The 69,872-nt window shown below is 35.6% G+C and overlaps 5 protein-coding genes across 8 annotated transcripts in view; 1 reads left to right on the top strand and 4 right to left on the bottom strand.

Moving 5' to 3' along the window:
• The first annotated feature begins 16,828 nt into the window (after positions 1-16,828).
• LOC105041064 (uncharacterized) lies at positions 16,829-18,939 on the top strand. The gene is made up of 5 exons (XM_010917855.3): positions 16,829-17,120; positions 17,233-17,336; positions 17,437-17,608; positions 17,706-17,828; positions 17,896-18,939. The coding sequence occupies exons 1-5, from the start codon at positions 16,932-16,934 to the stop codon at positions 18,775-18,777; spliced, it is 1,470 nt and encodes a 489-aa protein (XP_010916157.1). The 5' UTR covers positions 16,829-16,931; the 3' UTR covers positions 18,778-18,939.
• A 3,144-nt stretch (positions 18,940-22,083) lies between these two features.
• LOC140856577 (uncharacterized) lies at positions 22,084-45,376 on the bottom strand. 4 transcript variants are annotated; one of them, XM_073254312.1, is made up of 8 exons: positions 45,237-45,376; positions 44,677-44,738; positions 44,167-44,220; positions 44,000-44,028; positions 38,349-43,514; positions 36,462-36,613; positions 31,121-31,214; positions 22,084-25,122 (listed from the first exon to the last, which is right to left on the bottom strand). In XM_073254312.1, the coding sequence occupies exons 5-7, from the start codon at positions 38,459-38,461 to the stop codon at positions 31,168-31,170; spliced, it is 312 nt and encodes a 103-aa protein (XP_073110413.1). In that variant the 5' UTR covers positions 38,462-43,514; positions 44,000-44,028; positions 44,167-44,220; positions 44,677-44,738; positions 45,237-45,376; the 3' UTR covers positions 22,084-25,122; positions 31,121-31,167. The 4 variants fall into 4 exon arrangements, 2 of the variants coding, with proteins under 2 accessions (XP_073110413.1, XP_073110412.1); XR_012139925.1 differs by lacking the exons at positions 38,349-43,514; positions 44,000-44,028; positions 44,167-44,220; positions 44,677-44,738; positions 45,237-45,376 and having other exon boundaries at positions 31,121-32,877; positions 36,462-37,462; XR_012139926.1 differs by lacking the exons at positions 31,121-31,214; positions 36,462-36,613; positions 38,349-43,514; ... (2 more) ...; positions 44,677-44,738; positions 45,237-45,376 and adding an exon at positions 26,573-31,096 and having other exon boundaries at positions 22,084-24,505; positions 24,999-25,122.
• Positions 45,122-51,928, bottom strand: LOC105041066 (uncharacterized). The gene is made up of 12 exons (XM_010917857.4): positions 51,396-51,928; positions 49,714-51,038; positions 49,429-49,607; positions 49,069-49,286; positions 48,819-48,887; positions 47,721-47,793; positions 47,409-47,565; positions 47,003-47,294; positions 46,652-46,766; positions 46,251-46,414; positions 45,790-45,864; positions 45,122-45,651 (listed from the first exon to the last, which is right to left on the bottom strand). The coding sequence occupies exons 1-12, from the start codon at positions 51,777-51,779 to the stop codon at positions 45,463-45,465; spliced, it is 3,240 nt and encodes a 1,079-aa protein (XP_010916159.1). The 5' UTR covers positions 51,780-51,928; the 3' UTR covers positions 45,122-45,462.
• Positions 51,929-55,397: 3,469 nt separating this feature from the next.
• Positions 55,398-59,240, bottom strand: LOC105041067 (uncharacterized). The gene is made up of 2 exons (XM_010917858.4): positions 58,703-59,240; positions 55,398-55,774 (listed from the first exon to the last, which is right to left on the bottom strand). Exons 1-2 carry the CDS (start codon positions 59,147-59,149, stop codon positions 55,601-55,603), a joined length of 621 nt encoding a protein of 206 aa, XP_010916160.1. The 5' UTR covers positions 59,150-59,240; the 3' UTR covers positions 55,398-55,600.
• A 9,087-nt stretch (positions 59,241-68,327) lies between these two features.
• Positions 68,328-69,872, bottom strand: part of LOC105041068 (ACD11 homolog protein) — a 5,605-nt gene continuing 4,060 nt past the window's right edge. The window contains exons 3-4 of the mRNA XM_010917859.4: positions 68,833-68,978; positions 68,328-68,712 (exon numbers count right to left, since the gene is read on the bottom strand). Coding sequence (XP_010916161.1) covers positions 68,558-68,712; positions 68,833-68,978 — 301 coding nt within the window. The 3' untranslated portion in view covers positions 68,328-68,557. The remainder of the gene's footprint in view (positions 68,713-68,832; positions 68,979-69,872) is intronic.

Here is a 69,872-nt window from a genome sequence, read left to right as displayed (position 1 = left end):
AAGAATGTACTTATCAGGAATACGAATATCTCATTCTGATGGAGAACCAATAAGGCATGCCTGCACAAGTATCCCCTGAATTCGAATGATCTGCACTGGCATTTCACTTCCTCCAATCGACTACACCATGATACACCATAGTCTTGACAATCTGCTTTTCAATTCTGTAAACTTCAATTTTGTTGAATGACTTCACGGAATAAACAGCGATGTCATCAACTTCTTCTGTTAATCTAACATTTGATATAGCCATTTCTAGTACCTCCATCTAAAATTTTTTGAATATGTGTCTTGTGTATATGACTGCTGCTTGTTTCTCAAAAGATGAGGATGACCTCAAAAAAATTTATCTATAAGAATTTATTGTCTTGTTCGTTTTCTGCTTTAAATCTTTTCTCCAACGTATCCTCATACTTCTCGATGAATTCCTTCAGGGTGGTCTTCGAATTCATAAACCCATTGAAAAAATAGTTAATGCCCTCACTCCTCTGAGAGAAGGATAGGCCTAGAAAGGATGTCAAAAGCAAAGGAGATTACATGATATCATATAAAGATTACAAAAAGGAGATTACGTTATGATTCTAACATACCTGCAAAAAATGTAACCTTGAGATAAACTGGAATCCATTTATCCCGGTATTCGTAGACATTATGCAATCAATCTACACTCTTACATTTTTCATACTTGTCCATGAGTTGTCCCTATTTCTCCTCGAAAGACTGCATCGTGACTGTGTCATATACAATATCATCGAATTCAACCATAAATTTGGAATGTGCTATGCAGACATGGCCTATCTTTTTAGGAATCTTCTTCAAGGCAAGATGTGCCAAAGATAAAATTGATGTCGTGCACTAGAAAAAATTTCTCTGACAGCAGCCTCGATCGTCCTATCCTGATCGATGATAATGGCATGAGGTGCTTTACCATCATTTTTATCTAGCCATGACTGAAATACCCATTTAAAAATCTCCATCCTCTCATTCAACAACAACACACAACCAAGCAGTATGGACTGTCCATGATGGTTAACTCCAATAAATAGATAGAACGACATTTGATATGTATTTATGAGGTAAATGGAGTCAAAGGTCAATACATCACCAAAATAAGTGCACACCATTCTTGACCTTAGATGGATCCAGAACACATTCCATAGTTGCGCATTGCTATTTAAGTTCAATATATAGAAGAAATTTATATTTTCAGCTTGTATTTGTGTGAAGTAGACAATCATAGACTATACATTTCCTTCATTCAACTGACTTTGACGTTTTTGACCAATGTAATTATAAGCATCTTTCTCTGTGAATTCTAGTTGCCTTCTTCTCCCTTTCTTTCTTGCCATGACAGAATATATTTGAGTTGTAGGTATATTCATGGCATGCATGTTTGTAATCTCTACTTTTTCTGATATGCTGATCTTCCTATGGGACCGTAAATAAGCGATGGTTGGCATAGATAACTCATGGTGGTGTTCTAGAATAGCATCCTTCAATCTCCACTTATCAGTCTTGTCATTAAGTCTAATTTTTATTGAGGCCTTACAATCAATTTTGCCGGTATCCCTAAGATTCATGGAATTGTTCATTTTCTTGAATTTTTCTTCCCTCTAGCATGCTAGATGTTTGAAGCATAATTTTTTTTATTGGACCTACTGCATACAGTTGTGATTCCAAAACCGACTCTTCTCGCATAAGCATTGTAGAAATTGTAAACATCGATTACTGAATCGAACTCCATTCCAACATGAGGATCAATATTATCATTATCTAAATATGATGCAATAGGAGCAGATAGATTCTCCAGAGAACCACCACATGCTGTCATAAGATTGTCGGCATAATCACTGAGAGGCATTTTACCTACAAAATGTCAATACTAAAATATCATAACATATATTATCATAATTTTGATATACGATGTAATAATATTGTCATAACAATATATAGGATGCATTTTATCTACAAAATGCAATAATTTTTAACACAAAATATCATACCATTATCAAAAAAATTATTTTCGATAGGCGTTTCACCTACAAGATGTCATAATTTTGATCAAGATATCATAATTTTAAACTAGGATGCCATAAAAATATAATAAAGTAAACTTCGAAGGAGTCATATGTACAGAATGTCATAATTTTAAAAAAAATCAATAAATTTGATCAACTATGTCATATGCTTGTCAAAACTATATTCGGAAGGTATTTTACCTATACGATATCATTATATCATACCATAATGTAATAATTTGGTGCTACGATATCATGAAATTGTTAAAAACTATATCTTGGAGGAGTTTTAAATACCAGATGTCATAATATTAATCTAGAATGCCATAATTTTACCTACAGTATGTCATAATATTGTCAAAAATATTTTTTGGAGGTATTTTAACAATACGATGTCATAATATTAACATCAAATGTCATAATTTTGTAGTAGAATGTCATAAAATTATTAGAGAGTACACTTCATAGCTTTTTTACCTGCAGGATGTCATAATCTAAACAAAGGATGTCATTATTTCGATTCAAGATGTCATAAAAATATCAAAAGAAAGCTCTTCCATTTTGTTTTATATCCAGGATATCATAATATTGACATATAATGTCATCTTTTGTACTTGGGATGTCATAATTTCATCCAATGGCATCATTTATTTACAAGATGTCATATTTTGAACTTCGAATATCATAATTTCGATACAGAATATCATAAAAATATCAAAAATAAATTTTCTGAATTTTTCTTACCTGTACAATGCCTTAAAAATATCAAAACGTGTGTTCAATAGGTATTTTATATATAAGATATCATAATTTATCGTCTAATATCATAATTTTAACACACAACGTCATAAAAATATCAAAAAAATATTTTCTATTTATTTTTCCTATAAGATGTCTTAATATCGATGTATAATATCATAATATTGATCTGAAATGTTGTAATATCATTGCAACTATTTTTGATAGGCGTTTCACCTACAGTATGTCATAATTTTTATATCGAATATCATCATCTTCACCCAAAATATCATAAAAATATTAAAAAAATATATTTTTTTAACTATCGAATGCCAGAATATTGACTTATGATGTCATAATATGGAGATATAATATCATCATTTGGACCTGGGATATCATAATATTGTCGAAACTGCTATCGGTAGGTGTTTTAGGTATGAGATATCATAAATTTAATATCGAATGTTATAAATTTGACTCATAAAAATGTCAAAAAAGATGATAATATTTTTATGACATACTGTACTCAAAACTGAAAAAAGAACTCCATCTGAAACCTAACTAAAGCATTAACTTCGCTTAACTATCAAAGAGCTGCTATAATAAAAGAACAATCAGAAATCGTAAAAAAATATCTATAGATGATATTTTACTTCCTGATAGGTGGGACATGCTACTTGGACAGACGTATATTATTTAAATGCTACTCAAAAATCTCGGATGCAGAATTATGGCTGAAAATTTTTTCCTTGAATGGACAGAAGATCAACAAAAGGAGGAAGAGGAGAGAGGAGCAGCATTCGAAATTTTCAGCCATATGGAAAGATATATCAAAAATAGTTTTGAAGGGAAAGGGCATTTTGATCACATTAAAATTGAACCAAAATTGAAAAATGGATTATGACGTGCATTAAATGTATTCATCGATGAGACAAGACACTGCCTCCGTTCTCTCTGCTCTTGTGGACGGCCGGTCACATTGGCCACAAGAGCGCTACGTAGACTAATCAGGCAAGGTGGTGCGCTCCACATCAGACTTTCTAGACCGCAGGTGGTGCACAAAGAATTACTCTTTAACTATAAGAAAACCAGAGGTATTGGGCCAGGCTCGTATATTATGCACAAGGCCCAATTAGATCCCAAATTGGTTTTGGGTTTGTTTTACGGAACAAGCTTCGCCGCATTTCTACCCCGCCCCAGTGAACTCGTGGGTGGTGGGCTGGAACACGGGCCTACCGATCACCAATATGACCTTGGCCCTCTTGGTACGAGAGGCTGGTGCGTTAGGAAGGGATTGGAGCGTGATTCATAGATTGAGATCATGTCTGGTCGTTGAAGAGGCTGAAGTAGGTAGGGATGGCAATGGGTGGTATAGGTCTAATAGGCCATTATCCATATTCATCAAATACTTAACTCAAGATGAAGCAGGGCAGGTAGTGTTGTTAGATGGAATAGGTTAAATGGATTTATAAAGCCACAACCAAAACAAAAAAAAAAATACAAATCAAATTTTTTCTCTTGGAATGGGATTTTTTTTTTTTTTTAAAAAAAAATTGATTGGGTTTGAAGCTTGTTTTACCATTTCCTATATCTGTCCCGGATTTGCTACGAGTTTAGTAGAACCTACCTCGCTGGGATCATATCATAGATGGAAGAGCAGAGAGATTTAGTCTAATACATGACCAGAGTAGGGGGGGTACATAAAGCTTCGTAACTCAGCCCTCGAAAGAGAACATTGATTGGATCTGGGCGAGCTGCGGCTGACCGTTAAACAGTGGAAGCAACGGTCAGGCCACGAGGACCACGTTGAAATTTTTTGCCTTGACATATGAAATGTGGGCCCAGCAATAAAGGTCTACCGAAAATCCGTGGAAATTTGGGGATGACATGTACCTGCCGACATGTATTGATGTTAGAAGGACTGTCGACTGGTATAACAGAAGGCAGTCATTGGACGTTCCTGTAGCTGCTCATGTTACTTCGTAAGGCTGGGAACGATCCCTCAATTGACCGGCTGTACCGAAGAATCTTATACGCAAACTGCGAAGCCGAGGTGGTGGTTTCAGTCAAGGATTGAAACAAGGAGCTGAGGTCGTGCGTTATGGCGGCTTCAAAGGCCTTCCAACTGTGGTGTATATGCAAGATGGACGTTGAAAAACTATCATTATATAGACATAATCCAGCAACAATGACAGTGGTATAACAGGAATCAAGGCCATTATTCAACAATTTTTCATCGTTTATATTATGAAAATGATTTTTTTTATCCCAAGTAATGGTCAATTCGAAAAAATAATATTTCAATCCGTTGATATATAATAGAATTGTTAAATATAAATATTGCCTATGTGTTATTTTCTATAACGACTATTTTGTTATGAGCAATGCTACAACATGCATGCATGTTGGTCAACTATTGGTAAGTTCTACATGATAGTTAAGGATTGATGTGGTAACATGGACGGTGGAAAAGATGCATTCTGTCGAATGAAAAAGCAATATGTCAGTCTTGGGACGAGAATCTTTTTGTAATCGACTAACATTTGATGACATATTTTTTTCTTAAAAATATAATTCTTCAGAAATAAAATTTTAAGCTTGAATTGGACAAATAAAGGTGTTGGAATGTTATAATAATCACTATAAAGAATTTAATTTTTAACGATGAAATTTTAGCGACGAAATTTATTTCGTCATCAATAATTAAACTTTTACAATGAAATTTAAATTTCGTCCCCAAAATCAGGTATTTGCGACAAAAAAAATTTCGATGCAAAAAGTGATATCTTTTGCAACGAAAATTTTATTTTTGTTGCTAGAAGTTGATCTTTAACGATGAAATTTTTGTTTCATTGCAAAAACTAATATTTTTTGTGATGAAATATTTTTTCGTAGCAAAAAAATATTTTTCTGCGATGAAAAAAATTTTATCGCAAAAAAATTACATTGTTTGCGACGAAATTGATATTTCGTTGCAAAAAATAAGGATTTTTTCAATCAATTTTATTTATATTTAGCGACGAAACTATTTCATCGCTAACATTTATTTTATTAAAAAAATTTAAATATTTTGCTACGAAATTTTAATTTTCGTTGCTAGAAATTGATGTTTAGAGACGAAAATTTTTTTCATCGCAAAAAATTATTTTTTTTGGCGACGGAAAAATGTTTCGTTGCTAAATTTTTTTTTTTGCGACGAAAATAATTGCATCGCAAAAAATTAAATTTTTTGCAACGAAATATTTTTTTGTTGCAAAAAACTTGATTTTTACAATAATTTTTTTATATTTGAGACGAAATTAAAATTTCGTTGAAAAAAATTTTGTTGCAAAAAATATATATTTTTTTGCGACAAAATGTTTACTTTTCGCAACGAATTTATTTCGTCGCTAAATATTTTTTAATTAAAAAAATACTTTGAAATAGGGCAAAAATTTACCCTAATCAAAAATTTGCCCACGCCGCCGCGGTCGTCCAAGCTCTTTCTCCCTCCCCGATCTCCGGTGACAGTCCTCCCTCTCCGATCGTCGGTCATCCTTCCCGATAAGTGCTCTCCCTCCCCGCCACCATCCTCTCTCTCTCTCCCTCTCGACCACCATCCTCTCTCTCTCCCTCCCCGCCACTGTCGAGCCCTCCCTCCCCGCCACCGTCGCCGCTCGAGCCCACCCCCCATCGCCAATCGAGCCCACCCCCCAACGCGCCGTCTCCCTCCTGCCTTGCCACCCTCTCCTCCATGCACCGTCCTATTTCTTTCTCTTCCTCTCGGTCTCCACTGTGTCACAGTCGGTCGAGTCCTCCCTCCCCGCCACCGTCGTCGGTCGAGGCCTCCCTCCCCCATAAGCGGTGGAAAGCGTCACTCCTCCGTCGCCTCCACCTCCGGGAAGAAGAGTAGGCCCTCTCCCAGTCCCCCCTTCACCGCAGAGGACCTCACGCCTGTCCTCTCCCTCCTCGCCTTCGCCGTCTCCCTCTCCCTCTGCTTCCTCTCCGACTCCGACCTCCTCCTCCTCCCCTCCCAATTTGCAATCATACTTTGTAACTTCCTATTAAATATTTATATTATTTTGATATCCTTTTTCTTCTTTTTTTTTTTGTTTGAATAGGGACTATCCGGAGTTGACGCCTATGCTAAATTCTATCAAAATAAGAGTGACGAGTTCGTGACCGAGGAGGCGAGACAGCATCATGTAAGTATCATTACTCTACATTTTGAATATTTTTAAAGAGTTTGAAAAAAAATTATGATTTTATTTGGTTTATTGTAAAGAAAAAAAATGTTATAATTGAGAGAGCAGACGACGAGGGAGATTGGATTTGACGGTGATACTGGATCGCAGCAGGTTTGTTTGATGATAGATGATATGATTTTGGATACCGTCCTCGAGCGGCAGCTAGGATCTGGTCATAGCATGCGGTCCAAAAAATCACGCAGTTCGTCATCCGACCGGTCTGATGATGCATCGGTGCTAGAGACAGTTAGGACATCCATGAGCATGATGCAAGATCAGATTAATTACTGGATGAATCGTAGTCAAATGCTTGAGAGGATAGTGGCTGCAATGGCGGGACGGCTCGATATTGATGCTTCTGAGTTAGCACCTCTACAGTCACATGATACCGTCTCTGCACCACCATCGCGATACATATCGGGTCAGGCATCGACGCCTAGAGAAGGAAACGAGGCTAATGAGTCAGATCATACCTAGTTTGTAGTTTTTTTAAATTTAAAATGGTATATGGACTTATATTTTTGTACATGACAATGATGGTTATGAAACTTTTTGTTACTTGGAATTGGCATTTTGAATTATAATATTTCTATTGTGTTAATATATTATTATGTAAAATATGTTTCATCTGAGAATTTGTATTTGAGTAGATTTTTTTTGATAAAAAAAATAAAAACTAAATTTTTTATCCAAAATTTAATTTAACGATGAAATATTAATTTCGTCGCAAAAAAAATTTGTGAACCCAAAAAAATAAAATTTTTATTATACATTGCGACGAAATTTTTTATTTCATTGCAAATTTTGCGACGAAAAAATAATTTCATCGCTAAAAGTATCAATTTTTTGCGATGAAATTTTTATTTCGTTGCCATTATCGCGATGAAATTTTTTTTTCGTCGCCATTATCGCGACGAAATTTTTATTTCGTCGCCATTATCGCGATGAAATTTTTATTTTATCATAATTATAGCGATAAAATTTTTATTTCGTCGCAAATATCGTGATGAAATTTTTGCGATGAATTTTTTTGCGATGAATTTTGTCACCATTTTTTACAATGAATTTTTTTTTCGTCGCAAAATATTATGACGAAAGAAAAGTTTCGTCGCAAAAAATAAGAGGATATTTTTTTTTAATCACTATATTTAGCGATGAAATTATTTTCATCGCTAATATTTATGATAAAATTCAATTTTCATCGTTAAGATAAAAAAATTTAAAAAATAAAAAATTATTTTTTACGACGAAATTATTTTTTGTTGTAATTTTAGCGACAAAAATTTAAGCTCTTGCTACAAAATTTTTTCGTCGCTAATACAGCGAATACTTCGTCATCTAGGTTGACTATTTTTTGTGACGAAATAAAATTTTTTCGTCAATAAGGTCTTTTGCTACGAGATTTTCTCTATAAACTTTTAGCGACGATATATTTCATCGCAAATACTTTTAGCGACGAAAATATTTAATCACAAAAAATTAATTTTCTTGTAGTGAGTAGATAATAGTTTTGGATATTTTAGGACAAATAAGAGTCCATTGAATGTTACTAAGATTGTGATTTTATTGGTTGTATCATGCTAATATGTGTCGGTATCCCTAATTAAGTCTGATTTTTATTGAGACCTTACAATCAATTTTGTCGATATCCCTAAGATTCATGGAATTATCCATTTTCTTGAATTTTTCTTCCCTCTAGCATGTTAGATGTTTGAAGCATAATTTTTTTTATTGGACCTACTGCACATAGTTGTGATTCCAAAACCGACTCTTATCGCATAAGCATTGTAGAAATTGTAAACATCGATTACTAAATCGAACTCCATTCCAACATGAGGATCAATATTATCATTATCTAAATATGGTGCAATAGGAGCAGATGGATTCTCCAGAAAATCACCACATGCTGTCATAAGATTGTCGGCACAATCACTGAGAGGCGTTTTATCTACAGAATGTCAATACTAAAATATCATAACATATATTATCATAATTTTGATATACGATGTACTAATATTGTCATAACCATATATAGGATGCATTTTATCTACAAAATACAATAATTTTTAACACAAAATATCATACCATTATCAAAAAAATTATTTTCGATTGGCGTTTCACCTACAAAATATCATAATTTTGATCAAGATATCATAATTTTGAACTAGGATGCCATAAAAATATAATAAAGTAAACTTCGAAGGAGTCATATGTACAAAATGTCATAATTTTAAAAAAAATCAATAAATTTGATCAATTATGTCATAAGCTTGTTAAAACTATATTCGGAAGGTGTTTTACCTATACGATATTATTATATCATACCACAATGTAATAATTTGGTGCTACGATATCATAAAATTGTTAAAAACTATATCTTGGAGGAGTTTTAAATACCAGATGTCATAATATTAATCTAGAATGCCATAATTTTACCTACAGTATATCATAATATTGTCAAAAATATTTTTTGGAAGTATTTTAATAATACGATGTCATAATATTAACATCAAATGTCATAAATTTGTAGTAGAATGTCATAAAATTGTCAGAGAGTACACTTCATAGCTTTTTTACCTGCAGGATGTCATAATCTAAATAAAGGATGTCATTATTTCGATTCAAGATGTCATAAAAATATCAAAGGAAAGCTCTTCCATTTTGTTTTATATCCAGGATATCATAATATTGACATATAATGTCATCTTTTGTACTTGGGATGTCATAATTTCATCTAATGGCATCATTTATTTACAGGATGTCATCTTTTGAACTTCAAATATCATAATTTCGACACAAAATATCATAAAAATATCAAAATAAGTTTTCTGGATTTTTCTTACCTATACAATGCCTTAAAAATATCAAAACGTGTGTTCGATAGGTATTTTATATATACGATATCATAATTTATCGTCTAATATCATAATTTCAACACACAATGTCATAAAAATATCAAAAAAATATTTTTTATTTATTTTTCCTATAAGATGTCTTAATATCGATGTATAATATTATAATATTGATCTAAAATGTTATAATATCATCACAACTATTTTTGATAGGCATTTCACCTACAGTATGTCATAATTTTTACATCGAATGTCATCATCTTCACCCAAAATATTATAAAAATATCAAAAAAAAATTATTTTTTTTAACTATCGAATGCTAGAATATTGACATATGATGTCATAATATGGAGATATAATATCATCATTTGGACCTGGGATATCATAATATTGTCGAAACTGCCATCGGTAGGCATTTTAGGTATGGGATATCATAAATTTAACGTCGAATGTTATAAATTTGACTCATAAAAATGTCAAAAAAGATGATAATATTTTTATGACATGCTGTACTCAAAACTGAAAAAAGAACTCCATCTGAAACCTAACTAAAGCATTAACTTCGCTTAACTATCAAAGAGCTGCTATAATACAAGAACAATCAGAAATCGTAAAAAAATATCTATAGATGATATTTTACTTCCTGATAGGTGGGACATGTTACTTGGACAGACGTATATTATCTAGATGCTACTCAAAAATCCTGGATGTAGAATTATGGCTGAAAATTTTTTTCTTGAATGGACAGAAGATCAATAAAAGGAGGAAGAGGAGAGAGGAGCAGCATTCAAAATTTTCAGCCAAATGGAAAGATATATCAAAAGTCGTTTTGATGGGAAAGGGCATTTTGGTCACATTAAAATTGAACCAAAATTGAAAAATGGATTATGACGTGCATTAAATGTATTCATCGATGAGACAAGACACTGCCTCCGTTCTCTCTGCTCCTGTGGACCAATCGAGCGAGGTGGTGCGCTCCACATCAGACTTTCTAGACCGCAGGTGGTGCACAAAGAATTACTCTTTAACTATAAGAAAACCAGAGGGATTGGGCCAGGCTCGTATATTATGCACAAGGCCCAATTAGAGCCCAAATTGGTTTTGGGTTTGTTTTACGGAACAAGCTTCGCCGCATTTCTACCCCGCCCCAGTGAACTCGTGGGTGGTGGGCTGGAACACGGGCCTACCGATCACCAATATGACCTTGGCCCTCTTGGTATGAGAGGCTGGTGCGTTAGGAAGGGATTGGAGCGTGATTCATAGATTGAGATCATGTCCGGTCGTTGAAGAGGCTGAAGTAGGTAGGGATGGCAATGGGTGGTATAGGTCTAATAGGCCATTATCCATATTCATCAAATACTTAACTCAAGATGAAGCAGGGCAGGTAGTGTTGTTAGATGGAATAGGTTAAATGGATTTATAAAGCCACAACCAAAAAAAAAAAATACAAATCAAATTTTTTCTCTTGGAATGGGATTTTTTTTTTTTTTTTTTTAAAAAATTGATTGGGTTTGAAGCTTGTTTTACCATTTCCTATATCTGTCCCGGATTTGCTACGAGTTGAGTAGAACCTACCTCGCTGGGATCATATCATAGATGGAAGAGCAGAGAGATTTAGTCTAATACATGACCAGAGTAGGGGGGTACATAAAGCTTCGCAACTCAGCCCTCGAAAGAGAACATTGATTGGATCTGGGCGAGCTGCGGCTGACCGTTAAACAGTGGAAGCAACGGTCAGGCCACGAGGACCACGTTGAAATTTTTTGCCTTGACATTTGAAATGTGGGCCCAGCAATAAAGGTCTACCGAAAATCCGTGGAAATTTGGGGATGACATGTACCTGCCGACATGTATTGATGTTAGAAGGACTGTCGACTGGTATAACAGAAGGCAGTCATTGGACGTTCCTGTAGCTGCTCATGTTACTTCGTAAGGCTGGGAACGATCCCTCAATTGACCAGCTGTACCGAAGAATCTTATACGCAAACTGCGAAGCCGAGGTGGTGGTTTCAGTCAAGGATTGAAACAAGGAGCTGAGGTCGTGCGTTATGACGGCTTCAAAGGCCTTCCAACTGTGGTGTATATGCAAGATGGACGTTGAAAAACTATCATTATATAGACATAATCCAGCAACAATGACAGTGGTATAACAGGAATCAAGGCCATTATTCAACAATTTTTCATCGTTTATATTATGAAAATGATTTTTTTTATCCCAAGTAATGGTCAATTCGAAAAAATAATATTTCAATCCGTTGATATATAATAGAATTGTTAAATATAAATATTGCCTATGTGTTATTTTCTATAACGACTATTTTGTTATGAGCAATGCTACAACATGCATGCATGTTGGTCAACTATTGGTAAGTTCTATATGATAGTTAAGGATTGATGTGGTAACATGGACGGTGGAAAAGATGCATTCTGTCGAATGAAAAAGCAATATATCAGTCTTGCTTTGGGATGAGAATCTTTTTGTAATCGACTAATATTTGATGACATATTTTTTTCTCAAAAATATAATTCTTCAGAAATAAAATTTTAAGCTTGTTGAATCGGACAAATATAGATGTTGGAATGTTATAATAGTAGATAATAGTTTTGGATATTTTAGGACAAATAAGAGTCCACTGAATGTTACTAAGATTGTGATTTTATTGGTTGTATCATGATAATATGTGTTGGCTGTAATGCTATATTTAACAGTTATTTCTTTTTCAAAAATAAAATATATACATAAATTCCTTTAAATGCCATATTATATATTATTACACTATAATCCTATTATAGAGGTTCATATTCAACAATGGCATTTTAAGTGTCTTTCAAGATCTCGAATGATTGCCATACAACAAATATTAATGGTCATGAAGCATATATGATTGTTATTATTTATTTATCAACCATTTGTGTACATCCTTGTAACACGAAAGAGGTTGTCCAAAATTATTATATTAGCTATGTCTCAAAAAATTATTGGGACTACCGTAATTATTGGCGATTCTCAATAGTCTGCTTGAGCGAAGGAGACGTACCAATATAAAATGCGCAGGAATGGATTTGAACGATAACACCGTGATTTGGTATTTACGTTTCCTCTTCCTTTTTTCAGACAACGTGGACGAGGCGGGACTGCGATGGAAACTTCTCTAACGAGTCATGAGCAACGTCGTCGAACGTGAGTCTGATGATGACAACGCGTGGAGATTGGAGACAAGTCCTAGCAGTCAAATTTCCAACCGATAGTTGCACCCAAAAGGAAAAAAAAAAAAAAAAAATTCCCAACCAAAAGTTGATGCCTTCGGCTCACTTCCCATGAAAACAAAAAGAAAAGAGACGTTGCAACCTTTTCGTTCTCTGCACTCAACTGCAAGAACCTTTTTTTTTTGGTTACTTCAACTGCATGCACTCCATTGGTATCTTCGTTGTGCTTCAAACGAGTGGAAGAGAAGGTTCGCTAGCTTTCCACCTAAAAGCCTGAAACAAACGTAAAAAATACACGATAGCGACGTGGAAAGGGGAAGACGGGCATTTGAAATTCTCGCCAAGCTTGTCTTTTGTGCTCAAATGCACGCAAGCCCTACGTTGCCGTTAGCTTGCTATGTTGATGCATTTTTTCAGACCTATCTGCAGCGGACGTAAGTCTTCATGCGCAGACATTCAAATTTTAGACAAAAACGAGTTTTGCTTAAAATTGATTTTATTGTTTTTTTTGAGACAATACCAATCATTATGTCCTTTAATACAATAGATATCATTCGTCATTATAGTAAGAGATACAGTTGTCAGTTTATAATTTATTGATCAGAAATAATAAAACCAGCTCTGAAAATATCGGTTTGAAAAAAAATATTCTTGATTTTTATAAATAAAAAATGTCATGAAGAAATTTAGGCCGAATGGTGTAGGTCATTTGCAATATTTTCAATCATACGTAAAATTTCTTGAATTATACATAATAAAATAACATTTCCAGCATTCTTTTAAAATAAAATCATGCATGCCTCCCGTGAACCCGGTCATTATATCATATCGATACAAAGGTAATGTGATGTCTTTTATCTTATGCTTTTATTATATATCTGAATATCCGCGGATGATCAGCATTTGAAGGTGAGATGCTATTTCCTTTTCAGACCAAGATTGATTGTTTTGCATGTCCTTATTATATCATACTACAATGCAGTATATGTGATGCACGTTGATACGGGGAGAATCTTATCTTTGTTGATGCTAAGAAAGGAAACTCAATCTTATCGACTTTATTCTTGACCGACCTTATGTCTTCTGAGCTGACCTCATTTGTCCGACCCAAGATACATCCTATATCGATCTTAGCAGATGCTGCAAACGAGAATAGTTGTCGACCCTATCTGATATATAAAGGAAAAGATTGACCCCAGCTCCGAATGGATTTTCGAATCTCGTAACATCCGTTGATGGTTACAAGTGTGTGAGCAAGGCATTAACGATCATTCAAATTCCCTCGATTCAAGCAGACGGTTCGAGGCACATCGTGCCTAATTTGGTAGGAGCTGTGCTCCCACACTCCTATCCTTTAATGGCTCTCACTTGTTTATAAATAGAGACTAGTAGGGGATTCTCAAATTGTAATAATTTCTCATCCAATACACGCTCACTCTTTTTCGTCCGTTCCGAATTTCTGACTTAAACGTTGGAGAATTTCTGTCGGAGCCAACTCCAATCAGAGACTTATTTTATAGATTTAGCCATTGTCATCCTGCGGTCATCGTCTAACTCCAGTCGAGTTGATCCAAGTTAGAAATTCACAGCAATATATCTTTTTTTTTAAAAAAAAAATAAGATTTATTTGAATAAATCAGAAGTGTCAGAGGAATGACTCGAATCTTCAACTTTTGTAGTTAATTGCAATACACGCTGACCAACTAACCAGTCTCAGGTAGGAAAACCAGGACTAGTCTACTTCACATGGGAGAGATGCAGGCAAAGGAAACGCAAGATAGAAATTCGCACAAGGAGCAGGGAAACATGGACAATCAAATATACCTAAGAAGAGTTAGTCTTATAGAGCAATAGTGGATATAGTAGACTAGATATGTACCAAGTGCATTTATCATGATTTTATTATGCAGCACAATTGCAGCCCCTCTAATTAAACGGGTCACCTTCATATATATGGACTCCCATGCTTGGCGTCCCACTATCTAAAGGATGAATATGCCAATTGAATACGCTGGATTCCAAAATCTAGAAACTGGAATACGCTGGATCCCATTACCTCTTCTAGATCTTGGACCACCGCCAGGCTGAAAGCCGAGGATAGATCACGAAGTTATCTTCTATTTTGCTTGCAAGCAGCTTCGCAGAAACCAGAAACAAGCGGTGGCGTGTGGAGGGCAGCCGGACGCGACCACGTCTCAGCAATAATGGAGGTGTCCGCGTCAGGACAAAAACGCGGTTCCCACCCAAAAGCATGACCCAACGCGCACCAAGGCCGAGTCTTGCCGCCTCTTAGGGATGGTTTTACTTTGCCAACTCTCGTAAGAATAGCGATCGAGCAATCATTGACTTGTACCTCTTTTGGGTTACCCACGGGCAACGCCAAAGCCTGAGGGGGGGGGATGCCAAACCTAAAAAGGATGAAAGGGGATTTGAAATAGAAAACCAGTCCTCACGTATACGTTTTCGTTATTTTTATCAAACAGTTTTTCCATGGTGAGATTTTATACGTATATACATATGGGCTCAAACAAACAAATAAATTTTATTGCTTGTGCGTACATGGCTGCTGGATGATTATGTGGCTGTGATGGTGATCCGAATGATATCAGATAGGTTGATGGCCCCCGTCCACTGGAATTGTGTGTATGTAAACTAAAATAATCTCCTTTGTATTCCAAAACGAGTTTGATTAAAATATTAATGTTTTTCTTTTTGTAAAGCAAGAATAGGAAGAATCTTGGTCGGTATCTAGGTGAGGACGAGAATATTGAACCGGGTCCTTGGTGCTAGTTAATAGGACCCCAAAAGATTTTTTTTTTTTTTTTTTGAATGGAAGGGCTTGCACCTTGGATATTTAGAGATATTGAAACTGTGGTAAATATATTACATTTCTTAAAAAATGCACTATAATCTAAGACTATTAAATGCATACACAGCCATACACCTTTTAGACAGATATGTTTAGCGTAATCAAGGAATGGTAAGGGCACTAGAACTCCAAATTATGTTTTAAAAAATCACTCTAACCATTTCAGTTATTAGAAGGGACATTTAATTAAGCTGTTGTATCCTCTTTTTTGGGAGGAGGAGGAGGATACGATGGGCTTGAGGGGCCGGGATGGTCGTAGTTGGCCTATATCTTCTGTGGGGCCGAAATATTTTTTGTCTCAAGTCCTTGAATATTTATATGATCAGATTCATGAAAAAATTTTCACTTGATTAGACAAGACATGAAGTATTGCGTCTATTTATTTATGGCCTGGCACTGGGGTGCTTTTTTGGTAAGAAGCATGAGATGCTACATTATCGCAAAACAAGGTTAGTTAACACATATTGACTCACCCTCCATCCGGTAAAGTAACTTTTTACAATAGACAACCCAGCAACATATATAAACACGAAACCAGAAGCACTGGGGTGCTTTAGAAACTATTAGTTGCTTCATTTTATTGTATGATAAATATCTAATATGTAATAAGAATTTTCGCTTAAGAAATGATTTCAGTAAATGAAACTGTGGTCATTTTTTTCATCAAAATCTGAACCCCCAGCCAAGCCAATCGGCACTAAATTTTCATCCCTAAATCGTCGACACGTTAGTCTAAAACACGGACCTCAATGTACAACCTAACCAAACTAGAGCTGCCTCTTTTGACAGCAGCCCATTGCTCGGACCCAAAACTTGACAGCGTACTACGTACCCAAATGCCGACCCCGCTGAAGTCGGCAACCGCAGAAAACCCTTAGCCTTCAAGAAACCACGTTAGACTATAAAAGCAATAGCACTCATATGAGCAATTAATTATACAGACAAAACCAGCTCTTGGCTTCCCCACACTGCTCCTAAGCCTCTGAAGCCGGTGGTTGGCTATTCCGAGGAAGAGGAGCAGATGGGAAAGAAGCTGGACTTTCTGCTGAGAAGGACCTCAAGGAAGATATCCAAGCTCAAGACCCTCCTCGGCCTCACCGTATCTCGCCTCGCCATACTCCGCAACCACCGCAAGGTCCGGTGCGCCCAGGCCCGTGGCGACGTCGCTCAGCTCCTCCAACTCGACCATGTTGACCGCGCTCTCCTCCGGGTTAAGACACTCGAATCACCCATCTATCGACCTATGTTGCATACCAAAATTTAACGTAAAAGAAAAAAACGGTGTTTCTGATGCTGGACTAGTTTTGGTGGTTGTGTTTCAGGTGGAGCATGCGATAAAGGAGCAGAACATGTTGGATGTGTATGTGATGATAGAAGGCTACTGCCATCTCGTCACCGAGAGGGCTATCCTCTTGGAGCACCAGAAGTGGGTCTTTCTTACCTTGGCCTTTGCTGGTTTTAGTGGAACAGTACTATCTCTTCTTCTGCCGCTTTTCAAAACATTGGTTTGGTCACTATGAGTGCAGGGAGTGCCCGGAGGAGCTCCGGGAGGCGATCTCGAGCCTAATCTTTGCTGCCTCGAGGTGTGGGGACCTACACGAGCTGCAAAGTGCTCGATATATGTTTGCATCCCTGTTCGGGAAGGAATTTGCTGCTGCAGCAGTCGAGCTGCGGAACAGTTGTGGAGTAAATCCGAAGGTAGTATTGATTCATATGTTCTGAGTTTATGGATTTCTTTGATCACCGCTCGATTTTTTTTTTTTTAAAGGAATGTTCGGCTTTGAATCCTTTGCAGATGATACAGAAGCTGTCAACCAGACAGCCAAGCCTGGAAAACAGACAGAGGGTGACAAAGGAGATTGCTGCCGAGAAAGGGATCAAACTGGATTTCGATGAGCCGCCTCCTGAGATCCCAGAGGTTAGCTGATGATGTCTAATTACCTATCTTCGAGCACGTTACTGATTATCGGACACTTTTGATGCAGGTGGATCCAAATTACCCGGAGCAGAGAAGGAATCAGAGCCAGCCAGTGGTGAACATGTCACTGGATACCACCCAGGAGGTGTCTGAATTGGATCAGGACGAGAGTTCGTCCCTGCGAAGACGTCGGCAGAAGTACAAAGATGTGGCGAGTGCGGCACAAGCTGCCTACGAATCTGCGGCACATGCTGCAGCAGCTGCAAGGGCTGCGGTGGAGATCTCGCGATCAGAGTCTCAAGGGGACGATTTCGGTGGTCCGGCCAAATCAGATGGTGAAAGGAAAACTGGATTATATGAACAGACCCCGAATATTGAGGACGAAACTTGGACGGGAGTTAGCGACGTTGAGAAGATCCATCCGGTCCAGAGCTACAGTTCAGAGTCAGAAGAGGAGACACCGGCACATAACAAGTTCATGCCATGGCTGGAGAGATCCTCATCTTCTTCAAGCTCAGATCCTACTGAGGCTCCATTTCAGGATAAAAAAATGGCTTCAAATGAATTGAGCTCCCCGGGGCCAAGAGGGAAGGAAATTTTGTTCGATGAGAGTGAGATGGACGTGCTGGGAAGAAATGGACGTGGGAACCAAATGCACAGTCGCTTTGACTTGGCTTCAGATGAAAGCTTATCTGACAAGCAACGAGTCTCTTACCTTCAGCCTCCTTACCGAAGAAACCCAGTAAGATATAATATGAATGAGTCTTTGCATGAAGAGATGGATCAGAAGGGATGGGGATCAAAGGATGAAGATAATGCTGCAATGTATTATTCTGAAGCTGGATCAAGAACTGAAAGCGTTTTCGTGGATCCTGCAGATAAGATGCACATGCAACACTCAAATGGAGGGAAGAAAGCTGTCTCCGTGAGGACCCGAAGAGGATTTTAGCTGCAATGTATGATAGAAAAGAGCGAGCATGCTGTTTCATAAATGGATCATCATCCTTGTTTAGCTGATGCAAGGCAATGTAAATTCTGTGTGTTGATTTTGATATGCTGCCAGATTTGGTGTAATTTTTGCTTTCTACTAATGCCCGTTCAGGAGCTTGGATGAGGATATAGGCTAAATCACCTATTTTGCCCTTGTGCTGACGAAATCTTTTGCTCCTTAATGTCTTCATTCATGAAAACGTCAACTTGTGAATAATTAACTTGCCAACAAAGTTGTGAGAATGACCTTCCTACGAACCAAAAAAATTATTAGAAAGACCCATTCTATCGCAAAGCTTTTTATTGACTTTGATTGGCTCCTTTTCACTTCACATCCAATCACCATCAATCAAAATTAGCAATTAATGTTTCGAATTTTTATTGACTTTGCCAACGGTAGAATGAGTCTATGTAATAATTCTTAGCACCATTTCCATCTCTGAATTCAATACTCATCGCAACAAAATTTATTAGCAAAAAATGCACTGACAAAACATGATCAATTGCGTCTCAGGGGGGAGTCACATCACTGCAACTTCTAAATATCGTCAAAATGCTGAAAATTTTGAAATTTCTAGGCCAACAGCTATTAGCTCAACTGGTTGGCACCCTTATCTAAGAAGAGGTCCCGGTTTCGATAGCAGGGAGAAGTGAAAAATCGCCATTTTTCTCAAAGTTATAACGGTAAATACAGATATGCTAATATATTATCCCAACAAAGAATAAAAACTTGATTTTCTGCTGCATGTACTTCTTAAGAAGTAACCTGCCGAGAACAAGTCAAAACACATATCCAATCAAAAGTCCCAACGGATACCCAAAAAAAAAATCCCTTCCACCATTCCTAATAATCAACAAAATGTCAACACAAACGCTCCTATATCACACAAACAGAATTCAATCAACAGTACTTGGTCAACATGCACAACAAATGGGACCAAGTCTATTCAAAAGAAATTCGATCCAATTGCCGTAATGATGAAAAAGAAAATGCAGTCAGAACGGAGTCTAATGGTTCGAAGTGGGAGGGAAGGGGGATTATCTCATTGATGAACTATAATGGTTCGAAGTGGGAGAGAAGGGAGATTATCTCGTTGACAAACCTAAGAATGATGCCTAGAGATAAAATGAGGAAAAAGAGGTCTTGGACCGCAATTTGATATACAAATAGAAGGTCCCTGGAACAGTTTATATAAACGAGGGTCCGAGTCCACTGCGATAGAATCTTGGGATGTGCAAAGTGGTCATTTTAGATAGCCGCTTGTAGGTTCAGAAAATATCATATAGATGATTGTCCCATGCATCGATCTCGGATATCTCATGATTATAAAAATTATTTTGCTATTGTAGACCAACTGCAACTGAATTAGAGGAAATTTGGGCATCTCCTCGTGCCTTCAAATAGGCCAAATGGCCAAATTTGATTGGCCGAGGTGAAGGCTTGATGGTAAACTTATGACAAATTTGGTTGATTCTGCCATATTGACTATGATCGGTTCAGTGATCTATCACCAGACATAAACCAAACAAATTTAGGAATATGGCTATTCCAATTCTAAGTCTAGTAACGATCCAAACGCATGGTACGCATAGAGGCCGGTGAAGGTATGACTGAATGTCAAACATGTATTTCCAATACTTTGGCCGCAGGGTCCTTTTTCGGGGTTCAAGCACCTTAAAAGTAGAGACCGGTCCTTTAAAGAACAAAAGTAGAGACCGATTTATCTGTGGCTAAATGTAAAACTAGTATTTCATTGTGGAACAAGAAAGGGATTCTTGTGCGAGTGCTACAAGACGTTGGCTCTTCATTCCCCGCTCAATTCCCCCATCTCATGCAGCAGTGGGGGATCTATCGGTATCGAACGAGTGGTTGAGCCGGTTCTCTTGCATCGTTCGTTGCTCAGAAGGTGCGCTTGCCTTTTTGCCAACAATGTTTCACCACTCCAAGAAACTGCTTTAGCATGTTAAACGAACAATTAACATGAAATCATGACCTCCAAATATTTGAGCTCTGATAATTAATAGCCTGGGAAAACAGCTAGTTCACAGGTATATTTAATACTCTTTGCGATCCACTCCAGCCACCACTGTGCTCTGCATCAAACCTTCGCATTGGCAGCTAAAATTTCCCGGCATCTTCAACGAAGTGGGTTACTTTTCCCGTCAGGGCGATTTGGAACCTTGGAATGGTGAAGATTTCCCCCGTTCATACTGAGGATTGGATGGATCAACGAAGGATAACAAATTCAATTGGAATGGGCTTTGTAGTTCAGAAAGCTGCTGGTAATGCGCATCCTGGTTCATTTTCATTGCTATCATGGGAGGGCCTTATTTATTCTACAAAACAATGCATCACTGGAGAGTGACTTGGTTAGTCATTGCATGGATGAAAAGTACCCATCACTCAGCTGATTGCCACCCTCCCTCTTCTCCACGATATAATGCCATTCGTGCAAGTTCAAATGTTCACTGCTAGCATCAGGGAGGCGGATGAGCTACAGACTGCCAAATGGCCCAAATCGGCAAACTTTCATGCATTAAGTCACCGAAGGTGCCAACAGTTTGAGTCGCGCACAAACGCACACATTTTAAAAAATATATATTTATTTTAAAAAAATAATTAAAAAAAATGTAGAAGAAGAAAAGAAAGAGAACTCAACAAGATACATCACTCATCATTACATTTTCCTTCCTATTGTGGTTTTAATAATGTAAAAAACACCAACAATCCCACAAACTGACACTTATAAGAAGAGAAAAATCTTTCCCACATGAAATATTTTTTAAAAGATAAAATCATGAAGTCCATTAATCAGAACGGATAATACCTCACTAAAAAGAGATCGAAATCCATCTCGATTCTTTGAAACTAAAATCCGCCCTGACTGACTGTGAAACTCTTCAGACTGTACACATCAAAATCCCTCGACTGGAAGCTCTGTTGTGATTCTAATAATGTGAAGGATACCAATAATCCAACATCGATTGTGAATCAAAAAAGACTTATACTTATAAAAAAAAAAATCCTTCCCACGTGAAGCATTTTTAAAAGATAGAATCATGAGATCCATAAACCAGAACGGACAATACCTTACGTAACGAATCGAACCCTTATCCGCAGCACTTTCCTTGCCTATATCGGTAAAGGTTGATTTTTTTTTTTTTTGATAAAAAAAATACTTCATTGCAAAATAAAAAGGGATTGTACAATAGACCTGTGAACAGTATCAGAAACATAAGACTAAGAACCATAATAACAGCAACCTGATAACAAGGACAAGAAGGCTTATCTATACACAATGGGACCAACCATCCTGGCAAGACCGAACACATTATGTATACACTTTTATACAAAGAAAACAGAAGAAACAGCTTATAACAAAAGAGACCCAGTAAGCATAAGTTCCAACCAAAAAACCTATAAGCTGTAACAATATATTGCAGACTTCTAGAGACATGTCTGATAACAGCAATCCTGGCACAGTACTTAAACATAGCAGCTTCAATCCAAAAGAAACCTGTAGGCTGTGAATTGTGATGTTAAGATTTAAAATACTCCTTGGATGGTCGGCAAAGCATGTCAGCATAGGTGAAGAGCAGTGTACATTCCTGTGAAAATTGAAGACCAAAGGAAGAGCAAATCCTTGAATAACCGACAGTCTCCCAACTTCTGTAGTGAAACATACCGGAAGATGCAGTTGCTGGTAAAAAATGTGTGGTCTGAACAGTTTAAAAGCTGGATTATGCCCCTTCCCATCAGCATCAATTGACATTGAATCATCATTTGGGACATAAATGTAACAGGAACAAATGTCTGTAAGGAACCAACTCCCATCAGTAATTAGAGCATTTGGGAAGTTTAAGATATGCCCCATGCCATCAGTATGAATACTCACTGAAACATCAATTGGGACATAGAAAAAACAGTAAGAAAAGTGTGTAGTGTACCAACTCCCATCGGTAATGAAGATTTGGATTACATCATTTAGAAAATAACATGAAATCCAATTTAGATCCCACAGCATCTGAAGAAAGCATATCAAACAGTATATCCCATCAGCTTGGCCATCATGTATGAAGGAACTATGTAGTATCAGGAAACAATCCTTCATGTACATAGATATCCTGTATATTGATGAAAGCAGAAGCTTGAAGATTAATATCCAATCATACTGTACAGTGTATTGGAGAACCTTTAATGATGTCATTGATCTTTATATGGGAAGACACATGTACTGGCATGATGTACACAAGTGAACCCAAAACAACATCGCCGGATAATGGACAATCAGCAAGCAGATTAGTGCAAGGAAAACAAGAGTATGAGTATGAGTATGAAAAGGCATAATGATAACTCCAAAGAAGAAAAGCTTAAAGATCCTGCACAATAAAAGGAAGACAATGTTAGTAGAACCAGTCAGATTTTCTTTATTTTTTTCTTTTTGTTCTTTTTTTTCCTTTTTGTTTTCTTTTGCTTTTTTTTTTGTACTTTTAATCCCTGTTCTTTCTTTTATTGTACTATCTCAATTTTTCTCATTTCTCTCAATTTTCTCCGTAACAACATTACGGATCTCATCATCTGCATACCCTCCTGAGATACAGTATGCGTAAGAAGGAGCAATAGAAGGCACTGATACAAAAGGGGCCATGTATACATGATGAAATAAAGAGCAACCACCAAATAGAGACAAGGCACCAATTGGTTTAAAACAGAAGAGGTAAATGTATGAGGCTTGACATAAATAAGCATATTTGCCATATTGAGGAACAATGATATCCTGCACAAGGAAAACAAATAGAAGTTAGCAAAAACTCTTCAATTTTGTATGCAATTTCCTTCTCCATTATTTTTCCATTTTTCCTTTTTTTTTTCTTTTCCCTTCTTACTTTTATCTTTATTTCTTTTTTCCTTCTTGTTTTTTGATCATTTCCATTGCTTTTTTCCCCTCTAAGAAGTATCATCATAGCAGGTCCCTCAAATTCAGTATAATTGGTAGTCACGGTGCCAAAGAAGCAGGAAACGAACTTCATGCTCAGCAAGTTCAAACACAGAGATGTAGTTATGGAATTATGAGAGTCCAGGATAGATCTTTGCATGTAAGTGCTAAATGCCATGTCGTGGAAATCCAACCGAATATGCATCAGCAGCCAAGATCCAGATAAAAGCAGGGTGCATATGTAATTGAGCAGTGGAGATAAAGAAATCTCCACCAAGAGCTTGATTAGCAATCCAATCGGCAGCTTGATTCCCTTCTCTGCAAATATGGGAAAAGGAAACTTGATCGAAGAATTTCAACCAGAAGCAAATATCCTTCATCCATGATGAAAGAGGAGTGCTTTAATTTGTCTGGGAGATAATGTAACCAACTCAACACCACCATAGAGTCTCCTTGGATGCACACCTTCCGAACCGTGGTATGGGAAAGTAGATATTGAAGCCCCAGCCAGACACCAATCATCTCAGCATAAGAGACCAAATAACTGAAGAGCTGCTTACCTCCAGCGGCCGGCCAGTAAGGAACCATCATGATCTCTAATGATGTATCCTGCAGCTGCATTATTAGACTTACCATCCCATCAAAGTTTAACATAAATGTCCCTAGGGTAGAGGACCTCCAAGAAATCAAGTCAGAATGGAGAGAATGCTGATTGCTCAGCACTGAAAGACCCCAGTTCCGAAACGAGACCTGCATGACAAGAGAAGATGATGATAACGACACACAAATCATTAGAAATAGATATACATCATCGAAAAAGATCAATAGGACGAGAGTTTTTGGCTTGAAACAGTCTTTCATTCTTGTCTTGCCAAAGGAGTGAGACCATCAGTGCTAAAATCACTGTGTCCTTCATACCTGAAGAAGAACTAGATAGGATAGTTATAAGCATTGTCAAAGAAGAAGGTATTGGACAGGAACAATTTAGGTTTAACAGAATCCAACAACGTTTAGCCAGAGCACAATCAATGAAAACATGCTGGCAATTTTCAACCTAACCTGGACAAAGATCACAGTTAACCAAAGTAGGCTGAATAATACCATGGTAGAGCAACAATTCTTTCATAGGCAAATGTTGCCACACCAATTTCCAAATAAAAGATCTTACCCACATTGGGATTGGAAGGTGCCAAATCCAAGAAAAATTTCATGTAAGTGGCTGTGAGTAGGATGGGTTAAGTACCTTGGCAACCTCCTTGGAAGTAACAGAGAGATTCTGTGTGGAAGCCCATCCCATCTGATCTGGCCGATGTCCACGTGCGAGAGGTATAGAAAGAATCCGGGTCATCATCTCACGATTGCAAAACCTGGCCAAAAAAGATACATCCCACTTGTTATCAGATGTTATTAGATCCACAATAATATACTGTGCCAAATCATGATGTATGTTAATAAAAGAAGGCTAGCAACTAAGCGGCAGATTCGAGATCCAGAGATCATTCCAAACATTAACGGATATGCCATTCCCAATCAACCAAACAAATTGATGTTGAATTTTAGCACCAACAGTAGAAATTTTATGCCAAATAGGAGTACATTTAGGAGGCAATAATTAATCCAAGAATGCTTGAATCAATATTTAGCAGAAACCAGCTGAGTCCAAAGAGAGTTATGATGAATAACCAGATTAGCAGCCAGTTTACCCAACAAAACAGTTTGACGTTGATGGATAGATTGAAGACCAAGACCACCACTAGCTTTCGGGGTACAAATAATTTCCCAAGATATCAAGTGAATCCGACACTGATGTAAATCATGACCCCAAAGGAAAGAACGAAACTCCCGCTCAAACAAGTTCAAAACTGAAATTGGAATTGAAGTAGCAGACATCATGTATAGGAAAATGAATGTAAGAACTGATTACAGTAAAGTAAATCGCCCAGCAAATGAGAGTTTGCCATTTCCAAGATTGAATTTTAGATAGGATTTTATCAGATAAAAATCTAAAATCCACCGAGCGAAGTTTAGCATCAGAGATTGGAACACCCAAATATTTCCAAGTACCCCTTTTCTATGTCATACCTAGAGTTGAAATGATAATATGCTTAATAGTAGATGCAACAAAAGGGCTAATGATGATAAAGAATTTACTATGATTTATAGACTGCCTCAAATAATTGCAATAAGAGTCTAAAAGAAGTTTTAAAGAAATCACATCACAAATAGTAGCATGATCCATTAAGAGACAATCATCAGCATAAAAAAGGTGAGATATATGAGGTGCGGTATGCAAAGGGCTATAAGGACGGAGGAGTTTATTTTGAATAGCACATTGTAAAAAGATTGAAAAATTTTTCAAACACAATACAAACAGGAATGACGACAAAGGACAACCTTGACGAAGACCGCAACTTGCAGAAAACAAATCCGTAGGGACTTCGTTGATAAGAAGAGCAAATTTGGGGTTTAAAATACAAGCTGAAATCCAGGCAATGAATTGATCATGAAAATTAAATTATTTAAGGACTCGAAAAAGAAAACTCCATTGGATTCTATCGTAGGCATTCTTTATATCCACTTTAACCATAAAAAGCCCTCTAGAGGACGAGGCACGAACTAAAGAGAGTAACTTCTTGAGCAATAAGAATATTTTTCATAATACATCTTTCCTCGACAAAGGCACCTTGGGTAGGAGAAATGGTTTCGGGAATGTAAGGTTTTATTTGATTTAGCAAAACATGTTGCAAAGACTAATTGGGCGAAAATCAGCAGGATCTATTGGGTGATCGGATTTGGGAACCAAAGTTATAAAAGTACCTTTCTATGATGTCATCAAATTAGATGTCGAAAAGAAATATTGAACAACTCGTATGACATCCAACAATTTGCCGGTAATCTTGAAAAAATAAGGCAGGAAAACCATCGGGACAACGGGTTTTGTCAGGGTTTATACATCGAACAGCACAAATTATCTCTTCCTCCGAAACCTACAACACGAGAATTCTTTTGAGTTTGAGATAGAATATGAGGAATGATTGGGAACCAAGAGTCATCAGCAAACTGATCGTTTGCCCAATGAGATTGAAAATGTTGGAGCAGATTCTGTCAGATAATATTTTCATCAAACACTTAGTGCCTAGACTCATCTTTCAGATACAAAATACAATTATGATGTCTCCTAAAAATGATAGCTTTATGAAAAATTTGGTATTCATATCGCCCTCTCGAAGCCACCTAACGCGAGATTTTTGATGCCAAAACAACACTTGCATAGAAAGGTTTTGATTGTAATCACAAAGGAATTGAAGCAAAAGAGGATGATCAGCTTGAGAAAGACAACCAATATGAGATTCACGCAACTGCAATAACAGAATCCGATTATGAAGGATGTTCGCATTTCTAAACAAATTACCCACTTTATACTTATTCCAATAGTAAATCTTTTTTTTAAATTTATTAATGAAAAAATTTAAGCATTCGTCAGGCAACAAAGAGTCAGCTCCCACCCAAGAAGTATGAATCAATCTTTGAAAACTAGAACAAAGCTTTCAAAAATTTAAGCGTTCGCCAGGCCAATAGGAACCAAGGACCTTTAACATTAGTGTGTGTGTATATATATATATATATATATATTAAAAACACTAGAATGGAGGTAAATAACATAAATGCAAGTGCACCAAGTGATCCCATGTAGGCGAACAAAAATCATATGGGGCAGGCACTATAGGCCATCATATGGGGTGGATCTAGTTTTTTGCCACATTTTCGTATCTTAAAGAGAGAATCTAGAAGTCAAATAGGAATTGGATTTCTCCTACTAACAGAATCCATTAATTCTATAACTGAAATAATAAATAAAATAAAATGCATGTCTAGAAAAGATCCTTCATGACCATCCATATCTTTTTTCTTTCTCATCAAGCCTCTTTATCCATTATCTTCCTCTCTATCATTTTTCCTCTTCTAAATTTCTCTTCTTTAATTTTAAGATCCTTGCATCTAAAAGTTCATAAAAACTGTATATCGTTTTACGTAGAGATGTATATTAAAATGTCAAATAAATATTTTGCTAGGTATATATCAACTGACCATATAATATGTACTAGTGAATACTAAGTTCAATAAACTATGTATCAATTTATTTGTAGGTATGTATTGAATCATTATTGGATGTATCAAAAAAAGCTTATAGTATGTATCAGTAAGCCACCTAATATGTATCATTTGGTCATGTGCTGTGTACTGATGAGTGCTATATTTTTAAAATTATATATCGCTTTATCTATAGATTTATATTAGAATATCGGATGAATATTTTGTTAGATGTATATCAACTAGCAATATATTGTATACTGATAAATCTAAGTTCGGTAAACTATTAATCAATTTATCTGTAGGTGTGTTTTAGATCGTTAATGAATGTGTATCAAAAAATCTTACAATATATATCACTGACTAGATACTGTATATTGGAGAACTGTACATTTTGGAAACTATGTATCGATTTATATATATTGGAGAACTGTACATTTTGAAAACTATGCATCTATATATATATATATATATACACACACACACACACACATACATACATACATACATATATATACTTACTAGTTTGATAATAAATTAATTTAATGCGTATCGTATAGTTATGTAGTATGTATCGCTAAAAAGTATGTGTTGAAAATGAAAAAGAAAAAGAATGCCATCTTATTTTAATCATGGATCTAATAACTTCAGTAACATAAAAATCTTTGATTTTTAAATTTATTTGTTAAAATTAATATTCAAAGAAATACGGCAAACTATGAAATCCATCCTATATGATATTTTATAGTGCCCGCCCCCCATGAATTTGTTCCATCCAGGCTTGTGGATGTACCGCATTGCTTGGGCCTAGTGCAATAAGACCACCATCAGGGAACGTATCCAAGGCTCATAAGTATTTATAATTTTAATAGTTTAAAAGTTTTTAAAACATCCCTCAATTCAAATATAATTTAATATAATCATTTCAACCAATGACAGCCAATTTCTAATATTGAAAAGTTACGCATAAAAGTTTTCCTTAAGAGTATGATGCTGTGGCATGATGACTATAATTTTTTATTTTAATAATATAGTATATGTATAATGATATGATGAATAGATGATGATAGAATATCCAATATATGCACAATGAGATTTGCCATCTAAAAATATCCAATCGTCAAATGCCCCAGCAAGTAAAAGAACGTTATATCACATGTACATCAAATACAACTTTCTGGTGTTGGAAATGGGCTAGAATCAACCATAAGGACTTTTATTAAATCAATCTTAAAAAACATCACTAGAAGCCTTTAAATTATAAGAATCATTTAAAAATATTTATAACACTTGAAGGATTAAAAATATAATTTATCATAAAAATAATTTAATTTATTATTTTTAAATTAAAAATAATATTTAAATTAAATTTTAAAAATTCTTTAAGATTAAACACAAATTACATTTACACCCAATAGTTTGAAAAACCTACGCCTACTCTTCTAAGATTTATTTTTATCGAATACTTTAACTCATAATAGAACGTTGCTCAAACCATTAACTTTAAATGGAACAAAAATACTATATAAAAAAAATTCAAAAAAAGATCAAAATAATCTTAAGTGGCACATAACCATCCAAAGATATAAGAAAACATATACTTCCTCCTCTCTATCTAAAAGCAATTCCAATTTTTCACATCAGATAAATGATTTTACTAACACCTTTAATTTAAATGAATATAAGTATAGATTTTATAGACTCCTGGATGCAAGTATAATAACCATAAACCTTAAGAGAATTTTTATAATTTACTCCTAACTCACAAGCATTGAAGGGAAAAAAAAAAAACAGATTTCTGCAAAAGAAAAGACCCAAAAATGCTAGCATAAATGCACTCAAAAACTTTCAAGAGGAGAAGAGATATTTTTATACTAGAAATGAGATATAATTTATTAAAATTTGAGTTATAAATAAATTATTTAAAATTTTTCAAAACTTAAATTTTAATTAAACTGTATCCAAAATATAAAAACTTTAAATTTAAAATTCAATAGTAACAAGTAAATTATCTTAAATATTTTGAAACTTTATTCAGATTGTATTGAATCTAAAATCTTTAGCAGCGACATGTAAGCAGAGGTGCACTGAGCAATGCTAATAAAGAGATCGTTGTCCGAATAAAAGGTGAAACCAAGAATAGGAATTCGAGCCTTCCATTTTATATGCTCTTGCATAATCAAAGCTAAACTGTAACAAGACAAATATATATAAATCTAGAAAAGTATTATCTCGAGAGTTCGATCAAGTAACCCATCAATTTATCATCGCAGTCTTATATTTTGCATGCCTAGTCCCAAAAGTTGTTCTTTGGGTTTGCACCACCCAGACCATCTTTTACAAGCTCCGAGAGGTAAAATAGGATTTTGTACAGAAATTATAGCGTCCAACAAGATCCCAACCAATAAGGATCAGTATTACCTGCTTAAAACTCCAAAAGTCAAATCCAAATATCCAGCAAAAGTCCAAACAACAAAGAAAACCAACCATCAAACCACAACATTGTTATTGTTACAGATGTATACAGCTGGTTCACCAAACAGCTATTTCATTTATATTATAATATTTCATATTTTCACCAATACCTTTTTAGAAAAAGTAATTTTCCACTAAATATGAAGAATTTTTTAGATATTTTCAAAACTTTATTTCTAGAAATATTTAGAAATATTAGTAACTTTCATACACTACCATACTTATATATAATTTTTCTTCCAGACGCTAGAAAAAACAGATAATTCATGATCATTCCTAATTTATGCTACAATTAAATAATAATAATAATAATACTTGAGCATAAATTATATTTTTTTCATAAATATATTGTAAATTATGTTGCAAAGCTTTATGATTATATAATTAATATTAACTCTGTATCGACAAATTTCATTAAAAATCTAATTATATCACAATACTACTTGACTTACATCCGTAGCTAGTTGGAAAACAATACAACTACTATCCAATTTATATCCATATCCACACAATACATATAGACACTTTTAATATCCAATCCACATCCTTATCCATTTAAGCCAAATATGGATACAAGTTTTGACTTGTATTCATATTTATATTCATATTCATATTTATGAAAAAGTATGAATACAAATATGGATATACCAGAATCTGATCCATTTTCAGTCCCACCATAAGAAGCAACGTAAACATCAACAACTTCAAACAATGACAGGTTAAACTAGATTACACATTTGCCTAGAAATTAGCCAATCCAATAATTCTGTCGTGCTGTGATACAAAGCAAAACAATACCAGAGTTCAGTCTTTCACTACTGAAAGACGACTTATGATGTTTTAAATCAAGATGAAGCAGTTAATGGCCCCAAAATGTTCAACCAAACCCAGCCTGTATCATAAGAGTGAAGAAAAACACAACATTATTTCATAATACACCTGCAGTGAGACTGCAGTTAAAACAATCCCTAGTTAACAAAAGAATGCAAATAAATGTAACATTACTAAGTCTGGAGAAAGTCAATATTCCATTCCTGCAAAACAGGAGGAATTATTAGGCATGTTCTCAGAAGATCCAAAAAAAGAAACATCAACTATTGAAGATGACGCATGTATCTCCATACATTATGTTGCAATTGACATGGATAAAAATTCCACAATGTTCACCAAATCAGTAAGATAAGTGCGAGGACTATAACAAAGAGCTAAGCTGTTTGTTAATTAGGGGCATCCTCTTCAACTTTGCTTCCTACATCATCAATGCCATCTACTATAATACAAATTGGACACCAGCTACTAATATAACGTTTGGTAAACCCATTTTACTGGGTCAAACCCAAAACATAAAATATATATTTTGTGCCTTCGCAGGACTATTCCACAAGGCTGAGTCCAGAATAGATACAAAGAAGCTTCTTATTTGAAAATACCACCGTATTTTACCTCTAAATGCAGACATTTCATTTTCATATGTTAAATCACGATGACATCTCAAGAAATAACGAAATGATGAAGCTTTATGGTCATTATTTATGTGATTAATCATATTATTCCATGTGCATCCCTGGTTTTTGATCACTGTAGAGGCCATAACCTATTGTCTTTATGAAGGCCAGTGTACATTTGAGAACATAAATCACATGCCCAAAGCAAACACCAACAAATAGCAGTACAATGGACAATATCTACAAGTTGCACAAAAGAGATGGAACTAAAAAGCTGGCTCACATCATGTTTTATTTACCAGTAGCGCATGAAGACGCATCACTCAATGAAATCAGATATCATCTCATTTATGCTCAGGAGCGTTTCTCTGTGTAGTTTGACAAGTTTTAACTCTAGAAGAAATAAACATTAAATCCAAAGCATGGGAAATTGATGACCAGTTATTACCAACATAATACAACGGCCACAATTAAGAAATTAAAGGGGAAAGGTTACCTCAAATTGTCAAGAGCATGATCCGCAACAATTTACCCTCGTATCAAACACCTAAGAATCAAATGAATTGCCTAGGTGCAAATATCCAGAGAATAGTGTACCTTGTTGATCATGTGGCGGCTTTGCTCCCATAACTAATAGGATGAAATTAAGATTGCCATCTTCAGTCCACAAACTACACAAATGTGGGAATTGGATCCAAGTGCAGTATGTCTGAGAAGAAGACTATAGCTACACATATTAAAGAAATAGAACTGATCTTAAGCTACAGTGATGCTGCCCATGGAGTTGAGGATTATTGAGTCTGAAGTTTTCCTGACATAATCGTGTCCACCACCACCTTGCCTGCAGTGACCATGACTGGGGATGTTATGTTGGATATGACTGCATACCTTTACTTATGATTTTTTTGTCTTTTTCTTACAGACGTGCACGAAGAAACAGCCAAGAAATGCTCAGCGTGAATGATAAAGCAAATGTCCCCCATGTTGGTCAAAAAGATGGACTCTTGTAACAGTAATCATTAAAAACTGAACCCGTGCTACATGACATAAGAAGCACCTAGACATCGGTTGCCCTCGTTCTGCATACATCTGGAACATTGCAGATGAAAACTGCTTGACCAAGAAGGGGGAAAAAGAATTCGATCAAAATATGTCACAGAAGCTTCAGTTTGGCACCCAAGAGCAGAATCAGCAGAAGGAAACAGAAGGCATTCATATCACAAGTTGAAGCTTTCGAAAGTCATATGAAAGTGACAAAAATACAGATGCTCAGCTCCAATCCAAACACCAGAGAAAGCTAAAAAATAAAAGATACAAAGAATCTAAATCACGAGATCAAAATCCCAAAGACAATGCTAATAAAAATTCCATTTCATGATAGTGCCCACATCCAAGAATGTAGGGGCATATCAGGTGGATCACAAGGCAGACCTAAAGAGTTTCAAACATTACTTTATTACATTGACAAGGGATTGGAATTTGATCATTTGGGCATTGCCTTTTGTTTTAGATAAAAGATTTACACAAAATTGGGGCCATCCAACAGTAAAGGATTAAGCTGACAAGCACACGGTCCTGGGGCAGCCACCTTGTGCCCCCCAACAACCCCCGACCCCCCCACCCCAGCCCGCACACGCATGCACACGCACGCACACGCACGCCCCAGGAAAAAATTATAAAAAAAACACAAAAGTTAGGCATGTCCCGATCTACCCCTCAGGACCCAGGATTACTAGGACAATAGCTGGGTAATGGCCCTTTTTTTATATGAGATTCCACCATGGACTTCAAATCCTCCAGTCTGGATAGGTAAAATATTAGGAGACTGCTTGAAAAGATGGAGGCTAGCAACAGAAACAAAATATCCAAGCAGAGAATCAGGAGATGCAATGAGGTCATCATCGAAATAATTAAGGACCATCACCTAGAGTTTCTTTAGGGAGTCATCACCTGGAGGGAGCAATAGCCATGGTGCTCTCTCATCTCAAAAACTAGTCATCTGAGGTTTGAGAGAAATCTGGAGTGTTTAATAAAAAATACACTCATTTAAACATCACTATCTCAAATAGTGACATTTTTTTATCCAACTAAAATTGTTTAATCATTGGTATAAATTTGCGGCCTCAATTTGATCATAGCTAGTCCTAAACTGCAAGACCCAAAAAGATGCCAAGACGAACTACTAAAGGGAACTTATTGAAACCATTGAATTCAGAATATGGTAAAGTAGCACTGGAGGGGGATAACACCACTTATGAAGGTCGCAATAGCTCTAACTGCAACATTCCTACCTATTAGTTTGAAATTTATAATCCTTCCATTTTACAAGATAGAAGATAGAATTTCAACGAGTTAGATTCATAAGAACTAGAAAGTCCTAGTTTTTGCATCAAAAAAATTACTTGAGATAAACTCAAATTTCTAGACCATTCTGGTAGTTCGACCATGGGAAAGTCAAGCAGGATTGGATTGAAGAAACTATAGAGGTAAATGTCACACTGAAGTAACATACGTTGAACTTTCACCTTGGCATTTAGTTCAAAGCTTGACCATATTTAAGCATTGTAAGACAACAAAATAGAGAACAACTACTGGATCAATGCAGGGTCTCCTTTCTCTCCCTTTATGTTGTCATCTGCTCATATTTTAAAAAGCCATATCAATAACTTATTGAGCTGGTCGCTTACGTCTGTTCTTTTGAGGGATAATTATTCTCCAATATATGATACTGGAGAGTGCAAACATTACTAGCAAAACCAAAAACCATGAAAAGAGAGGTGTCTATGGGCCAGGTCAACAGGACAGCCCCAATTTGGGTGGAACCAAAAGTTTCAGGCCCAAGCCTGGCCTGGACTAAAACAAGCTCATAGCATTTCATCCCAGGTATATAGGTAACTTCCAACTTGGACTAAGACAAATTGGAGCACAATATTTTCCAAGAAAATCAAGCCCAGAACCAGCCTTAAAAATATCGGACATATTACTTGTAGGGCCAATCATGTTTTCAGGATGAAAACATGAGCCCCGGCATATTTTTGGGCCAGGTCTTCACATGACAGAGCCCTTTACAAGAATCTGAGGTGCTATAGAAGCCTTAAAATCAGTCATATAACAAACCTATTTTTTCTAAAAACTTCACAATTTAAGCAGGAAATTTAATAAAAATAAAAATAAAAGAAAAGAAAAACTCCACTCTCAAATCCGGATCTGGTGAGAAAGCTAAAAGACAACACAGATAATAGGTCAGAACCCTCAAGCATCAAGAAGACATGATATGGGAATTCCTACTGAGACAAGAAAACAAGTGAGAACCTATAATGAAAAAGAAAGAGACCACATGTTGCTTCTAATCACCAATTGGACAGCACTTATTTTGCAATCACAAACATTTTTGCATGTAAGTTATGATCCGATTTAGCAACTAATATGTGGATTCCTGTTGGCATATTTGCTTCCACTGGAGTTATTCCCACATCACCAAATGTGTTCCAATGATCGATTCTGCTATTGTTGCAATCCCTGCAACTTAGTATTTCGAGTATTATCAGTACACAGGTTACAGCATGCAAAAAGATCAGGCAATTGGCCATATACACAAAAGAAAGTAGTTTGCTGTCCTTGCAAAAAATAGGCCTAAGAACTAAAATCAGGTAAATTTGTGTGTATGAGATTTTGTGAATGTCATAAGTAAGGCTAATGGAGAACTGGATTTGCATGGATATTATGGGAAAGAACAAACACCGAGCTATTTCGCAGGGTTCGGCCTCTTGCATTCAGATCCAGTCACAAGCAAATAAATGAAATATGATGGAATATTGTAGTTAAAATCATCCAATTCATGATCCAGATCTTATGTTCTGGATCAAAATGGCCCTAGATGATCCGGATCCCATCCTTGGATCTGGATCAATTTAGGACAACAAGATTTAATCCATATGATGGATTATACAGTCCTATGGATCAAAGTGGAACTTTGATCCAGTAACTTGCATCTTAAATCATGGATGGCTCCATTTTCCATAATTTTGACTATGTGGTTCTCAAATTACCATCATTGATAAATCTCAAATTGTAACATTAGCAAGTCCATAATTCGAGGTCACATGGTTAAAAATATGAAGCAAGTTTTTGTAATTTATAGCCAGATATTAAGATTTTATCCTTGTAAATTCTAAAGCATTTTACATGAAAGGATAATTGAATTGCTATATAGTATATATAAACATGTTGGGTAACCAAAAGAACATTTCATTAGAGGTACTATGTGAGCTTAAATTGGTGAAAACTAGACTTGTTTTATGCATGCTTTTTATTCTCCTCTCATCAACCTGACAGTTCACTCCCATTCTGATATTCACATTTCTTTTATATGTAAGAATTTCTAAAAGAAATTAGGAAAAAAAAAACTTATGATTTATGAACTAATTCACAATCCGATCAGATGCAGACCCCTCTAATTTCTATGACTCAATCCTGATATTAATAACATTCTGGCTAAAGGCAGATTAAGTCTTGCTAGAGGAGGGTCTAGAAGTAAGGATTTAATGTTCAAACAAAAGGCTTTAGAAAAGACAAGAAAGACAAAAGGAGAGATGGAAGGAAGAGAAGAAAAAGGGAGAATTATGTATCCTTGCTTTCCTATATTTTAGATGGGCAGAGTTTATGTCCACGGTGCAGCAGAAAGAAAGGCTTACACAGGAGCAGCATGCTGTCAACAGTCATCTTCCTGAACAATGTGCACTGCGGATGATAGCCAAACAAATGTACTTGCATCATCTGCTGAGAACAAACTCTGCAGGCTAACCATTCATGGCATCCCCGAACAGTCAACTGCTGGACAATGTAGCTGAAATTCAGACATTCAATAAAATAAAACCATACAAGTCTTCCTACTACAAGCAGCCAGTCCCTTCTTGCAAGTGAAGAGGGGCTTGACAAATCACAAGCTCAAGTTCTCTTAAGACTCATTCTACAAGCAAGGGAAGAAAGAAAATCTACTATACAAATTGTACAACCAAATCATTAGTTCCTATATAGAAAAAAGACAGAATTCCCAATAGCTTAGTGTTGTGGGTTATCTGGCATGCAGATAAGACCCAACCAAGAACTGCATCCCTCACCACCATCCTAAACTCTTGGATGTATCAGTTTCTCTACTATGTTTCAACAAAACCTATGTTGTGCCCACCTAAGGGAAAACATCCAAATCATGAACAGATTCATCCATACCTAGAGCAACGGGAAAATCATCAAGCGGCTCATAACATAACCCTTGAGCATGAAATGCACCCATGCATCAGGGTACAGAGTCTTGCTCTCCCTCTGCTGACCCTCAATTGGGTGAAAAATAAAGGTAGCAACCACAGGGCACATACCTTACAAAACAGCATACTAATGAAAGACTTATTTATTATTAAAATACAACTTATATGTCTTTCAACACAATATCTCAAATTTCTAAGATGCCAGCCATTAGTGAATGCATATAAAGAAGACATGGGAGTTTTGAATGTTGATATATAACCAACAAGATTTCATCGATCAACTTTTCTTCCTTAAATACCCTTCCCCTTCTCTCATATTGCTTTTTTTTTCTTGTGAGGAGAATCTCTTCTCCTATAAATGGTACTCTATAATGCCTCTCTCTCTCACACACATCCCTCTCTCTCTCAACTCAACTTGCGCTTGAGAAGGTCATATATATATATATATATATATATATATATATATATATATATATATATATATATCCACTTGTGCATTACATTCATGAGAGAAGCTTAGCAACAAATTAAATTTTTTTTTTCATATTTTACATTTAGATAACAAAAATTGCAGTTTACAAGAATAGAGATATCCAAAAAGAAAAATTAAAAGAAATTGAAGAAATAAGACTACCCATAGCCCAAACGTGATGAAACATCTTTAACATATGCTGATGTGCATATAAACAATTGAATTTTTAATACAAATGGGAACTAAAAATTAAACAAAACGAATAAAAAAAGAGGTGCATCAAGAGAATTATTCTAAAAGACGAAGATCATAGCATAGTCATTCTTGATCATGTTAAGATATGTTTTTTGCCCCATCCACAGCACCTAATACTGTATTTAGCATATCCCTCTCTATATGCATATATATATATATATATATATATATATATATATATATATATATATATATATATATAAAGGTATACATACATATATAAGTGAAGATTAATCTGTGTGAAGTTTTTAATACATAACCTAGTATTCAAATAAAATCTAATCTGATGGAGCTAATATTAAGAAGGGAAATTACACTCGCACCCCCTCCACTTCCAGCTCTTTACAGTTCCCATCTCTCCTCTTTAAAAGTTTCATCAGCCCCTTCAAGTTTCAAATTGAGTGAATCCTACCTTCCCTTAATCTAGCGTATAACAACGTCAAGGACACATATGAATTGACCAAAATGCATATATTATAGTACCAGTTGTTCGAACTATCAAGGGTGAAGGGAAATTAAGAATAATAATAAAAAACCAACTATCCTAGCCCCTCCCCAACCCCAACAGTATTCAAAGATATAAGGACTACCTTGTCTTGGCTGAGAGCATCGACAAGGACAATGAGGTCGCCAACATGGTGGAACAAGGAGTAAGAGGAGATACTGGGTAGGTACTCAATGTTACTGAAGTTGCTGAGGCCATGGCTGATGGCACAAAAGCCACAGGTGGCAAGGCCAAGGATCAGGTGGCATCACATGTACCAAATCTATGAAAAGCCATTGACTGAGAGCACTGCCAGTCGCTCCCCCTTCACCATGTGCAGGTTGATAATGTCACCACCACCGTCCAATGGGTCACCCCTTCTGCTCCTCCATCACGGTGTCCATCATTTCACCGCTCACCGGGCTCAGCCTCTGGTACAGTGCAGCACTAACACAAAACGGAGTAGAGAATGCCAACAGAGTCCACCATTTCAACTAACTTCATTTGAGCAAAACAGCAGGGGTTGCCACCACTCATTTCTTTGAATATGGGGTAAAAGGAAAAGAAAAACAAGAAGAAAGAAGAGAAACAAAAGCAGCAGATGGGCGTCTCTCCATTTCAACTAATAAACACTTACAAACTCTTCCTTTTTAGTTGGTAAGCAACAATAGTTTTCTTAATGGTTTTGAGATAGAGAGAGCATAAAAAGTGATGCTTCTGTCCTTCAACCTTTATCACCTTTTGCTTTAAGGAAAATGGGAGGACAGCAAGGAATCAACTGCTTGGGAGGTCCCATGACAAGGACAAGAGCAAAATTGAGTGACAGGTATATGTTTGATCTGCAAGCTAACACAGATAAATTTTAATTTTTATAAAGGTGAGAACACTAATTACTACATCTAGATATCATTAAAGGAATTGTAAAGATAAAAAACGTTGTGCATTGGTCTCACAGCATTCTCCCTCAATCGTGACCTCGTGCTCATCAACGCCCTCAACCAAGATCCTCTCTTTTCCTCTCTCTCTTCCTCACTATTTGACATCAACACACTTAACATCATGACAATCATGTGATCCTATTAGTTGGTGCCAAACACCTTACCATCCTAAGCTTTCCAGCCAACAAGGTAATTTTTTGAAGAAAACCCTGCCAATGAGGGCACGTGGTAGTTGCATGCTAACTTACACTACCAACCGGTAAATGGAGATGGATGGAAGGGTGGACTCAAATTGAAAGTTAAATGAGCTAATTGAAACTTTTTAAAAGAAGAGGGATGGTAACTGCAAATGGCCAAAAGTCAAGGGGATGTGAAAGTAGTTTTCCTTATTTAGCATTAATGTGCTGCTTTAAAATGGTGAAGAAAACTTTATTTTGTTTGGTCATGAAAAAAACTAACTAGTTTAGTGTAGAAAGTGAAGGTAGAAACTCCAAAACTTCTCTCTATGAGTTACTTATTTACCACTATGGTAAGATCTTTGCTTGCTTCCTCATTTTCTCTTCCTCAATGGCCCATCTAAACTACTGTACATACTCCCTACTCTATGTCTACATATCTCTCCTTTCTATTCAAATAATTATTTGGAAAAAAAAATCATAGTTGCAAGGTTGATGCGAGCACACCAATTAGGTTAATCACCTATTTAGTGCTTGAATTTATTTCGTAACCCATATTTTGTGGAACAAGAACTACAAGGCGAGGCCACTTTGATTAACTCTCAAAGGTTTTTCTCAGTCTCAAGGCCCCAACACTCCTCCCTCCCGGGAAAAGGGGAAAATAAATTCTGACCCTCTAAAATTTCAACATCTCACACATAGACCCCCTCTTCTTTGAAAATTTGCAATTAAGTCCCTCAAGTTAATTTTCTTATGCGATGCGATATGACTTTTCATCTCTACTACCATAAGGGGTCACATCACCTCACATGACTAACCTTAACTCCCAATGTCCCTAAATTAGCCCTGTATCCTAATAGCTTTACCTAGCTCGTTTGGGCATGAAAGAGAAGGTGCCAAATGGACTCCAAATCATATGGTCGTCACTTGATTATCTTTAACAACAATTCTTTCACTAGTATAAATAAAGACTTTGTAACTTAATTTTATGATTCATCAAGAAAACAAAAGGAATTTATGATTCATCAAGAAAACAAAGGGGACCTATACCCTACTTTCGCCAATATGCCTATGTTCAAAATTTTCTTTTACAAGATTCGAGTTGAGCGGGTTGAAGAAATTTCTACCTTCTCCCAGATTAGATCATATATTGCAGGCATATGATGGTTCAATTGGACATTATAAATGACAATATCAGCTTCACCGAAAACCTTTTCAACGGAAATTTGCAAAGCAGTGGTTCTTGATAATAAAGCTAATGTATCAAACTCATGACGATTTAAAACAACTAATTTGCACATATTCTTTGCTCCAGAAAGCATTACTAATATTTATCAGTTATCACAACAAATATAAGATTGCATCATTGTAGTATTCCAACTTTTCCAGTGAATGAACATGTGAAGAAATTAAAGACCATTTTAACATAAGTTCATTTGCACTAGCAAGGAATTCTGCAGAAAGTAAAAGAAGGTTTTACATGATTCTGCGTACTATCTAATTGAGTGAAAATAGTAAGTATCACTAGCATTATGCTACACTGCACTTTAGAGGCAAAATCAGGTATTAACATATAATATTCATATACTGCACATTCTGTAAATAATAACCACCTCCGTCATCACTACCACAACATAATAGTGGTCCAATCATCTGTTAATTAACATTTTTAACAGACGCTGATCTAACTTGCACTGCATCTTAAGTACATCTCTTATCATCTTTCTATCCCGCTAACAATATCTCTACTCCACTATAATATCCCATTTTGGCCAAACTATCATGCCCTAGTGCCGCCACATTACAACCATCTCGATCAAAGCCTTGGTGATCAACCTATTTATGCAAAAATATTAGCATCTAAAAAATGATATCTTTCCCAACACCAATATCAATTTTGGCTGCTTCCATGAGGTCAATATGACACTGAATCCCTGATAACATTTCTGCATTCACAAAGTACACATGGATCTCAAAACAGGCATCCAGCAAAAGGAGTTATACTTCTTTACAATATATTAAAGCTTATAACCACCTTAGCATTTTCATAAAACAATCCATGATTCAATAACCCTTAAAAAGAAGCCAATCATGGTAATTCTCACAATGCCAATAAAATTTAGAAGAATGTTTCAGCATGTTCTAGAATGTTTAAAAATTCCAAACTTATTGGAGCAAAAAAAAAAAAGAGAGTAAATTACCCCCCCACACCCCCCCACCCACAAAAAAAAAAAAGGTTTATTACACTTACAACCAATAGCTTGTAAAACCTACATTTGCACCCAGTTAAATTAACGGCATCAGTGAAACTATTTATCTCATATGAGAAGTCAAAATTACCCTTGGGTGGGGAGGAGGATACACCTTTTTTCTTATCTCCCTGGGTGGTTGTCATGACACTTAAGGTTAATTTGGTCGTTTTGAATTCTTTTTCTGATCTAGCATTTGAGTCTCATTAATGTTAATGGTTTGACTAACATTCTATTAAGTTATGGGTTAAAGTATCAGATAAAAACAAACCTCATGATGGTAAATATAGGTTTTTCAAACTATTGGGTGTAAGTGTAATTTATCCCTAATCTCAAGAGGGTTTTGTAATTCACTCAAAAAATATCCATCAAATTATTGATTTTCATAGTAGCCTTGTACAATTGGATGACCTTTATTTAGCTCAAAGCAAAATCTTCCTTCAAGTCGACCAAAAATGAACCCATCTTATTAATGCAAAACTCGAAATATTATTTTAGGCAGTATTTTGAACCTGCTGACCCAGCCTAACGCATTATCGCTGCTTAGGTTACAGGTCAAGGTCCAACCACAAGTCAATTGAGAGTCAAACACTACTGCCCTTGTTCCTCTACCAGATGCCACTCCCAAATACATCTATCTTTTCCCCTCATTGAAACTCCTTCCATGAGATAGGTCACCAAAAGCCACCATCTACGAACTCTTAGCAACAACCAATGACAATTACCATCCAATGGCCACCAATGTGGTCTGCAACAGAAAGGAGCTTCAAGCTTCTACAGACACAGAGAGGATTGCAGTTAAGAAGAGGGAACGAAATCCTAAGGTTTTCAAAATTAGGAGGTTAAACTGGAAGTTTTCTCTTTTTGCCAAGAGGAGTTGAGGGAGCATGAAGAGAGGCTACAACAAGCTCTCATAAAGGCAGTAGTTTATAGTGTGATCTGGCAGGAGGAAATCAAAGTTATTCATAATTGACAGCTAGGTCTTCACCACCAGGTTAGCATCTAAGTTGAATTCCATACCATCACTATTTTTAGATGGTGTCCCATCTATGTTTCATCGACTGCTTCATCAAGCACGAAGGATAAAAGGAATAAAAAGAGTTAGGAAGGAAGATACGGAGCAAGGTCACTTCTCTCATCACTATTTTAATCATTGGTCCGAGACCAGACGATTCAGACTGAACGGTTCGATGATCCAGCGAGGTTTCTTAACAAATTCAGGTCCAGGTCTGGCCCAACCAAATTTTCCTATCAAATGACATGTTCCAGTAAAAGAAGCAAAATGAAGAGAGAATTGAAAAGCCCTTGCTAAATTAATACCGAAAGCCATGTAAAATGAACCAAGAAGAATGTCTTTTCATGTATTAATTGATTAAATATCAAGCTATTTGACAAGTTATTGCATAGCCTAAGCAAGATTTTCAGCATCTTTTATCCCTCTATATAAAGGATCTAGTGTCTTGAAAAATCATGATTTTAGAATGCTAAAATGCCAACATGATCTGCGCACAATTTAGGACAGAACTTTTTCAGTAACTGGTAAATTTACCTAAACGCTTCAACATTAACCCATGTTTAAAGCTTTTTCAAAGCATGTTACAAGCTGTCACTGGAAGCAGTCATAACAACAGATTGAACTATAAGAACCACAGCTTTGTATCAAATCACAGAGCAAAGTAAAACTTCTACCATCTTCAACTGCACCCCCAACAGACGCGCGCACACACACACACACAAGGGGGGAGTAAAAACACAAAAAAGCCTACAATGTAAAGAGGTTACCATATATGCAGCAAAAAAAGTCAAAGAAATATAATAAACTTAAAATCCATTGCACTTATCTCAGCCGGATAGCACCCTCTTCTCCTCAAGAAGGTCCAAATTTTACTTAGGATGGTGGCACTCCCACCTTATTCATCCAAAAATAATAACGTTATAGCTAAGTTACCAAAAATTCATCATAACAAAATCACAATAAAATAAGTTGGCAAAAGAAAAGGTTGAGATGATTCAACCAAAACGATCTATCTAAATATCTGGTTCAATTGAAAGACTAATGCAAGCTGACTTGGTCAAATTCAAAATAAATAAAGAAGATATAAAACCACACTATATTGCTAGGAGATATGTAAAATGCGCATAAACAAATGGAGAAAAGAATGTTCAACTGATGTTACAATAAGCAAATTTAGCTGGTACAAATGAATTGATCATGACTATATAACTCATTTTTCCAAATGTACCACCTTCGTGTTTCATATACACCACATATCAAAACAAGTTATATCACAAGATGCCACTAAGAATATTGCTTATTTACTTAAGCTCCAAATTCTGTCTGAAATTGCTCAAAGCATACCAAGAATTAATAAGAAGGTAAAATAGGAAACTTACCAAATCTCCAACAAATTAGCAAACTACACCTAGAAAAAAGAATGCCATGTTAGTAATTCTCATACTGGAAAGGAATTTAGCTCATCAATGATAATGAACCTTAACATTAGAAGATAGTGACCGATAAATCAGAATAACTGGAAATCAAAACATAGTGGAAAATTTACCATTGAAAATTTCCATAGCACCAGGCATGCATCCAGCAATCTCCTATGCAAAGTCTTCCAGAACACCAAAGCAAAGATCAGTTTTGGTAGACCTTTGTCAAGATTATGTATAGAAAAAGAGCAGACATTTAAAACTATCATAAAGCAGAGCAAGTGATTTGGATGATCAAAATCTCTTATTAGCATGTCAAATTAGTAAATTCATGAGAATAAAAGATGGACCTAAAAAATAATACTAGAAAACCTATAGGCTCATAATTTTCATCAAAAAGAGGGAGAAAAAGACAGAACTGCAGATTGCACATGAAATCCTACAGAACATTTTGATGCAGAAAAGGAAATTTTGGTCAAGTAAATAGAGATATAGGATCGCTCAATATCATACACTACACCCTTCCTATCCCATTGTGCAATTAAACTTCAAGATTAGTATAACAACAGTCTTATAGCCAGAAAATGCCACTAAGGATTTCAAACACATTAAGCTTCCCAGCAATCAAACCAGGGTACCTTCTTTGGTTGCCTTTTAGCATCTAAAACATTGTTGCTAGCCTCATAGCCTGGCAGAAACCCTGAACGAAAGACAGAATTAGACTCTCCAAGGACCAAACAATTTTGATAAATGAAAAAACTATGCAAATGCTAGCTATTGACAATAAGAATAAAGATGATAATTCCAAGATTAAGATGCCAAAATCTGCAGACCAATAGCCCAGTTACATCAACAACTGAATGGACAACATCATGTCTGATAATAAGGAAATAACATACAAATGCAAAAGCCAAGTTTGAAAATTTATGAAGTGGCATAAGAATTTACTATCCAAAATATGGAAAGGGTCTAAGTGCAACCACCATTTCTGAAGACCGCAAACAGCAATATTTTCATCCTCACAGGAATTTCATTCACTAAAATAGACACATTTCTAATTCTCAGTTCTTTTGGGTAGCTCAATTTGAAATTCAAATAACTGAAATTGAATTAACAAGCACTTTTTTATAGATGTTCGAAAGCCCATGATCAAGTATGAATTACAAGAGATGAAAACGCCTTTGGCGAGTTGTCTTACAAGAAACAGAACACATCCCACTGATAAGCATTGCCATGCAGGAAGGTCATTTTTTTCGACCATCATCTCTTCCAGCTTCATCCATGCATTCCAAACTTAAAGCTCCGATGCAGCAGGGAAAAGACAGATAAATGCCGAAGAATTAGATGACTAAATAGAAATTTAGATCACTAGGAAGAGGCATGCTCAACATCATATTTGCAGTCAGAAAAATCAGCATCTTAGTTCACTTGCCCGTGATAAATGGATGACTCAATGCTTGAGATACTGTCATCCTCTTTTCTGGATCCAATACAAATATTCTTTCTAGAAGATCTTTAAAATTGGATAACATTTTGGGATCCTCTCCAGGATAGCTTGATATGAGGGCACCAATGTCCTTTGGCTTAATATTGAGAAGCAGTCTCTTAACAGGCTGGAGGGAAGAAAAAGAAACAAAAGAAAAAGGTGAGCACTGGCGCATTTCAGATTGTACTGCTTTTTCTCATTGCAGAATACCTAAAATTAACTTCAAGCAGTGACTTAAAGAAGATATCAATAGAAGAGTAGTGACCTTCTTTGTAACAGGATCCTCCTCTGTTGCATGAAAATTTAAATCCTGATCAAAATGCTGATCAGCAAAGGCACCCTGTATAGAAATATCAGATAAGCACACAAAATCAAACGCACAGCTAAAAGAGTAAAAACATAATTTACATAGTTTGATGTTATGAAGCCACTAAATGGTTTTCTTGATCAAAAAAACAAAGCACTTAATAAAAATGGTTTAACGTCAAGTTCTAATGCATGAAACAATGCAATGATGTGCCACAAGCAAATGTCCACTGAAGGATTACATATATATATATGTGTGCATGTGTGTGTCTATATATCTGTGTGTGTGTGTGTGTGTGTGTGTGTGTGTCAATATTCTGAACATTGAAACCCATGATCTCCATGGTGTACTCAATTATATGAAAACAACCTCTTCTATTAAAAGAGTAAACATCACAAAACCTTTCTTTGACACCTTACCTTCCGAAGCATCTTCTTTGGGAAAGGACCCTTCAACTCCATGTGGAGCCGAAGCATGTCATTGTTTGATGGACCAGGAAAAAGGACTTTCCCTGTATAAAGTTCATATAAACAGCAACCAACCGACCACATATCCATCGGATGATCATAAGACAATCCAAGAACTGCCAAAAAAATTCCAGTTATCAGAGGATATATAGTTGGTCCAAAACTAACCAAAAGCATATCAGTGGTAACAGGAAATAAACAAAACTATGAACAAGCATACCGATGCATACACAGGCACAATCTACCAGACAAGCACATGCCCACATACCAGAACGTGCAGCACAGTAGAATCACAGATAATGAAAGAATAAGAAGAAATGCTGAGCATGGAGAGTGTCAAATGCAGAACTCACTTATTTCTGGGGCACGATAGAAGCGGCTGACCAAGTATGGTGTTATTTCATTCTTACCAGCAAACATAGCATTGCCAAAATCACAGAGCTTTAGCACATTTTTAGCCTCATTTACCTACACAGCAATATTACAGCATCAAGGAAGAGAATATGTTAATCCAGCAAGTATTCTTCAGTCAAGACCACACAAATAAAAATTGGTATAGTCTTAACACAAAAACTTTGTATGATTTCAAAACAAACATCATGTTTGCACAGAAGCATATGCACACAAAGAAACATGCTTCTTATTATGTGAATGGCGCACCATATTAAACTGCAAAATAATACCCAAAGGGTGACAGGATGTACCAGCATGTTATCTGGCTTTATATCACAGTGCAGAACACCACAGTTTCTTAGATGCTTCAATGCAATAAAAAGCTGCTTAGCATATGCCCTCACAGCAGTCAATTTAAGCCCAATATTACGACCAAATTTCTTCAGAACCTCACGCAGATTCATATTAAGAGATTCAAAAACTAAACAAAGATGATTCCGATACTTGAAACTTGAAAGAAACCTAACACAGTGGCGCTTGTCCTCAGGATCCGCGCCTGCCAATTTCTTCAGTATGACCAATTCCTCAAGACCTGCCTTGTACCTTGTATATTGACATCATAAGACAACATCCAAATGATTTAGAGAGTAAGTAATCAGGATTAACAGAATTTAAAATAACTACATCTCAAGATTAAACATTTGGATGTTCACTCACATGGTATCATTGTTGCGTATGATTTTTATGGCTACTTCTTCAGGATCACCTTTCCCAGCTTTAAGATCCTTCACTCGGACGACAGTTGAAAAAACACCTTTGCCATGAGCTGCAATAACTTCATAACGACCATCAAGCACTTCTCCAAACCTGTAACCTGCAAAGGGGAGGGGAAAAAGGCAACTTCCAACAGTCATAAAGGCCCAAGATGTAAAACATGTATACCTAATATTCCCTCTCATTAAAAGCAGCAAGCAACATTAAACAAACAATGTTTCTAAAAGTAAACATGACTAAGTTGTCAAAACTTACTATAGTAACCCTCTGCATCATCCCAGTTGTCATGAAGACCACTTTTATCAATTTGCAGGTCGTCTCCTTTGCCCTGCACAAGATACACATGATGTAATCAATAATAGCACTAGAGCTTAGCAATACCTACAATATTGTTTCACGTTTAATCTACAGTGATTAAAGGAATTAAGAAATTCCATTTTAATGCATATATGAAAGCAAACTGAGAGTAGAAATATTCAAAATCATAAACTGTGATATATTAGAAGCTAAAGACACAAGAATGTGTATAGTCTCTGCACAAAATGCACATCACATCAAGAATCAAGTTTTCATGTGTACCATATTATACCCATAGTGGTAGCATGCCTGCAGGTCATCAACACAGTACAATGGTGACTACCAATTGAGATTGACAGGCAGCAATACTAGTTTTTATTTATTACCTGTGCCCACTTATATTGAACAGCTTTGTTTCCATTCAAGACAATCAAAACTCTTACCAATCTGCTCTTCCTGCACTAATTTCGCTCCTTCCATCATTCACCACTTATTATATTTCTCTTTCTTTGGTTTTTTACTTCAACATGAAGATGACATATTGCCCCCAGAATGCTATTGCCATTTCCTTTATCAAAGCTCACTAGCAAATATCTAAAATTTCAGAATTGAATTGAAGATCTGAACCCAAATTTGAGATATAGGGTTCAAAAAGAAACTGCAACTAATTTCACTCAACCATCAGAAGGGGCGTGTTCAGACAAAAAAAGTAAGACCAACCATATTGGTGGATCTGGCATGGCATAAAGGAAATAAATAACATAAAATATTATATATGTGTGAACCTTCAATATGCATATGTTTAATATTTTCTCAAAGAAGCTCCCTTTTTTAGATATAGAGACATATATCTAAAATCAAATGATTTCCACCAGGGATGTCATCTTATGCATTGAGATTCAATTTCACACGCAGACAGCTTTTGTTCAATTGTTAAGAATGAAGCACAAAACCAAAAGGTAAAATAACGAATTGCAACAATATAATGCTAACAATAAATAATTTATTGCAACTAGACTGACAATATAGGATAAAAACATGCCCATAACAAGTTACCGATTTACGAACTCCAGCAGGTGATTCTCCAAAGATGTCATCAGAAAACATATCTGCTGATTTCTCACTCTGTAGGGTAAAAAATTGTACAGAACAAATCAATTAGCATTTTTACTCGATTACAAGTAAAAAGAATCAAAAATGAATGTGGGGAAACACTAAATAAGTGCTTAACAAGCTTCACAGCTTATTTTGGACAAATAGAAATGGATGTATTAAGATGAAAGTCATGCCCAATTGAATAACAAACCTTGGGAGTACCCTCTCCAAGCCCCCGAGCACCAGTTGTTTTCTCATTAACTGATGGTCCATTTTGCGTAGGTGACTTGCCCACAGAAAATGATGGATCAGTAACATAAATATCTGAAGTATCATGCCTATTCCCAGGCTCTTCATAGTGAGCCTGTTTATCAGCTTTGATAGGGTTTAGCTCCTGCAGCTTGTCCTTGTCAATAGATGCCTTTTCCTCTGGACCATATACATATGTTGATAAAGAATACATGGGATCAATTTGACTTGTAGGGAAAACAAAGTTCAGTATTGGAACAAAAATTATATCCTCTATTTCAAATGGCATGCACTAGAACAGCTTGATGACAAAAGGAGTTACCTTTCTCATTATCATTAGATAAAGATTCCACATGTTGTTGCAGTTGCTGCTGCTTATATTTTTCCAGGATAGCTTGTCTCCTTTTTCTGCTTTCCTCCTTGATTTTATCAACATCTTCCTCATCCTGTTTTGCAAGCTGTTGTTCAATTCTTTCTTGATAGTCCTCTTCATCTGCCTCCCTGCCATTAACAATTGCATGCACATCACATAAAGCAAGATATATGAATAAATAAAATAAGCTATTGCACTTAATCTTATTAAAAATCTAATGTCTAATGGGTGTACCTGATAGATTCCACTTTTTCTTCTTCCTGATTGTTTCTATTATAACTACTTTCCTTGGTGGATTCTTTAGATCTTGTTTTCTCGTTGCGATGTTCCACTTCATCATATCTTGAACGCCTATAATCTCTATGCCTGTCCTGAATACTAACCCTATCCCTTTCCATCAATCCACTTTGTTCTCTATCCACATGCATATGCATGTCCCCATCTCTAGCCCGATTCCTACCCCTATCTTCACAATCTCTGTCCCTTTGACGATCACCATCAACATCCCTTACCCTCTCCCTCGCTCTATACCTCTCCCTACTCATATCCCTCAGCTTCTCTCTATCTCTGTCTTTACTACTACCGTATCTTTCTCTTCCCCTGCCTCCATCCCGACCTCGATGCTTGTCCTCCCACCTGTCATGTCTGCTATAGCTACTGCTCCTCTCCCTTTCTCTACAAGCAACCTTATCCACTTCCATGTTATCTCTGTCTCTTGTTCTGTTACTGTACCTTTCTCTCTCCCTTTCTCTTTCCCAAGTGCCATGCTTGTCCTCCCATCCATCAAGTCTGCTATAACTACTACTCCTCTCTCTTTCCCTGTGTACCCCTCTTTCACTTGTTCGACTTCTGGCTGCATTTCTGCCCAACTCATTCCTACCAGTACCTTGCAACTCAAACTGGCCAGAATGAGCACCACCATCCACATAAGAGTCTGAACTCCTCTCATTAGATAGCTCCCTCATATGGTCACAAGACCTTGACCGATCCCTATGATTGGCTTCACCAGTGCGCCTGCTACAAGATGGAGATCGTCTGGTGTCTTTGTATCTCTCCCGCAAATTTTTGGGTGATATGGATTTATCCTTTTTATGTGATACTTTACTGTCAACATCTCGTGGTTCCCTATGCAGGCTCAATTGAAGCCTCTCCAAGTTACGATCGGAATTTTCAATATCATAGTCATCCCTTTTCCTGTGCTTTGTTGCATGCGAACTTTCTCTAGGCACAGGAGATCTTGTTCTCAACCGACCTTTTGTTTCATGTGTAACAATGCCCTTGTGCTTCTTTTCCTTCTCGGCTCCTTTCAAAGGTGACTTCGATTGTGTTTGTCTGGGGGCTCCTTCATTCTCCCCATCATTTGCCGATATATTACCAGACTCCCAAGCACGTGTCCCTCCATTTGCATCATATCCTTCAACTTGAGTTTCATCCTTGCCAGTAAACTTCTCAAAATACTGAGATTTGTCCAACATGCTTTCATCGGTCAATGTATTCTGATTAAAATTTGGCACCTTCAGACTATTGCGTGACAATGCATCTTTATCCCTGGAAGCTACCTGTAATTAATCCCAAAAGCCAACTGGTAAAGCATGTACTTCCCAAAATATCCAGAAAGATTGAGCAAATCAATAAAGAATTATCAAGCCTACCAATTGGGACAGGAAAAAAAGAAGAGAAATTCTGTATTTCGATAGTTTAAAAAAAAAAAAAAGAAAGAAAAAAACCTTTCCAATATGAACTTCAGCAGCTGATCTTCTTAGCGTCTCTTTCTCTTATTCTTGATGTAATTTCGACTAATTCAATGAAATTCTAAGGAATACTGAGATAAATCCCCAATCAAGAAGACGGAAGATAGTAACAAGGAACGCAATCAAACACACAATTCAAAAGCATCAAGCGATTTCGAAACAGACCCGTTTGGAATAAGCATCGGCACCTTCCGCCTTGATCTCGCCTGATTCCACATCGGAAGCTCCTTCTAACTCCATGCCAGCGTCTTTCTCGCCGTTGATTTCTCCACCTCCCTCTTCGTCTTCAAAAATCTCTCCCTCCTCCCGGTCGTCAACACCAGGCTTTGGAACGGCAAAGGATGCCGCATCCACCTCCGCCACGGGAGCAGCGTTCTCTGCCTCGTCCCTCTCCCCGCCGTCTTTGCTGTGATGGTGGTGGCGGTGGCGGCGGTGGTGGTGGTGGCGGTGGTGCTTCCGGCGCTTGGACGACTCCTCTGGTTCCTGGTCGTCCACCGACCTCCGGTGCTTGCCAGCAGAGGGAGGAGACGATGGCTCGTCGCTGGCCATGGGAAGGGTTGATTTTGGAGATGAGCCAAATTAGGGTTAGGGTTAGGGCTTCGAACGCGAAGAGAGAGGGGAGGAATAACTTTATCGGAGAGGAGTTGTTCCTACATCTGTTTCTTTTCCCTAAATCTTTAGGCCCTCGGACGCTTCTTGCCTTCGCCGTGCCTTCCGAACCAACGGTTTATATAGGCATCGGGATACATTAATTTCATTTACCCCCTCGTCAATAAAATTATGACAATCAAGGTCCCAGCGCTTGAAAATTGTACATTCTTGGTGAAACTAGTACGAATCCCTTGTTCTCCTTAGTGGATAAATCTTGACCAATTTTGACTGTTTGATACACACAATGGATTGTTCAGATTTATACGTGGATTCTTTATAGTTGTATGATGAAAAACATGAAAACACATCCAAACATCCTGGAAGTTGGAGAAGAAAAATATAAAAATTAAAGGCAAGCATCTATTTACATCAGAATTACTTGTGTGTCATCAATAAAAATGAGTATCCATGGTTATGATATAGAGACTTCTACGATGACTGTTTATTCTTTAATCCAACCGACAGGTAGGATAATTTTGCCTAAACAAAATTCAAATCTTTCACAAAATCTCATGCACCTTGTTCTCTAACTCCTTGTATCCATATCTCCAACAAGTATTAACATGTCCATATTTTATGGTGTAAGTCCTATCCCTCCAAAATACAAAGCATAAGCTTTCAAAAATTGTTCCAACCACCAAATACAATTTAAACTTGCCACTTTCCCTATTTTAAGTGGATGGAAAGGCTTAGTCTCGGTATTAAGTAGAGCCCTTTGGTTCCACTCTCCTATATATTTTAAAAAATTAGTCACCTGTGATAAGGTATATTAATTATCTCCAAAATAACAAAAATACAGTTAACTTTATTTTTATTTAATATTTATTTTTTTTGAGAAAATAAAATTATCTCTTATGTAATTGCACAGGAAGATATAATAGTTATCCCATGAATAAACACAACATGCGCGCGCGCACACATATATATATATAGTTAGATCCATTTAATTTTATATTTATCATTTTTAACTAAAATGAGAGCAATCTCGATCTAAATCATGACTAGAGTATGACATCAACCTAGTACATCCACTAGTTACAAATTTTTAGCATGGCATCAAGTTTAAAAATCTCTGCAACTCTCGAGCATCTTAATGTTCATTGCCTTCCTCTACCAATAGATAAATATAACGTGCGTGCATGCATAAGTGTGTGTATATATACATGTATTGTTAAATCTATTTAATTTTATATTTATCTTTTTTAACTAAAATGAGAGCAATCGACATAAATCATGATGAGAGTAGGACATCAACATATCACATCAACTAGTTCAAAACTTTTAGCATGGCATCAAGTTCAAAAGTCCTTGCAACTCTCAAACAGCTCAATGTTCATTGCCTTTCTCTACCAAAAAAAGAAAAAAAGAAAAAGTTGGTTGGTTTCCCAGTTTCTAGCATCATTTTGATCTACTTTAATGTCTTTAATAAAAAAGCATGGTTTGAACCCTAGTACACGTGTCCTCTTCAACTTTGGAAAAAAAAAACTTTCTTTAATTGAAGAACAATAGATAATTAATCTTGCATCAAAATAAGAATGGTACATTAATGAAAAAATAATAATGACAGATTAGTGAACAATTAAATCATTTTATTATAACTAATATCATGAGAACATAATAACCATTCATAATGCTCCTGATAGAGGAAAGCAATTGAAAAGTCAAGAGTTTTTTTGTAAATTATATATGAGCCGCTTCATTAATAAGAGGTCGTCCTATAGGTTCAACCAATTTTATGATAGAAGGCTTGAATAAAAAATATCTACATTTATAATTCTGTCATAACCTTGTTGTTCGAACGCTCAAAGCTCAAATCCCCAAAGAGCTACTATTAACACTACCACCATGTAAAGTAGGAGAGGATCAAATAAGGCTCCATATTCTATGATAAAACATGATACAAATATTTCTTTATTGGACATGTCTAATTAGTAGAAGATTGGAAAAAACTCAAATTGCTAGTTGTGTATCGAAAAATAAGATGAAAGATGAGCCTTTCTTTTATCCCTTTTCATGGATGTAATCATGTATGACGTAAGCCCACAAGACTAAAGGTGGCAATTTACTCAATCCTATTAGGTACTTGACTTGATTTAATTTTAATGGGGCCAATTTTATCCAACCTACAATAAATCTAAGGTAGATGTGGGTGATAATAAAATACTATTCGAAAATATATAGCTCCTTACAAATCCTTTCTCGAGGTGAAAATAATAATTATAATTTTTTATTTTTATAACTTTGTCTAATCTGATCTATCCAATCCTGTCCTGTTCTAAGATAGATATGCGATATATACGGATGTTACCTATTCAACCAATGCACGGCCAGTTGCCATCCCCATATGAGGTTCAAGCTACCTTCCTTTTCTATCGGAGAGCTCACAAAGTATAGTTCACAAGAATTAACCTGCCCCCCTCTGTATGCTTCTTAGTGGCTTTCGGATTTAGGAAGGACCCATACCGAGATCCATGTACGTGGTAGCTTAGTTGTCGCGCTAGATGCGGCAATAAGAACCTGACAAATCCATCTTCGTTTTATAATCCAGCAAATGATTAACTCTTTGGATCTCCTTGGTTTAAATGACAGCTCTGACATAAATTTCTTTTGCCATTATAACAAAATTTCTTTGGATAATTCATGTCTCCAGTCTCCTTGTTTAACATAATTCTAATGATATAAAACTAATATCACAATTATATATCAAAAAATTTAATAGAGATGGACATCGAGAATTATCTTGTTACGTTCACCGAAAATGTCAGGATCTAACGGATTTTAGACAGGACTCAAAACAAGAACTAATCCATCAGAATCCTGCAGCAATATTTATTAAAAAACAACAAAATGACCCCAAGCATTCGGTTGGGCGAGGCGGCAAGTGTAACTCAGGAAGCACAAAGGAATCTTCATTGGTGGTTGAGTAAAATCTCTCCCCTCTTCGCTACCGATGGAACTCGAGAAATAACATAGATTCCATCCTCTTAATTTTTTTTTTTTTTTTTTTGTAGATCAGATATCTTCTCGATTAAATGGAGATTTACGGTCCATCCATCCATGCAGGAGAACCTAGCACACCACTTTTGACACTCGAATCAGAATTTTGCTTGTGCTTATTAATGGCAAACAACATTTAAACCTAAACTTTACAACTCCTTCACTTCTCTTCAGATGCTCTAATAATCTAACCGCACAATATGTTCCTTTTACAAGGAAGATCACATCAGATGTGGCAGGGACTTAAGATCAAAACAGTATCAGAGATAACTAGGTTGTCTGCTGACTATCTTGGATTCAGCAACCAGAAGCAATAATAAAGTGTTAAAATCGCGACAGGATCATGTAAGGAGATGAAAGACCGCATGTGACCGACATACTTTACACCTTGTGCGCACTTCAAGAACATAAATTACTTATAAGTGTCTTCAACAACCTGGAAAAGATTATCACGGTCGCATAAGTAAATTGGCGGTTGGCTTCTTAGAATTTTGTGCCATTGAAGACTATTCTGACCCATGGAGAAAAGCATTTTGCAGAACATTTTAATTTTTAAGAATTCATTCTCTACATTCACATTCAATAATTAAAAATTACAAACTCACTGAACAAAAAGGATAATCATACGGTATGCAAATATACAGTATACAAACAGCATCAAAAGCTTCATGGAGTTCTAGTCGCAGCATGGAGTTCACACTCCTTTGTAACCATATGCACTGTTACTCCAAACTTGGGGCCACCTCAGTTGGATTGCCTTCAAACACATCAGAATTTGATGCCTCTGGCTCCTCTAAGAGCTCTTGCGACTGAATTGACTCCTTATAGACAGGAGTTTGCCTGAAATCCGTTGCCCCTTCATTGTACGTTGCAACAGCAATCCCACAAGCAATCAGCTGTTACAGAAGACAACTGCATTAGTTTGGTCCCCTGGTCTGCAGTTACCGATAGACTATCATGGCAAAGAGCCTAGAGAATCTCAACTTAATTCTTCAGAAAAAAAGTTACAGCTTAGTGAAAGGTAAAGTACAACAGCAGAAAGGTTCTCTGCCACAATTTTGGGTATGGTCAGCAATAACCATTAGAATATCATGGCAAGGAGCATACAGAATCTCAACTTAATTCTTTGGAAAAAATTTACAATTTAGTGAAAGGCAACGTACTACAACAAAAAGGTTCTCAGCTTAATTTTTGGGTATATCACTGACACAGTGAACCAAATCTGGAAATTCAGGCTTTTACCGAGAGAGAGAGAGAGAGAGAGAGAGAGAGAGGATAAATGAAGACACCTTAGTCATTTGACCATATATAACCTAGTGACTTCACATCAGATGACAGAGCCAATAAGTTCAAACAATGGAAAATAGAAACTGCCCAAACTAAAAAAATAACTACAAGTCAGCCATAGCAGACCACAATTATGAAAAACCGAGGAATTAACCTACCCAAAAAAAGAAGGGATATTAGGATAAGATAGCAGCATTAGGTATTAGATGGGAAAGGAAACCACAACGTTCAATCTTCATTCAAACTACTTGAGATGGCTTCACAACCTTAATTTGCCAATCCTTCCTTAATGATTATTTCCAGATGAAGCTTTTCCAAATTCCTTATCACCACGTCCACGTAAACTGAGGTGTACTCCCTTGTCCCACTCTTTCCAAATCCTCTGAAACATATTCGAGCCCTTTTACTAAAAGAGACCTCCCAAAATCATCGGCACATATGCCCATACCATCTCATTCACTTCTACACCACTTCTTCCTAAATTGGTGTAACCTTAACTCCCCCACTTATATGCTTACTCATTATCCTGACCAAACATACGCGTCAGCACGTTTATCTCTGCCATGTCCATATTGTTTGCACGGGTCCTTTTTATTTTCAAATAGTCTACAGTATAAAACATGATGTTATATCCAGTTAACACAATCTGAAAAGGCTTAAAATGGTGGCTGGTGTAGGTCAAACAATTTGATCAGTGGCATAAGATTCCCAGACCCAAACTGTTCGCCAAGAATCACTAAAATTAAATATTCAAAATAAAAAGAAAGCAGTTCAAACCTACATGTTATGTAGAATTCTCTCCCCTCTTTAACTTCACATGACATCAAAATTCATATGCAACTACTTCATATTTTAGCAGAACAATTTGTTTTGCTTTTTCCTTGTCAGAACTACTACAAGTGCAGATTCAAGATACTTTTTGTTGCTAGAATATGTGATATAACTTCCTTTGATAGATAGCACCCAGTTCTCAGAGGAAAGGAGCAATCCCTTTTATATTCAGCTCTTTTAGGGCAACAACTTAATCTGAATACAAAGCAGAAGGAGCTTAAAATTATGGCAGCATCTTCTGATGTTGTGAGATAAGGTTAGCAATGTCTAAGAATTGTGATCTTCATGTTTGTTAGTATCAGGTCCCCCCTTCCCTTTTTTCGGGGTATGATGTGTGAAACAACAATATCCAGATTAAAATAGAATGTCATTAGCAATCTAGATTTAGGTAGCGATGATTAGTCATCCACCTAAATAGACTTCTTCATCCCATTTTAAGTGCAAGATCACCCCCCCCCCCCCCCCCAACACAAACACACAGAAAAAAAAAAAAAAGAACTGAGAGAGAGAGAGAGAATAGATTCGATGAAATTGCTAAGTTCATCATTTTAACTGCAATTTAGCTTGGGCTGCTGAAATAGTTGCATAGTTGCACAACTTCCCTAACAATGCCTAAATCAAAGTGGAGAAACCAAATAACATATCTAAGTTATCTGATATATCCAGATTATGCACTCTCCCAGAAACTACATGAATCAACCAGCAGCTTTTCTGAAATTATCCCAAAAAGGATCCAGCATCAAATTTGAGTTATTAGCTAGTCGGGTTATGAGCTTTACCAACTTAATTCATGTAACAGATTACTGAATATGGGCAAGTGCAGTTTCAAAGCCCATAAGCAAGCAATTTGCTTGTCTGGATAAAATTCTCAGTCGCTAGGAAACTAAAAAAACCAAGAAAACATCAAACTCTCTTAAAGCATTATTTCATATCAGTATATGATTGGAAATAGTAGCCAGCTGCCAGACAGTGAATGTTTTATATCTGAATTTTAGTTCTCTTTGATTAAACTTCATCTTTCAATACATAAAATCTTGGCTTTAGTCCCATCCATCTAAGTTCATGCCAGCAACTTCAAAAATCCTCCTCACATCACATTGACAACGGAAAAATAACATGACTTTACTAAAAAAAACATAATTAAACTATGAATATGATATGAAACCACTACTCCAACGTTAAATCAAACTCTAAGAAAGTAAAATTTCAAAATATATACAGCTTCCCTCAAAGTAAACCATATGCTCCATTCCCACCATAAGTTGATAATAGAATGTTAACAGAACTCATCCACACTATAACTACCCAAGCCCCATTTCTTGGAGATGCACAACCCAGCAGTCAAGCCAAGAACCTCTGCTTGCAAAGAAGAGGGATCTGACCACTGGAGCAAGCCTCAAATCACAATTCGTCTATCATTTGAATCCTAACATTTACGAATAAACCTCTGAAGCTCAGTAGTCATCCACCATAACCTCCACTTTGATGTTAAATATTATCCGCCATAAGCTGTTCTAAATGTTCAACGGTAACTTCAATACATACATGATTTCTTCATAGCACAAATTATCAAAACCCATAGGGTCATTTAGGAACAAGACTCGAAAGCATCGAAACCACTTGAGCAATAGAAAAAAAAGGAAACGGATAAAGAAGCTCAATTTCCATCCAAGGTTCCGTTTTGGCGAAGGGGGAAGGGGAATTACCGCAAAGACGATGCCGAAGGCCCATTGGTACTTGATGAAGAAGCCGAAGGCGTTCCACTGCGGCCCCTCCCAGAAGTCGGGCTCCTCCCCCGGCAGCTCCGGCATCGGCAGCGAAGGCGTGGCGAACCCCTCCGGCCCTCCTCCGCCGACTTCCAGATAAGCAGAAGAAGAAGCTTCCTCTCGGGAGGCCATCCCCTCCGCCACCTCCTCCTCCTTGGTGGTGGTGCTGGTGGTGGCGCCCTTCTTGCCTCTCTTCTCAAGCCGGCGGGTGCGGGATGAGAGGCCCTTCCTCGCGCGCGCGACGTGGGTACTTCTTCGAGGAGAAGGGAAGGAGAGGGGGCTCGAAGAGGGGGAAAAGGAGAAGCAGCGGGGTGGGGGGACGGGGAGGTGGTGGTGCCGGGGGGTGTATAGACCGCTTCCGGCCATCTTAGAGATGAGAAGAGACATAGGATTTTTGGGTAGGAAAATGGCGAGGAAGGAGCGGCCAAGATTGAGAGGATAAGAGAGCGTACTTCCGCGCCACAAGGACGCGCTGTGCGGACTTCTTTTCGCAGTATTGCGGTCAGTTTTGTGGAAAGACTAAAGAGGGGAGCAGCGTTGCTAGATTTTTCTTACCCAAATAACGATTGTTATAAGAGTAGGATACCAATTCTGGACATTTCAACTTTGAGCTCTTTTTCAAAATAATATAAAAAAAAATTAAATATTAAAATAATTTAAAATCAAATTTTTTTATCAAACTAATGTAAAAGAAAAAAACACCATTTTGAATGGCGTTTCTTCTCTTCCACGTCACTGCTTTCCACGATGGCATCGTCCGAAAAAAAAATAATAAAAAAAAAGAAATGCCAATTGAAATGACGTCTTTAAAAACGCCATTTTGAATAGCGTTTTCAATTTTTCCCACCAAAAAAAAATAGAAAAATAATAAAAAATTTTTTAAAAAATTTGAAATTAATAAATAAATTAAAATTTTAATTTTGATTGAAATTTAGAATATAAAGATTTGAATTTGTAATTCAAAAAAAAATTAATTTAGATATTTATTTTTCAATTTTTTTTAAAAAATGTGAAAAAAAATCTTAAGAAATTTAAAAATAAAAAATATCATAGAAAATTAAAAAAAAAAATTATTAGATCGGATGATTAGAATATAGTCACCCTGCAGTATAGTCACTCTGCAAATCAGATGATTAGAATATTTTCATCATTATCACGTCAAGAATTATTAGATTATTTATACAGCAGTATTCCTGTAGACAAAGAAAAATATGAAATAAAATTGAAATGGAGATCTCCTAATCTGTCGGGACAGTTAATGCAGAGTAAATATATCTTGATTCCAATTGATGACGATGATGATGTCGAAGAAATGCTGACATTTCCTTTGAAATATTCAGAATGTCGATTTTTAGAATTATATATTGAAAAAGAAGATGTACCAAGCTTTGGATATCATAGTCGGTTTTTAACTCAAGCGGATAATAATGTTGGGCCTTCCTCACCTTTTGTAACTCCTATGATACAAACCGATAGTGTTGAGGCCGGTTTTGCAGAACAACATTCCACTACTGCCGGTCCTAGCTGTCCAATTATTCCAAGTGCTGTGGTGACTTCTCCTGTGTCTTCTGCTATGGTGACTTCTCCTTTGGTACAAGTAGTGGTAAGTGCGGGAGACGACACTCATATAGGAAATGATGATTGGGTAGTCGGTGGAATAAATTCTGATAGTCTGGGTTTTGAGTCAGATGAAAATGAAGATGAAGACAGTTGGATGGATGAGGACAGTAGCAGTAATGATGATGATGATGAAGATGTTCAAGCTAATATTAATGTGGAAGAATCTCAACCTCGTTTAAACGAACCTCCATAATATTTTAATGATATAAATTTAGATGATGGTGGTTGTGTTAGTGCTAGTCGAAGATTGAATTCTGACAATCAATTTTGGGACTCTTCGATGACTGAATTTTCTAAAAGTTTAATGTTTGAGAGTAAAGATTATGTAAGGAGAGCTGTTGATCTTTATCACATTATGAAGTATCGGACATACAATGTAGTTCAGTCACATTCGAAATTATGGTCCGTACGATGCGCATCATCAGATAATGTTCAACATTGTAAATGGAGGCTTCGTGCTGCATTGTTGAAAAAATATGGATATTTTCAAATCACAAAATATGAGGGTCCTCACACTTGTTTGTTTACGGGATTGAGTCGAGACCACAAACATGTCAGTGGAAAGATGATTAGCACATTAGTCCGACATATTGTTGAGAAAGATCCCGGTGTTAAAGTTGAAGCTATTGTAACAGCCGTTAATGATCGATTTCAATATACAGTATCATACAGGAAAGCATGGTGTGGAAAGCAGAAGGCATTGGTTGATATTTATGGAGAATGGGAGCCATCTTATGCTAAATTACCTTATTATATGACTGCACTTCAATATGCAAATCCTGGTACAGTTGTTTCATGGAATTTTTTTCAAGCTGTGAATTCTAATGTTCGCGTTTTAAATTATATTTTTTGGACTTTCGAACCATCTATTCAGGATTTTATGCACTGCCGTCCTGTAATTAGCATTGATGGCACGCACTTGTATGAAAAATTTAAAAGTAAGATGTTAATTGCAACAGGCATTGATGCAAAGAATGAGATATTTCCATTAGCATATGCAACTGTCGATGAGGAAACGACTGCAAGTTGGAGTTGATTTCTTTTCCAGCTCAGAACACATATCGTTAAAGATAGAAATGGAATATGCTTAATTTCTGACAGACATCCAGGTATATTAAATGCCATCGCAGATGAGTCTATTGGATGGAGTCCACCACGTGCCTATCACCGATACTGTTTAAGACATATCTGCAGTAATTTCAACACTCATTTTAAAAATGTGCAGCTGAAAAGAGCAGTATGGCAAGCAGGAAGTGCTCATCAAGTTCGTAAATTCAATTTTATCATGGGTAGGATTAGAACAGTGAATGAAGAAGCTTGGAGCTGGTTGTCCGAGATAGAAAAGGAGAAGTGGACATTGGCACATGATGATGGCCTACGCTATGGTGTTTTAACTACAAATTTGTCGGAGATTTTTAACAGTGTTTTACGAGGAGCTAGAAATGTGCCAATTACAGCTTGTGTTCAAATGACATTTTATCGTCTTGTCAAATATTTCAATACGAGGCATGCCCAAGCCTTAAGATATGTAGAAGAGAATCCAAATAATCTTTTTACTCCTCATGTTGCAATTAAAATTGCTGAAGATCAAGTTAAAGCTAACCAGCACCGAGTAACAGCATTCTTACATTGCAGGAGCACCATATCCCAGTAACAGCATTCTTTTTATGATCCATGATATCCCGATCCTCGAAACAGCAGCATTCTTACATTGTAGGAGCACCATCGATCATAGACTATTTTAGATGACGGCGTAAGCATTACAATCTTATTTACTCTTTAAATTTTTATTTTAAAAATCATGTACGTTATCTAATTATTATATTTTATTGCAGGAGCTCAGACATCTTCGTCTACGATGATCCGATGCAGATTTCTGGAGGACAGAGGACATCCCAGATAGAGTGTTAGATTATTTACGATATCTGAGATTTTATGGAGTATATCGGATTGGTCGTATACAGATGGACGTTGGGCTTATTACTGCTTTGCTTGAGAGATGGCGTCTAGAGACACACACATTTCATCTTCCATTTAGTGAGGCGACCATCAGTTTACAGAATGTCAGCATCCTTACTGGACTACCAGTTGATGGAGATCCAGTTACCGGAGTTGATCCCACACTTACCATTCCGGAGTGGCAGGCTTTGTGCTTGCGATTGTTAGGGTTTGAGCCCGACGCACATTTTTTCGATCATTCACGACTCAGGATTGAATGTTTGGATGATCGTTATCGCCATTTTCATATTGCGGATGATGCACCAGAGGAGATGGTGTAGCAGTATGTTAGGGGTCAGGTGCTGCGGTTGTTAGGTGGTGTCCTGTTACCTGATACTTCATCGAATAAGATGAAGTTGATGTTTTTGCCATTATTAGAGGATTTAGACTTCGCTCGTCGACTCAGTTGGGGCAGTGCAGTACTATCTTGTCTATATCGAGCTATGTGTCGGAGTTCCTATGCTGATCAGAGCGAGATTGACGGTTATCTTGTATTATTACAGGTATGTGAATTAAAATTTTTTATTTTTAATATTTAATTATATTTTATATTGGATATATCATTTATTTAATTTTTGAAATTTGCAGATTTGGGTATGGGAGCGTATGCCGACTATCAGTCCATTACGACGACAGTTGCTCGAGATGCCATCAGAGCAGCAGGATCCTGATGTTTCATTTAGACTAGACGGACCATTGGGATACAGGTATCGAAATATTATTTTTTTTATTTAAAATTTATTATTTAAAATTTATTTAATATTAGTACATTGTGAAACAGATGGAACGTTGCATTCAATGTTCATCACGTATCGACAAGAGTGGCACGGGTTTATAGGTGCCAGTTGGATACATTAGTTGATACATCTAGACAGGTAAATTTTGAATTTTTTATAAATATCAATTTACAGTATTCATAATCTATTAGAATTTTTTACTAATTTTTTTTTATTTTAACTATACTATATCAGTTTTTGTGGGAGCCATATACAGATGGGATATTGGCTATACTGCCGCAGATGTGTACAGTTGGACACGACATATGGACTGCTAGGGTGCCACTTATTTGTTTTGATGTGGTAGAGTGGCATCTTTCCGATCGTGTCCTGCGGTAGTTTGGTCAGACTCAGGGCATCCCAGAGCAGTTTGATACCAGCCAGGGACTTCATCGTATTGATCGACGAGGGAGAGCTCGTATTGACTGGCGTATCAGACATGCACAGTACATCGATATTTGGGATGCACGTCGAGATCACATTGTTCATGGTGATCCTATTTTGAGAGGCCGTTCATATACTGATGACTACATGGCTTGATTTTTTAGCATTACAGTGCGAGTCATTGGACAGTCTCAGTATGCAGTTTTTGGATACGAGTGCGAGAGTTCTACTGTACGTCTTTTGGTAAGATTACGAAAATACTTCATGTTATTTGCGTTATATTTCTATTTTATATTTTACACTATACTGACTGTTTTATACTAACTGTTCTATTTTTATTTTATAGACTGATTCTATGTCGGATCTCGTGTTGGATGCTCGTCGTGCTTTATCTACGACTGATAAGGACGAGCGGATTCAGATACTGCGGGAGATGGAGAGAACAAGTTCCGAAACATTGATGGCGATTGGTGTTGATCCACAATCTGTGCACCTTGGTATGGAGCAGTTCGGGCACCAGATATGAGTTATACGCCGTCACCATATGTTTCACATATGCCATCATCGCATATTCCGCATATGTCATCATTCGATGCTGCACAGATGCCACCGCTTTTTCATCCACAGATGGCAGCGTCTTCTTCTTCCTACATCCCCCAGATACCATCACCGGGTACCAGTTGACCACATGAGTATGATACTTTTTTTTCAGATCCATCCGTGTATCCAGATGAGAGAGTTGAACGGGTCTCTCAGTCTGTAGATGATCCGACAGCATCAGTTATTTCTGAGCAGCATGATCAGCAGATCTCCTCCACTGATATAGGGGAGGAGCCATCACAGCAGGAGCAGCCGGCGAGGACCTTCCTGAGAAGGTCCAAGCGACCACGGGCGCCGTGACGTCCTTGTGGGACTTAGTCTTTGTTATATTTGTATTTAATATTTTTACATTTTTATTGTACTATTTTTTTTGTACGTTTGATATTTTTATTCTATTTAATAATATTAAATATTGATTTTATTTTATATTGTTTAATTTCAAATGATTGGATATTATGATTTGTGCATATGGATACAAATACTCGAACGTGTCTCAGAACATTAGGAGAGAAAAAGTTATGCTGAAAGGACTATAAAAATTATAACGTAAATAATAATATATCGAATGTTGCTCTTTGAATTGATTTTGATGGTTATAAACCATTTGAGGGGATTACTAATGATTTTGGCTTAGAAAAAGATTTATTGTATTTCAGGAATAAAATCATAATTTTATCAGATATGATTCTGAAGTCTCAAAAGCAAGAACAAAAGATTTGTAATCTATTGGAGGCAATTTCAACATTTTTGGAAGCGTATTTTGTAAGAAAAATAGGTTTATATTTTTGAGTCGACCCCATGAATCGACTCATGGCTAAAAGGGCTTAACGGTATGCAAAATTTTTGGCTGCCACACTCTGTGAGTCGACCCCTTGACTTTCTTTCTGGTAATTTTTATTTTTTAAATTTTTATTTTTTAAATTTTTTTTTAAAAATTTAAATTTTAAATGACAAAAGTAAGTTGAAAAATTATTCTTTATATTTTTTTACCAACCTTCTGACGTCGGTGGCCAATGAAAAAGAGGGAGAGAGAGAGGAAGAGGGAGAGAGAGGAGGCAGCTCACCGCCGTGCTGTCGGAGAGACGTCGGAGAAGGGAAAAGAGGGAGAAGGGAGAAGAGGGAGAAGGAGAGAAGAAGGGGGGAAAGGAGAAAACGCCGTTCCCTTCGGTATTTTTTTATTCTTTTTCTTTTTTTATTTTTTTTTAAATTTTTTTCATAATTTGTTTAATTATTTTTTTCTATTTTTTTAAATTTATTAATTTTTTTAATGAAGATAGTAATTTGAATGATAATTTTTAATTTAAATTAAAGTTAATTTTTTTATTTATAATTATAATTTCTATTTTATTACCATTTTTTCTTTTTTATTTACTTCTTTTATGATATATTTTTTTAATTTAATTTATAATTTTTATAATTTAAAATTATAATTTTAGTTTTCTTTCATTTTTATCTTTTTGACATTCTAGTACGTAATTCTTTTTCTTTATTTAAAATATTTTTTAAATATTTATATTTAAATTTATTTAGTTATTTAAAATATTATTTTTTATTTCAATTAAAATTATAATTTTTATTTCTTAAAATTAAAAATTATAAAATTTGTTCTTAAATTACAATTATAATTTCTATTCTTTTTCAATTCTATTTTTTCCTTTTTTTTCTTTTTTAGGATATTTTTATTTATTTACAATTTTTTTTTTCTTTTCTTGAGATTATTTTTTAAAAAGTATTTTGAAATGGACAACGTAATTTGAAATTATATTTTTTATTTGAATTATAATTAAAATTCTTATTTTTTTGGAAATTTAATTTACAAATTTCTTTTTTTCAAACTTTTTCCTCATTTTTATTTTTAAAATTTTTTTTACACATTCTTTTAAAAAAAATTTGAAAAAAAAAATCTAAAATTATTTTTTTAATTGGAATTACAAATTCAAAACTTTATATTTTAAATTTTAATCAAAATTAAAATTAAAATTTATTTATTAATTTATAATTATAATTCCTATTTTATTACTATTTATTTATTTATTTTTTTATGATATTATTTTTAAATTTATTTTAAAATTTGTATCATTTGAAATTATAATTTCAATTTTCTTCCATTTTTATCTTTTTAGCATTCTATTACGTATTCTTTTCCTTTACTTAAAATAATTTTTAAATAATTATATTTAAATTAATTTAATTATTTAAAATGGTATTTTTTATTTCAATTATAATTATCATTTCTATTTTTTAAAATTAAAAATTAAAAATTTTGTTTTTCAATTACAATTACAATTCCTATTTTTTTTCAATTCTATTTTTTTCCTTTCTTTCTTTTTTAGGGTATTTTTTATTTTTTTACAATATTTTTTCTTTTCTTGAGATAATTTTTTTACAATAATTAAAAAAAATATTTTTTTAAAGTTTAATTTACAAACTTTATTTTTTGACATTTTTCCTTATTTTTTAACTTTTTAATGTATTTCTTTTTTTATCAAAATTTAATTCAAATTAAATTTTTTTAAGTCACATTTATAAAATACCCTAAAAAAGAAATTGTAATTAATTTAAATTAATTTTATTCTTTTATGATATATTTTTTTTAATCTAATTTATAATTTTTATAATTTTAAATTTTTATTTTAGTTTTCTTCCATTTTTATCTTTTTGACATTCTATTACGTATTTTTTTTCTTTTATTTAAAATATTTCTTAAAAAATTATATTTAAGTTAATTTAGTTATTTAAAATATAATTTTGAATTTCAATTACAATTATAATTCTTATTTCTTAAAATTAAAAATTATAAACTTTGTTCTTCAATTACAATTATAATTTCTATTTTTTTTCAATTCTTTATGTTTTTATAAAATTTTTTTAGGCTATTTTTAAAATTTTTTTGAATCTTTTTAAAATAAATTAATTTTAATTTGAGAAAGTAATTTGAAATAATATTTTTATTGCAATTAATCTTTAAAATTTATTTTTTTTAAATTTTAAATTATAATTCTTTTTTTATTTAAAAATTTTAATTTTTTAATTTTTTTTTAAAATTTTTGGGACAAGTATTTGGAATGATGTTTTTTAATTAAATTTTAAATTTTTATTTCTTTCATATTTCTTTCTCTTTTTTTTCATTTTCTATGATAATTTTTTTTTATTTCTTAAGATTTTTTTTCACATTTAAAAAAAAAATTAAAAAAAAATCTAAATTTATTTTTTTAATGAATTACAAATTCAAATCTTTATATTTTAAATTTCAATCAAAATTAAAATTTTAATTTATTTATTAATTTCAAATTTTAAAAATTTTTTCCCATTATTTCACGATTTTTTTCTTTTTTTTTGTGAAAAAAATTGAAAACGCCATCTTGAATGGCGTTTTTAAAAACGCCATTCAAAATGGCGTTTTTAAAGATGCCATTTTATTTGGCGTTTCATTTTTTTTTTTTTTTTGGGACGATGCCATCGTGGAAAAAAATGATGACGTGGAAGGGGGAAAAACGCCATTCAAAATGGCATTTTTCTCTTTTACATTAGTTTGGTAAAAAAGTTGGTTTTTGAATTATTTTGATATTTAAATTTTTTTTTTTGTATTATTCTGGAAAAGTACTCTTTCAACTTTCAATCCCTTCCATTTTTTCCCCCTTTCCACGCATACTGGTATATGATAAATTTCTAATAATATTAATTTTTACATGGAATTAAACTAAAATATTTTTTAGAAATTAATAATAAATTATTAGATCATTTATTCAAAGTAAAAATTAATGATTACTGTAGTATGATATGATATTTTAATTTGATATATAATTTAGAAGCATCTAAACTGATTGAAATTTAGAAAGAACATTTTAGCAAAAGCGTGTTTGTTTCTTTATGATGGAAGATGGTACCTTCATTAGCATCAAAAAGATGATGTAAATAAATTTGACTGTCTAAAGAAAAGTTCATAAATAATTATCACCATACATGGTAAGATACTTGCCACATGTGGCAAGGTGCGAGGATTAGATTTCCAAGGGCATCAGCCATCATTTGGGCCCCCGTATATATAAATCCTTTGTTCCGTGAGCAGCCAACTCAATCTGCTACTCTAGTCTAAATGCCAGCTGAATAGATATAGAGTAGAGAGTGGGAAATAACTCGGGCAATGTGATCCATCAATAGCAAACATGTGTGGCAACAGCTATCACTGAAGAAGCAAGCAGCAACTATGGTTCAGTGTCGTACAAAATAGTCCAAATTTTACAGTAAATGGTACATATATTTTACATTAAATCAGGGATCTAAGAAAAAATAATAATGAATTAGAGATGTTGTGAAGCAGGCTCCCAGTGACAAAAACTATTGGGATTGAAGCGCTCCAATAGATGATGAATTGCTAACAACACCCTTAAAAAAAAAAAAAAACATTTTAGTCACGTCACCAGTCTAAGCTAATATTTCTTGAAAGGAACAAATTGTCGATGTATTCTATAATGGGACTACAAGCGTCGATATATCTTCTCATTTCCTTTTGTACAGAGCTTTCTGCGGCAAGAGTGGAAGCCCGTGAGGTGTCCAATGGACAGCCAAAATCTGGAATTTGTATACAAACAAATTAGCTGGCACAAGAACTACTGAGTTGTTGAACTGCAGTACAAAAATGAATTAAATGTCAAAATGATTTATAACTATGGAAAAGTGAAGCAAACCAACCAGTTTCATTTAACCTCAATAATAGCTGTTCCCTTGTGGGAAGAGTACACATCCCCGCACCAACTGCCTTCCTGACTGCCCAGGTGTGAAATGGTGCACAAACTTGTCCATAAGCAATTGAAGCAGCCTCTTTTAGTGAGCATTCACTGGGAGAGAAACATGACAAATAGACAAGATCAAATCCAAACTTACCCCAGATAAACCAAGGGCAAGAAGAATAGTATGGTGTTGCAAAAGGCTATTTGTAATAGTGTATGCTTAAATGCACAGATAATTCATCATTCCTTGTATGTAGGTGAGTTTTATGTCAACCAGGAGCGACAGTCTCATGTACGTGAGCTGGTTACATGTAAACAAACATAATGCTTTAATATAAAGTATGAAAACAGTTAGCATTCAGTACACGAAAACTGTGGAGAGACTCTTATGATAGTCATATAGCTATAACTACATGCCTTTTGAAGTAGAATTGCTCCAGTTAGTGTCTTGGAACAGAGTACAAGATTGAAACAAATTGCATGACAGAAAAAAAGTACACATCAATCTTCAATACCACACTGGAGAAGTTAACCTAAATGTTGTGGACAATACCAAGCATTATCACTGTATACACTGTATAGAGAAGTGTATCTTTTGGCTGTTATCCTCTCACCCTCCTTATGTGAAAAGCGCTCAAGGCACACCATCGATCCCAGTAAATCTGGGGAAGGCGAACCGGCATGTTTCATTATCACTAAGTACCGACATCAGCAGCCCTCTCTCTGAGTAGATTAAATCCAATGAAAAAAAAATTGTCTTACTTCATCTCTGGAGAGGTTCTTTTAATTTGTGTTGTCTGATCATTGGATTAATTAAGTTATGTCTAAATATCAAATCCTAAGCCCTTCCTTCTCAGACAAAAAACTAGTGCTCAAGTTGATCATTTCATCAAATCTTCACGAGTAAGACTAAGACTTGGAACAGGAACTCCTTTCTTTTTCTTAGTTTTTTATTTTTTGCCTATCAAGCATTCCTTGAAACTTCACTCCACCTTTTATTAG

Source organism: Elaeis guineensis, chromosome 3 (genome assembly GCF_000442705.2).
Source record: "Elaeis guineensis isolate ETL-2024a chromosome 3, EG11, whole genome shotgun sequence".
NCBI classification, from domain to species: domain Eukaryota; kingdom Viridiplantae; phylum Streptophyta; class Magnoliopsida; order Arecales; family Arecaceae; genus Elaeis; species Elaeis guineensis.
The sequence above is the reverse complement of the archived record's forward strand: the minus strand, read 5'-3'. Positions and strand labels throughout refer to the sequence as shown.

Excerpts from the sequence above, each read along its gene's own strand:
- LOC105041066 (XM_010917857.4), bottom strand. The coding sequence starts at position 51,779 with ATGGCCAGCGACGAGCCATCGTCTCCTCCCTCTGCTGGCAAGCACCGG. Across the intron at positions 49,287-49,428 it reads ATCTAATGATAATGAGAAAG|AGGAAAAGGCATCTATTGAC; the intron begins GTAACTCCTTTT and ends TATATGGTCCAG. Across the intron at positions 47,794-48,818 it reads CTGCTGGAGTTCGTAAATCG|GGCAAAGGAGACGACCTGCA; the intron begins GTAACTTGTTAT and ends TATCTTGTGCAG.
- LOC140856577 (XM_073254311.1), bottom strand. The coding sequence starts at position 38,461 with ATGGCCTCAGCAACTTCAGTAACATTGAGTACCTACCCAGTATCTCCT. Across the intron at positions 25,123-38,348 it reads ATGCTCTCAGCCAAGACAAG|GTTTTGCAATCGTGAGATGA; the intron begins GTAGTCCTTATA and ends TTTTTTGGCCAG. Across the intron at positions 24,506-24,998 it reads CTTCCAAGGAGGTTGCCAAG|GTCTCGTTTCGGAACTGGGG; the intron begins GTACTTAACCCA and ends CTTGTCATGCAG.
- LOC105041064 (XM_010917855.3), top strand. The coding sequence starts at position 16,932 with ATGGGAAAGAAGCTGGACTTTCTGCTGAGAAGGACCTCAAGGAAGATA. Across the intron at positions 17,609-17,705 it reads GTTGTGGAGTAAATCCGAAG|ATGATACAGAAGCTGTCAAC; the intron begins GTAGTATTGATT and ends AATCCTTTGCAG. Across the intron at positions 17,829-17,895 it reads CGCCTCCTGAGATCCCAGAG|GTGGATCCAAATTACCCGGA; the intron begins GTTAGCTGATGA and ends CTTTTGATGCAG.
- LOC105041067 (XM_010917858.4), bottom strand. The coding sequence starts at position 59,149 with ATGTCTCTTCTCATCTCTAAGATGGCCGGAAGCGGTCTATACACCCCC. Across the intron at positions 55,775-58,702 it reads CCTTCGGCATCGTCTTTGCG|CTGATTGCTTGTGGGATTGC; the intron begins GTAATTCCCCTT and ends CTTCTGTAACAG.